This window comes from Mangifera indica, chromosome 19, assembly GCF_011075055.1.
Source record: "Mangifera indica cultivar Alphonso chromosome 19, CATAS_Mindica_2.1, whole genome shotgun sequence".
NCBI lineage: Eukaryota > Viridiplantae > Streptophyta > Magnoliopsida > Sapindales > Anacardiaceae > Mangifera > Mangifera indica.
Genome location: NC_058155.1, coordinates 3,151,859 through 3,215,988, shown reverse-complemented (window position 1 = coordinate 3,215,988; position 64,130 = coordinate 3,151,859). Strand labels below are relative to the sequence as shown.

Here is a 64,130-nt window from a genome sequence, read left to right as displayed (position 1 = left end):
ACGTTTGAAGAGATTTGATCAATTCATCTAATTCTATTAGTTCAATAGTTAGACATTCTTCAATTAATGTAACTATAGGTAAAAAAGTCTCTTAGGTAAGGTACCCAAAACTTTGAGAACAAATTTAGCCTTATAATATATCTCATTTAGAGCATATGACTCACTAGGAATATCACCAAGTTTTATATGAAATCTAATATAGATTATGAGTTGGGCATTGATAGATTTTCAAAATCTGTTATTAGCCCATCCATCCTACTAGGAGAAACCAAGAGAGAAATGGGTGAAAAAAAATATATATAATAGTGTAAAGTTGCTAAAGAAATAAGAAGAACGTAACAAAGAACTAGAAAAATATTTGAAATAAAATGATATGTTTAGGTTAAGAAACAAAGTAGAGACAGGTAGATTATATACTCATTATGTTATATTGTTGTTGTCACTTATTCCAATAGAATATAGTTCACCTATTCCATTTTGTAATAGAATTATAGAAAGTATAAAATATTGTGAGGTGTAAATCATAACAAAATAATGTCAAGTGTAATATTGTATTGATATTATATTAGGAATAAGATCATCTAGAGAAGGGAATTATATGTGCACACAACATTGCTAGCATAAAAGGTAAATATTGTGATCACATTTGTTCATGGTTTGCCAATAAAAATCAACACATTTTTTTTGATAGTTTAGGCTTTAATAGATGATGTTTACCAAAATTTTGGCGAACTTTTAATTAGTTACAATTGTGTAAGATTAATATTTAATCAAGATATTTTTATAATTTTTTGTTAATTATTCTTGAATTGTGGAAGGTTAAAGTTAGAAATTCATCGACTAGAGCTGATCAAATGGAATATAAGATGGACAAAAAAAGAGTTGGGGTAATGTTGTGTAATCTGAAACCAAACCAAGGGGGTGACATTATTTCATGATAGATTAGGGACAAAATGATATATGTAATTATTTGTGTATTTAAAATAAGTAATATAATGTTATTAATTATTAAATAAATAATATATTATACGATAATAAATTTTATTGTATTTAATATAATTTATAATTATTAAATTATAAATAATTATATAATTCAATTATTACTGTTTGCCAATTAATCTAATTAACTGATTATTTGTGTTATTAGCTCCAATATATCTCATAATTTAACTTTTGAATTAAAATTATAAAATAATAATTAAATATAATAATCAATTCATTTAGAAAAATCTAATCCAGCACATAGAACATGAGTTAAACAATCTAAAATTATTATTATAATCTACTATTAAATTATTATTCCTGTAAGTTATCCGAAATATATTATAAAACAATTTGGATTGTATAAAGGCTAAAAGACTTATTCCCCCCAAGGTTTTGTCTAAAGCCAATCTTCTATACGTTAACTTTTAAAAATTCAAATATTTATTTTTTTATTAAGAATCTAAATTAAAATTAAAAATAAAATTGTCATTTTAAAAAATATAAAAAATTAAAATTCTATCTTATTTTTTCTCTTAATTTAAAAAATTAATAATTTCTTTCATCTAAAGTTTTAAAACTCATTTTTTCCCCCTCAAGTTTATATTTTCCTTCCTTTTTCTCCGGTCGACAACCGATGTCTTTTTTTTACTACCACCAATGACCTTCTTTCTTTGACGCTCTCTTCACTCCCAACGACACATGGTGGTGAAATTGGTCTCAGTCTCAACCTTCTTCTTCTTCTTTGTTTGAGAACTCATTAACTTCTTCTTCTTCAGTCTTTGTCTAATGATTTTCAAACGAAGAATGAAGAAGAAGAAGGTGAAGAGTTCTCCTCTACAGACAATCGAGAGATGTAATGACTGAAGACGACAAGGAGAACTAAAGGGAAAGATGAAAAGATGCATGCAACGACAAGGAGAATCAAAGGATGACAAGAGGAGAAGAGATGCATGATGATGAGGAGAACTAGAGGCAAAGATGTGTGCGATTTCAACAGACACAAGCTTGACCGTAAGAGAAGAGAACTAGACTTAAGTCAGCCATAGATACCTAAAGAAGAGAAAACGTGCAATAGTTGTCGGAGGGAGTAGTCATGGAGAAGAGGCAAATGTGAAAGTTGCAAAAAAGTGGGGTGGTGATTGTGAGAGGAAAAATATGTGGGGTGACTGTATATGACCAAATAGTAAATAAAAATCTTAAAATTTTTAAATGATAATTTTATCTTAATAATAATAATAAAATTTAATAAACTAATTAGTATTTAAATTTTTAAAAATTAATAGTTATGAATGTAAGTTTGTGGTGGGAATAATTCTTATGGCCTGGTAGAAATTATACTTAGCAGACACATGCTTTTTCGTTCCTTCCAGCGGCATAACTATAGCCTTGGAAATTGTGAGGTCATGCTAATGAGAAATTAGTTTATTTACTAATACGTCAGCGTGACGGCTTCCACTATTTCCAAGTATACTAATTATCATTAGAATGATTAGATTCAAATTACATTTGATTTGGTTTGAAGGAATCTAACTCATTCTAAACTAAATTATAATATTAAGAGTTAAGATTAATTTACATAAAAAATAATATTATTTTGATATAAAATAGTCAAAATAATGTCATATGAGTCATTTAAAATAAAGCTTGCTTGGGCTTGTAAGTCAAACAAGCAAAACACTCTTGAGTTGGATAGTATCGCATCCCTTAGGGTTGAGTCCGAGTCACCTAGAGCAATTTGTTTCGAGCTTTATTAAGGTATGCAGACAATTGAACTCAAATCAACTCAATTTAAATCCAATTTTAGTCTTAACCAAAACAAATACACTTGCCTAAACGAAAAAGAAAAAAGAACTAAGCTTTGGTTGATGTTTAACCTAGATATGACCCAAATTGGTTTGATCTTGAAGATTAGCTCAATTTGGTATAACTTTGATTCGAGATTATTTTTGACAAAATCAGATGAATCTAAGTCATGGCATATGGCTTGTTGGAAAAAAAAAAAAAACCAAACTTAAACCAAAATTTAGTTTAGCTCAATTTAACTGACAAGTCAACCGTTAACCCGATTCATAGTGAAGTTGAGTCATGGCTCATTCAAGCCAGCTCAAATGGCAAAAAGGGACGCTGTTTACATCCCAAAAATTAAAACCTCATTTTTGGCAATCAAAATATCTACAATTTTCTTCCTGTTTCATCACTCCCCTCTGTACATTTTTTGTTCTCTCTTTCAGCCAGTTTCTCTCATACTCTCTTTCACACAAGCAAGTGAAAAAACCATTTCACATCGCATTGAAGTAGGTCTCTTTCCTGTCTCCGTTACTGGTTATCTTCTCCCTGAGCTTCCATTTTAAACTTCAAAAAATCTTGAAAACTTAAATCAATCGCCATCTCTCTAGTTCGCCGGTGAATAGTTCACCTTGGCCAGCCATGACCCCAATTACGCATCTTAACTCTATTTGGATTCCCTTCAGTTCATCCTTGATTGTTCCAGCTTCAGTTTCAAGGCCATTGAATCTCCCTGTAACTTTCTTCTCTATTTGGTGGACTCTTGCCTCCATTCTTGTACTTACCATTCCCTGACTTGGGATGATGTTGCTGCAGGGATTGGTCTTGTTTGATCTTCACCTCTACCTCAGCCGATGAATATGTATTGTGTCTGTAATTGTAATGGAATCGAGAATAATTGGGATGTAATGGAGTGAACTGAATTGAATGAATAAAGGTTGTTTTATTGACTGCAAAGATTGTCCAGAGTACACTTATTTTGTTGAATAACTAATGATAAAACTAATACCCAGGAGCTGCAATGCGCCGCACCAAAGGTCCCTAGGCCTATGCCCCAAAATCCCTACCTAATAACATCTGTATTTCCTTGTTGGATGTGCTCCTCTGCCTTCTTTGAGTTAATCTTTATCTTGGTGTGTTTCACCCAGTTCCTTTGCATTGTCATGATGATACTTATCTTCTATTATTGCCATCTAAACTGCTGGAGAGGAAATTCCCATCTTGCCCCTTCCTGATAAGTCTTGGTGATTGGAGGCTTACAGAATATTGCCTTCCCCCAATCAATAATTTTAATATCAGACTCATCCATTATATTAAGAGTAATTTTATGTATACCAATTTTGGATACATAAATATATACATATTTATATGTGTAATCACATTATTAGGTTTTACTTTATTTTTAATTTAAAATCACTCAATCATATAATAATATAAATAAGTGAATATATATTTGTGTAACTAAAATAAGTATACATAGTTTTAATGTTATATTAATGTAAACAACATTGATCTTAGCTTCACCATTTTAGAACCATAAATAAAAGCATCCAAGTAACAGAAATAAATACAGGTAAGTAGACAGCCAAATGCAAAGTACATATTAAGCATAAATTTAAATATGCTTTCTTTGTTTAACACCGAAATTCGTACCTCAGGCTATTTGGATATAACGTAGTAGCAGCATCTTCCCTTCTCATATTATCGAAATCCGAAATGGTCTTCCTTCTAAATACTGTTACAGACCTGGTTTCTTCCTCCACAACAGCAGCAGTTCCTTTCTTCTTCTCTGTTTAGAAAACCCACTCTGCAATTTCTTTTCTCAACCACAACCAACAACAAAAATGATATTACGATAAAATCAGTTTACATAACACAAATACACAGATTAACAAGTGAACTCAACAACCTTTGTTAATCAAATTCCAACTACAATGGGACAGTAAAAATCAACAAAAAAATATGGCCATTCATAGTTTACTAAGATGGAACAACAAAACATTCACTAATAGGCTATTTGAGAGATCGAATCTCTCCATGAAATTCCTAGCTTTTGAGAGGCTAGGTGCTCTCCCTAACTCAGCCAAAGCTGCCCATCTCTACTGCAAACTCCTTTTTATATTGCTACATGTTCCACATTCCACCCCGTTTCATCACCTTACCACGTGGTCCCTGACAGCCTTGATTCTCTGGTTTAAGTCATATCTTTATTCTTGTGCGCCCATGATCCCATCATTACCCGTCCCTTTGAAAATCATATTGTTCCCAAGGTGGAGAAAAGAAAGAGGGACTTCATTTGTCACATCACTTTCTGTAATTCTTCATCTCTTTAAGTTGTCGATTCCAAGCTGACAAATACTTGCAACTTGCTTCCAACATCATCCTTAAATTGACAGAGTGAAGTTAAAGATATCACAAATATCTTAAAAAGACAGTGATCCTTGAGAGAACAACCTGTCTTGCTCCTATAAGTAGTAGGAAATCCTGAAGTAGGCTTTTCTTCAACATTTTCCAGAAAAGTCTCTATCATTATTAAGATAATTAAAACATGAGAAATTGAAGTTTGTGCAATCGGAGTTTGGCTGGAAACGGTGGCTGAAATTATGGTGTGGTTTAAGACCATGGGTTGGGTTGGTCTATTGCGTTGGATGATGATAGTTTTAGATGATTTTGGATGTTTGGGTTGAACTCAATTTTAGTGTGGTTTGGGTGAATAAAATTGATTAGCCCAAAATAAAGTTGGTGAAATTGTGTAAATTGGATTTGGATGTTGGATTGAGCAAATGAAATTAATTTTTTTCAGTTTCCTTAAAAAATTTTGCGTACTTTTTCCCAGAACAGTTTACTGTGTTGGATTATTCTAAGTATAAATGAAGTTCTAACAATATTAACAATAGCAAAATATAAATAATGAAGTATACTTTAACCAGCTCTGCAACTATCTATGTGTGTGTGTATATATATATATATGTATGTGTGTGTGTGTGTATAAATAGAAGTTAAGCTAATAAATAACAAGTCAAGATGATAGCTGCACAAATAAATAACTATAAATAAATCCAAGCAGCATATCCTCACATAGATACATGTTATTCTTCACACCTGAAAAGTTTTTGCACTTGCTAAAAATGGAAGGACAAGACATACAAATTGAGAGTGAATTAAATCAGAAGTTGGGTTACCAATATAATTGTCAAATGAAATTACACGAATAGGCTTAGTCCTTCCAAAAAATTTGAATTATTCAGTTTTCATCCATCTTCGTCATAAAATTATGCAGCCACATAGTTTATGTTTTGCCCCATCATTTTCTCTTGGGCTCAGCATAGTGGTGGCTGCCACATCCATTGTTGAGCCAACAAAATCTTGAGGAAATTCATCCCAATCAGAAGTAGAGGTACTTGATTCATTTGCACTTGGGTTGAAATCATCTAGACATGGATTAAGCTCTTCCACTTCTTCCTCATGTTGAACCAGATGCAATGCAGAACTTCTCACATCATATTGATGATAGAGCAAAACAACAAAGGTATATCAGTAATCATGATCAAACAATTAATATATTAAATCAATCAAACCAACTCACATGTATATTAGATTACTTAACAGGAAATCATATTTCAAAGATAACAATTTATATTCTCTATACCAAACATTTCGAAATTCTTAATATAAAAAAATGATATATTCAATTTCCACCTTGTCATCTCTAGATGACTATATAAATATTGATGGTTATCTTTCTGCAAAAAAATACAGAGACTTAAAATTTGATCTAACTTATAAACAAAAGATGAACGGAACAATAGTGATACATCCAAATTAAACTTCATTATATTCTAAAAAAATATATATATATCATCAACTCTTTGGATGATAATAATAAATGTACAACATTTGTTCTAATTTAGTGCAGTTAAAGATTCAATAAAAAATCAATTATCTAGAGAGAGTTGATATAATTTTCATATGACAATATGGTTGGTGAAAGAGACCAAAAAGTATGTTATTTAAAGATATTCTTTTTTGTTAAATATCTACAGCAATAGTGCAGTATTATTATATGATATGTTCATACATTTAATGTACTTGAATTAGTTATAAACTTGCTTAAAAAATTAATCAAATTTAAATATGCATGTTTATACACCACCGGCAAAAGAGAAAAAAAATAAATAAATGAGTTCATGATTGTACTAACAATAACACTAATCATGAATTACAAATTTAAATTCTGAGAATTCCAAATTTTATGAACACATACAGAAATGATAACATAGACCAGAAGAAAACCATTCAGAAATCAGTCATAGGCATGAAAATAGTGTTGACATAGAGAAAGCATTACTTAATTATATACAGTTAAGAAGGTACTACATACCTTGAGCTGGATTCACCTTTAAAGAAATTTGAAGATTTAAATCCTTTGAAGTATTCTTCCTCTGGATCTTCTTCATCAAAGATGGAACATCCTGATCTTTTCATAGGTTCCTCAAACTCTTCAATGAACAATAAATGAACCCCACACTTCTTTATATTTTTGACCCCAGACTTCATTATATCTTTGACGCCAAACTCGCCTATGTCTTTTTCGGGACTAAAAGAGATAATGGCTTCCGTATCACAAGAAAATTCAAAAAGTGTTAGTTAGTTGAGTTTGTTTTTTGAACTAAACTATTTTTTGGTTTGAACTAAAGTCCAACTAGATTAGGTAGAGTTGGTGATGACATGTATGGTGATCCATAAATTAAGAATTCTTTTTGCAGCAAAGTATGGTCTCAATGTACTTATCACAATATAAAAGAATTACTCTAATGCTTGTATATGTAATCTTTAGTTTATCAATACAATCAAGCTTTCTCTCTGAAAAAATATACTTTCAGTAGCTTCTGTTTTCTCTGTATTTTCTGCCTCTGTTTCGTGAAGTAAGCTTGAGTGAACTTTGCTTAACAAAAAAACAACATGGTATCAGAGCTGCTGAGGTCTTAAGGGGTGTGTCTCCTGAATCCTGCTGCTTCAAATCTTTTCTTGCCTCTGTTTCTTTTATAATCAGTCACTTAACTATCCTCCCTGCAATGGCTTCCTCATCAACTCATTCCTCTCTTTCACCTCCATTATATAATGGTGAAAATTACCAAATCTGGGCTGTAAAAATGAAGGCTTTTTTGAGAGGATTGGGATTGTGGCAGTTTGTAGAGGAAGAAAAGGAACCTCCAACTTTGGGGCCAAATCCAACCTTGAATCAAATAAGGATGCATGAGGAGGAATTAACCAAGGCTCCAAGAGCATTGTCAACCATTCACCAAAGTGTAACTGATGCTGTCTTCACTAAGATTATGGCATGTGAGACAGCAAAAGAGGCTTGGGATAAGTTAAAGGAGGATTCATTAGGCAGTGAGAGATCAAGATTGATGAATGTCTTGAATTTGAGAAAAGAGTTTGAAATGCTGAAGATGAAGGAGTCAGAAACCATAAAAGAATATTCTGATCGAATTCAGAATGTAGTAAATCAAATAAGGCTCTTGGGAGAAACACTTGAAGACAAGAGAATAGTTGAAAAACTCTTAGTAAGTGTTCCTGAAAGATATGAAGCAAAAATCTCCTCTTTGGAAGATTCAAAAAGCTTCACTGAATTGACTGTTTCAGAAGTGATTAATGCTCTTAAGGCTCAGGACCAGAGGAGAGCATTAAGGTTGGAGGAGCAAACTGAAAGTGCTTTAGCAGTAAAGATGCAAGAGCAGAATATAAGCACAAATTCAAGCAAAAGGCAGAGCAGTGACAAGAAGGAGGATAAAAAGGAGAAAGGAAAATTCCAAGGTGAAAAAAAAGGAAAGTATAAACCTTGCCCTCACTGCAAGAAGAAGGGCCATTCACCAAATTATTGCTGGTTCAGACCTAATGTTAAATGTAGAATTTGCTATCAATATGGTCATGTTGATAAAGTATGCAAAAGCAAACAGGGAAGCCAAAATCAAACTCCTCAACAAGCTCAAGTTGTGGAGAAACAAGAAATATCAAGTGAAAGTTTATTTGTGGCCACTTGCTGTGCAACTCAAAATACTCAAACTTCATGGCTGCTTGACAGTGGATGCTCAAGTCATATGACTTATGATTCTACACTCCTTGTTGATTTGGATGAAAGCTTCATCTCCAAGGTTAGAATTGGAAATGGGGACCTTCTTGATGTGAAAGGTAAAGGTTCTGCCTCAATAAGCACAAGCTCAGGTACAAAAGTTATCCATGATGTACTTTATGTGCCTAAAATAAATTTTAATTTGCTTAGTGTTGGTCAAATGATGAAAAGGGGCTACACTTTGCAATTTAAAAAAGACTGTTGCATTATTTCTGATTCTAAGGGCAGTGAACTCATGACAGTTAAGATGAAAGATAAGAGTTTTGCTATCAATTTCAAAAATTCACATGCAAATGTAGCTAGATGTGGCAATGATAGTTCTAGCTTATGGCATAAAAGACTAGGACACTTTAGCTACTCAACCTTAAAATCAATGCATGATGAAGAGCTGGTAACTGACTTACCTGACATAAAATCAGAGAATGACATTTGTGAGGTATGTCAATTAGGTAAACAAACCAGACTCCCTTTCTCAAACAGCAAATGAAGATCAAAACAGAAGCTGGAACTCATTCACTCTGACCTTTGTGGTCCTTTCAGCATACCTTCATTGAATGGTAGTAAATATATGCTTTTGTTCATTGATGATATGACTAGGTTCTGCTGGGGTTATTTTTTGAAACAAAAGGCAGAAGTTTTTGAAACCTTTAAAAGGTTCAAGACTAAAGTTGAAACTCAATCAGGCTGCAAATTAAAAGTGGTCAGAACAGATAATGGTTCTGAATATTCCTCCAAGTTGTTTACTGATTTTTGTAACTCTGAAGGAATCATCCATCAATTAACAACTCCTTACACTCCTCAGCAAAATGGAGTAAGTGAGAGAAAGAACAGATCAGTCTTGGACATGACTAGATGTCTGCTATTTGAGAAGAAATTACCTAAGGTGTTTTGGGCAGAAGCTGCCAACACTGCCATTTATTTGTTAAACTTGCTTCCAACAAGAACCTTAAAACATTCAACACCTTATCAAGCTTGGCATGAGAGGATACCTTCAGTGGATCATCTGAAAGTATTTGGAAGCCCTTGTTATGTCTCTATTCCAAAAGAAAAAAGGAACAAACTTGACACCAAAGCTGAAATGGGAATATTCATTGGCTATAGCCATGTTACCAAAGGCTATAGAGTTTACAATCCTCAAACCAAAACTATCTTGGTTAGTAGGGATGTAAAGTTTGATGAATATGGAGTTCTAAATTGGGAAGAAAAGTCTGAAAATCCTTCTGATATAAGTGTCAAGCCAAAACTGATCTTGGAACCATCAAATTCTTTTGACATAAGTGATGATGAGGAGGAAATTCCAGAGTCCAGAATAAGATCACTTGATGATATATATGAAAGATGCAACCTGGGGTTAACTGAGCCAGAAACCTATGAAGAAGCTTCCAACAATCAGGCTTGGACAGAAGCCATGAAGGAAGAACTCAATATGATAACTAAAAACTGCACTTGGAGTTTAGTTCACAAACCAGCAAACCATAAAGTTATTGGTGTTAAATGGATTTTTAGAACCAAGCTGAATCCTAATGGTACAGTCAACAAGCTTAAAGCAAGACTTGTGGTTAAAGGATATCAACAGCAAGCTGGAACAGATTTTTCTGACACTTTTTCTCCTGTTGCAAGATATGATACCATAAGACTTTTGATTGCCTTGTCTGCCAAACATGGATGGAAGCTGTATCATTTAGATATAAAGTCAGCATTCTTAAATGGCCTGTTGGAAGAAGAAATATACATAGATCAACCTGAAGGCTTTAAAGTTCAAGGCAAAGAGGATCATGTATATAAGCTACATAAAGCTTTATATGGACTCAAACAAGCCCCCAAAGCTTGGTATATCAGAATTCATACTTACCTACTGCATCAAGGTTTTTCTTACAGCCAAAATGAAGTCACCTTGTATGTTAAAAGGATCAATGGTGAAGTGAAAATAATTGTGTCCTTGTATGTTGATGATCTCCTAGTGACAGGAGGAGATTTGCTTTCAATTAAAAAATTCAAGCAAGAAATGCAGCAAGAGTTTGATATGTCTGACTTGGGTGAGATGAAGTATTTCTTAGGCTTAGAAATTCTTCAAAAATCTAATGGGATTTTTGTGTCACAAAGCAAATATTCTAGAGATCTAATATGGAAGTTTCATATGAATGAATGTAAAGAAGTTGCTACTCCCTTGGCAATGAATGAAAAATTAATGAAGAATGATGGAGCAGAAAAGACTGATGCAACTAAATTCAGAAGACTTATAGGCTGCTTGTTATACCTTTGTACAAGTAGACCAGACATCATGTTTGCTACTTCATTGCTATCCAGATTTATGCAAGAACCAAGCAATCTTCACTGGAGTGCAGCAAAAAGAATACTAAGATATGTCAAAGGTACAATCAACTATGGCCTATGGTTTTCAAACCATCAAAGCAGAAATCTAATTGGATATTCAGACAGTGACTGGGCTGGCAGTAATGATGACTACAAAAGCACCTCAGGTTTCTGTTTTTCATTTGGTGAAACCATTTTCTGTTGGAATTCAAAGAAACAAGATATTGTGGCACAGTCAACTGCTGAAGCAGAATATGTGGCACTAGCAGTAGCAAGCAATCAGGCTATATGGCTGAAAAAACTATTAACTGATCTAGATCAGTCCATGGACAAAGGAGTAACAATTTATGTTGATAACAAAGGTGCCATAGCCATCTCCAGAAATCCAATTCAGCATGGTAGAACTAAGCATATTAATGTCAAATATCATGCCATAAGAGAAGCTGCCAAAATGGGAGAAATTGTTTTGGAACATTGCAACTCATCAAATCAGCTAGCTGACATTATGACCAAGGCTCTTCCTAAACCTCAATTTGAAAATTTGAGGCTGAAGCTTGGTGTCTTAAAAACAATCTCAAAGGAGGAGTGTTAGTTAGTTGAGTTTGTTTTTTGAACTAAACTATTTTTTGGTTTGAACTAAAGTCCAACTAGATTAGGTAGAGTTGGTGATGACATGTATGGTGATCCATAAATTAAGAATTCTTTTTGCAGCAAAGTATGGTCTCAATGTACTTATCACAATATAAAAGAATTACTCTAATGCTTGTATATGTAATCTTTAGTTTATCAATACAATCAAGCTTTCTCTCTGAAAAAATATACTTTCAGTAGCTTCTGTTTTCTCTGTATTTTCTGCCTCTGTTTCGTGAAGTAAGCTTGAGTGAACTTTGCTTAACAAAAAAACAACAAAAAGTTCACTATCCAATGTATTGCAATTATATCCCAGTATTACATGATCTGACTTAATATACACGGGTCCAAGTGAAAGAATTCTTTTATCAAATGTTATGCACACATCTAAGCATTTCACTTGCAACTCATACAAAACATTCAAGAAATTATCCAGACAATGATAATCTCCGACTTCAACAATGACACAAAAGACAAAACCCAGAAACTTCTTATTGAATGAACCTTGTGGTAGCATTATAAATGATCCACTACTTTGAATGTTAAACCATTCCGGAATGTCACTTCCAGGGAAACACATAACACCTTGTGGCTTGCCAGCTTCCTAATACATTACAAAAACTGGTTAGTTCTAATATTGTTGATTAATATCATTTTTTTCCTCAGATAAGGAAAAGATATTGAAATCATATGGGAATGAGAAACAGGATGATACCTTATCTTCATATTTGAACAGGTAAATTGCATCTGAGAACATATCCAATATAGAATCATTCAAAATGTTTCTGAGTGCGTTCCAATCCAGACTGACACAATTGGAGAAGCTAAGTGTCCTTCCAGAATGTCCTTGAATTACGAGATTTGTCAAACCTGATAATTCTTTCAGCAATTTGCAATCATCTGCTCTAAGTTCTTCTATATTACGTGGAAGCTTTGGTAAGGATTGAAGCCTATTACAAAGCCTTATGTTAAAAAGCTGTAACTTGGAAAGGTTCTAGATGTTTGTTGGGATGCTCTCAAAATTATTTCCTTCCAATTCTAAATCTCCTAGTAAGGACAGCTTGTCAATATCATTGGGTAACTCTGTAAGACTGCACCGATTCAAATTTAATCTTCTTAAATATCGCAACCCTGATAGCCAACCAGCCATAACTGATGATAGTTCTCTTACAGAAATTCCATCAGCTTCTAGTACTTCCAAGCTCTCTAAATTTCCTAAGTCCTCAGGCAATCTTTCAAGTTTTGAACAACCAGAGATACAAAGATATTTCAGAAACATCGACTTATAAATGCCATTTGGAAGACTGATAAGGCTTTTGCAATTTCTTAGATTCAAATTAACAAGTTTATTGAGATTCTGAGAAGGAGGAGTGATCTCAAGCAAACTTGTACAACCTTCTAGAATCAGGCACTCTAGATTTTGAGCCTCTGAGAGGTTTGGGACTATAAGTAGATGTTTTGAGTAACTTAGGTCAATGTATTTTAAATGAGAAAGATTCTGTAACAGAAAAAGAAATGGCCAACATAAGTTAAAAAATCTAATATTTAAAAGTTTATTTAAGAAAAATCATATGAATCAACATATACCTTGATACCCATCCATAGTTGTTCAAGATTGTTGTTACACATCTTAAGTACAACAAGGTTCTCAGGATCAAATTTCAAAGGCAATGATGGGAAGGAGGAATGATCCCAACAGAGGCATCTCAACTCTGAAAAATCAAATTCAATGCTATCAAAACCATGAACCTTATTATTGTATCTCGAATTATTTACTATAAGGAGTCTTAGATTAGCCATCTCTGAGAAAGCATGAGGATTTAAGTGGATCACTGTCATTTCAGCCATATCAAAGAGCATGCCTCTTATTTTATCAGTTCCCTACAATCAAAATCAAACGATAAGTTAACAGCAAAATAACATGATGTACCTCCAAAACAAAACCCATTACCACATGAACTTTTCTCATTGTTCAAATATTTCAAGATATCCCATACATGATAAAATATAAATTGAAAGTTAATTCCATGTATCTATATTTACCAGAATTTTTTTCAATACAGGATAGACATCATCATGATGCCACAATCGACTATGTTGACCAAGTTTATTGACTGGCTCTTGTCGGACAATTTCCCAACCCATTTCTTGAATCAAATCATGCATTCTTATGGTGTTTTGTGAAATAGTTATAAGAGCTTTATCAACAAGTACACTTACTCCAATATGTGAACCAAAGGTACCAACTAGATATTTATCCCATCCTTTAAAGAAACATGTAATGTCTAAAAATAAAGTCTTCTCTTTATCAGATAATCCATCATAACTTATCTTAAGCACTGTTTGGATTACCTCATTTGGAGATTTTTTTAATTCATCCAGTGCACTTTCCCATTCAAATTTTTCTCTACCAAGTAGAAAGCAACCTAAGACTTCAAGAGCTAAAGGCAAACCTTTTGTGTAATTTACTACCCTTTCTGAAAGCTTCAAGAAAACTTCATCAATTGGATAATTTTGTTTGAAGGCATGTTGTTTAAAAAGTCGAACAGATTCATCACTACCTAATCCTTCGACCTCATATATGGTAGAATCATCCAATCTACAATTTTTTAGCACTTGTTTATCCCTTGTGGTTATAATGATTCGACTTCCAAAACCCAAGTTTTCAAGATCTCCAATTAATTCTCTTATTTGTTTCAAATCTGTCACATCATAAAAAACAATAAGAACTCTTTTACATCTAAGCCTTTCTTGTGTGAATTTGAGCCTTATATTGAGGTGTCCATACTCTAATATTGCTGAAAGAAGTTCTATTTACAAATGACATAATTGATTTTTATTTGATGCTTCCCTAACATTTTGAATAAAATACGAAGCTTCAAATTGACTTGAGATTTCATTGAAGACTGCATAAGCAAGAGTTGTCTTGCCAATACCACCCATACCTCAAAGTCCTACTGCCTTGCGTACTTCATTTGACTCATCAAACAATAAAGATCTAATTTTCTGGATCTTCATTGCTACTCCAAACAAGTTCTTATTATCACTAGAAGACATAGCATTCAGTCTCTTCAAAATATGTTCAATAATTGTCTCTATAAGTTTCGATTCAGGCCTACATTAGAAACAACCGGTAAAAATAACAATAAGCTAATCAATAAATTAATGAAAAAGAAATAATGAAAAAATCTGATTTCAAGAGCCCATATTTAGTTCAGATTTTCCAAGAAAAGCTTATGGCATTTATTAAATAAATCTTATAGAAATACAACTTTTTTCATGAAACTGATGATAGTTTGGTTATCAATAAAAAAAGCTCTTTCCAACTTCAGATCATTTAGTTTTGTTGCGATAAAAACACTTCTTTCTATAATAAAAAAAGCTCTTTCCAACTTCAGGTCATATGTGTGTGTGTGTATAAAATTGATTTTACATATAACATAAAGTAAAAAATGCTACTTCAATAATAAATGGTTTAACGTGAAAAACTCAGAGTGATTTTTATATAGAAGAATTATCTCATAGCAACACAAAAAATATTAGTTTAAGATATATATATATATATATCTCAAAAGAAAAAGCATTCACCTGATGGAATTTGAATCAAAGCCAGATAAATCGGCTGCTTCCGTCAAAGCATTCCTCCATCTCTGCAACATCTCTTTCCTCTTCCTATATCTTACTTCATGCTTACCAAATGCATCTCCATAAGTCCCTGTTTGCTTCCTTACATCTGATGGATCTACATGATAGAACACTGGAATCACAATCTGACCGAACATTCTCTTGCAATTGAGGATCTGCACAAGTTCGTGGAGGCACCATGTAGAAGAAGCATAACCCTTAGAGAAAATGATAATTGAAATCTTCGATCCTTCAATTGCATTCAAAAGAGATGGTGAAATCTCATCTCCTCTCACAAGTTCATCATCGATGAAAGTAACAATCTTCCTCCGACGCAAAGCTGCATTAAGGTGACTGATAATATTGTCTCGAGTGTCCTCACCTCTGAAACTGAGGAAAACATCATACTTCCCTTGAGAAGAAGAAGAAGCCATCGCAGTTGACTTGAAGCAACAAGACTCTTTGTCTTCTCACAGAGTTTGAAGTTTGTTTATATTTTTTCTGGGTTCGATATCTTTACCTTTGCTCTGGAATTTCTTGGAAATGGCGCGCAATGGGTTAGTTTTGCGGCCAAAATTTAAATAACAAAATATCCTTGACTTTCATGTTATTAACTTATTATACAATGTTTTATGCAAATTAAACTCTCAATCAGACCCTCTAAATTTTGAAAATGAACATCTCGCTTAAATTTTAATATCATAATTTTGAAATAAATAAAGGAAATATGTTTCATTTAGGTATTTATATAAACATTAATTTAAGATTTCATTTAATTAATAATTGTATATTATTTTTTGGCACGTTGAATTTATTTGATAAATTTGAAGCGTTTTTCAAAATTAATAATGATTTAATTGACTAAAATATTTTGTTATTGATTTGATTCAATATGGAGGGAAATTAATTTTTTACTGTGTGAGGATAAATTAATATTTATTACATCTGTGCCAAAATTTTTTAAAATTATATTTATACATTTCGAATCAAATAACGAGTTTTGTTAATGTTTTGGTTCAGTATGGGTGTAAATTGATATTTTAGCATGTGAGGGTAAAATAACATGTTACCAGGGGGGGTCATGGATATTTTCTAACTTTCGGGTCAAAATTTTATTAAGATTATATTTGTACATTTAATTATGAAATTTATGATTAATTTAGTTACAAAATTATATATTATCATTGTAGGTTTGATTAAAATGACGAGTTTTGCTATTGATTTGGTATGATATGAGGGGAATGGATAAAGACGAGTGATAATAGAATGAAATATGTTGAAGGCAAAGTGAAAATAGTAAAAATCCTTTTGAACACGAATTTGAATTGTTGAAATTGACTAAGGATCGAGAATCAAAATTTTAGCTTATTGAAAGATCGTGCATAAAGGATGCACACCTGTTCATGTCATGCCAGATGGAGATATGAATATCGTGCCACATTAAATAACTTAAGTGGTTTAACGATCGTTCATCAAGGATGCACGACCGTTTCAATAATTATCTAACTGAATCTATTTAAGGATCACGTCTCACATGATATAGCCTTATCCCATTACTTTAAATTTATCCATTTTAATATTTTTCAATGCTTTAGCAACCAGAGGGAAATTTCAGCCATTTAAGGGGCATTTCAACAATCAAATAAAGGGGTTTCTGCTTTGATTCTTTAAGCTTTGAGGTAAGGTAAGTAAAAGTCTTGCGTTTTATGTTTAGATCATTTTTCATGTGAATTAATGATTCTAGAAATTCAATTTGAATTGAATAGTAAGTCAGATTAAATGTCAAATTGATATGTATTGATTGGTAGGAGTGATGTAATATAAGTTTGATTAAAATCGTGGCCATGAAAGACTTTAAATCCGATCTATGTTAACATAAGGAATATTGGTTCTTTGATATGAAGAGGTATATTAGTATTTTATGTAAAATGATAATTAGATATGCTAGAATGATTGTGGGATTGCAAACTATACAAAAAGAATAGGTGCAATTAAACCAAAACAACCTAAAATCATGTATCTAGACACAATGTATGGTCATCCCAAAAACAAAAACAATCATGCAACAATGTAGAAATTAGAGTTATGTGCTTGTGAATGATTATGTATGGGATATGCACAACAGTTCACAAATTAGGATATTGATGTCACAACTAATAGATGAATGTACGTAGTATTTGTGCAATCATTTGTGACACGTTAGTTAAGATGTGATGAACACCTTTGTAGAAGAGGGAACGACTATTCATATAAGTTAAATGACGATAGTGCCTTTAAGGTAGCGTACAATCATGAAAGTGAGGAGATGAACCATTCATGATGAAGGATGTACAATTATTCACAAAGGATGAATGATCATGCATGGCCAATCATGAAAGAGGAAGTCATGAACGTTTATGTTGAGTATGAGGACATGTTTGTTCATGGGTAATGCACAATCATGCATAAAGTAAAAATGAATACATGTTCAAGATAAATAGACAACCATTCATAGAGTTATGCTCGAGACAATAAAGGTACATTGAAGTACCAAGATGTGCTTGAGAGAGAGAATATGATAGGGCAAGATTATCAATAAAATGTACTTGATAGGTGAAAGGAGATGAGATTTTCATGGGCTCAATAACATGAATTTAGAAAAAAAATATCATAGATATGTGGTTTTAAGAGAGATAAGTTATCGAGTAGGGCATAGAGATCCCATAGAACACATGTGAACCTAAATACCCTTAGAGTATATGTATGGAACACAAAGTGCTCATAGATTAAGAAATTTAATGCCACCCATGAAAACATGTATCCTTATCAAAATTTTAAGATGTGTTTTCTAGAAGGTTGTTATGAGGAGGCATTCATGACATCAGTTATATACCCATAGAAAGGGTTGTGAGAGAGTTTGTTGATTAGCATTCATTGTTGGGTAGTCCAGGATTAAGGGTACGTCAATTGACATATATTGTTGTAAGACATGTAAGGACATAAAGAGTCATTCGATTAGCATTCGTATTAGGACAAGCCAAGACCAAAAGTCTATCGATTGGTGACCATAGTAGGACAGACCAAGACAAAAATAACCTCAGAAATTGAGTCACATGGCTAGCGTATCAAATTTTTGTCTCAACCTGATCCAAACAACATACAGTTAAATTGAAAGCAATGTTTTAAAAGAATGCTTTCACCTCTTATTTTGATAAATGGTTTTGTACATACAATGCATTTTATATCAGCCAAGATAGGGCATAAAGATGAACCCTAGATAATGAGAGAGGTCACAATTAGGAATTTGAGATAGAGATTGTGAAATTAGAAGATGAGATTTGATTGTTTATAGGATAAATGCTCGTGCTTGCTAAATGTGTATCACTTACCCCTTTTTTGCTTGATCTTTTAGGTAAGAGATGATTTTGCGATTGCATGGTGACAAGTCAATGATGAAGCGGCATAAGGGGGCTTATTATTGATTTCATGTTTTGTGGATGCTATTTTGTGTTGATTTATGGATTTTGCATATGCATTTTTATATGGATTTGTTGGATGTTGATTTTATGACACTTTGGGATTATTTTCACATGAATTCAATAATGGATTTTCGGAGGAGATGTTACAACTTAGTATTAAAGCACGATTTTGAGAATCCAAAGTGTCCAAGTGTAATTAAGATAAGGCACGATTTTGAGCATTAAAATAGAATTTGAATCTATGCTACCCTGACCAGCCTCGTATGCTAACCACTATAAGTAATTTAAATACCTACAACAAAAAAAAAATGATTATGAGTCATTTGAATTAAAGGTTTTACATGATTAAGATAAGGTCAAGGGACTTATTCCCACCCAAAGTTTACTCTTTTTCCAAGTTCCCACACATTATCTTTCAAAAACTTAAAAACCCACCTATAGGTTGTTAAAGTTAACCAAATCCATTAGTTATGGGGTCAAATTATCATTTGACTAGTGATATTAAATCAATAAAACTTTATTTCATTTTCCTATAAACCCTAAAAACTAGTAATTTTCCTCTCAAACTTAAGTTTTAAAAAAGTTACATTTCCTTTTTCCAAGTTTAGCATTTCTCCAACGATAAACTCTTTCCTTTCTCCTTTGATTAAGATAAATTGTCTTCGTCTTTGGACAAAGACGAAACGTTTTCGTTGTTGTTGATGAAGTGTCATCGTCATTAGAAAAGGAAAAAAGTTCGTCGTTGGAAGGATAGGTCACCGAAGAAGGGAGAAAGTTCGCTATCGGAGAAACCTTAAACCTAGCAAGAGAAAATGTAACTTTTTCAAAATTTAAGCTTAGGGAAAATTATTAGTTTTTAAGATTTAGGAAAAAAATGAGATAAAATTTTAAAACTAATAGATTTGGTCAACTTTAATAACCCATTGGTCAGTATTTGGGTTTTTTAGAGACAACTGATGAAAATTTGAGAAAAGAGTAAACTTTGGATTAGAATAAGTCTTTTGGCCTTAAGATAATGAAATCCATGAGATTGATTAGGCTATTAGAAATTTTTTGACACCTAACATTAATTATGTTTTTGGTTTTACAAAACTGGATAATTGAATAGTTCAATGTCAGTTCATATATGGACTGAAGTAATATATAAAGTTAAACTCAATACACTTAATGATTATAATTTGGGTGAACAGTATAAGCATAAGCCTTAAGGTTTATTGAACCTTGATGGGGGGTCAATTAACCTACAAGGTTTAATAAACCTATTATATATTGGTTAGGTCCTTACTCCAAAATTGAATACAATATACTTGTAGTATAACTTACCCATTCAAATCATCAAGGGAGGTTTTTTGAGTAGAAGACTAAGTTGCATTGAAAGGTGATCTCGATAAGTAATTTTAATAGGTTTATGAATCAGTTTGCATGGTGATCCAGATATTCCTAAAACTGTAAGGTTTAATTCAGTTTTTTATAATTTACGCATAGATCTTGAGATTATAGTTAATTGATTTATTTTATTTAGTTTATGCAAAATAAATCTTACATGTGGAACATATCTTTTAGCATGTGACGACATGGGTGTGTATTTTAGAGGCATGTGCAACGTGTAAAACCTTTCTTGGTGGTGCATGAGAGGTGTAAAATGGTTCATTTGATGCATTGGCAGTCATTGGTGGTGCATGTAGGCTTAAAGTGGGTGTAAGTAACAAGTAAAGTCTCCCAAAAGCTTGTCAATGCATGGAAATGATGAATTTTATTGAGTGGCTACATGTAACTGTGTGTAATCAGTTCCTAGTAGGTGTGTGCATATATAAAGGAGCATTTGGACATATTTGTGTGTGTTAATGTCTTATGAGTATATGTGATAAGGTTTTAAAGTTTTCTTGGGGCACACAAGTTGACATGAATGGTTTTCTAGGATGCATGTGAGGGTATTAAAGTGGTTAGGCATGTTAAGGGCATGTGGCAATGTATGTGTAATAGCATGTGAAAGGCATGCAACAATCCACATGAAGGACTTATGGTAGCACATGAATAGCTTTTGATGGCATGTAAAGGCATATGATGTGTTTGTAGGTCTCCGTTGAATGAGAATTTAAGTTTTAGATTAAATAATGTGGCATACAGTGCTCTTATATCGTTTAGTATTAATAAATTTAAGTATAATATCAATTCTATCATATGTGATTGAGTTACCACATAAGGTTTAAATTAGGGAAATTATAATAAATGGCTAAATTAGCCCTCTATTAAGCAAAAATGCCCAATTTTACTATTTTAAAGCAAAAATGCCCAAATTCTCTATTCCTAAGCAAAAATGCCCTAATTTTTTTTAAAATACCAAAATTACCCTTCTTCACATTTATATAAACTCTCTCACTCTCACTCTCACTCTCATTACATATATTTCTTATATCATGTAAATACTTACTTTCACTCTTATTTTTATTTAATATCAATTACTACGAGTTCGTTCGAAAAGAAGAAATTTGTATTTCTGAATTCGAATCGAAAAAATTAATTTGTGAAAACTATATTGAAAATAACATATTATGAATAAATAGATATATTGAAATACCCTCGAATGTCAATAATAAAAAAATTACTTGAAAATCTAAAAAAATATATCTAAATTTCGAAAACTACACGTTCAAATAGCTTATAAACGAGAAAACCGAAAAATCGATCAAAAATTTCGTAATTACATCGTAAAACATGTCTAAAAAAGCACATCATAATTACAAATATCAAATTTAAAAATTATATATAAAAAAAGTCTAGCCTGGTCACAAACAAACTCAAAATCATAAAAACCAAAAATCCTAAATTTGATAAAATAAAAAAACTGCATAATACACATTGAAATAGTTTTATTTTGGCCTCCAAATTCAGTGTAACTAGCAAAACTGGTTATTGTTATAGAGCTCGAAACGAGCTTCGCATTGATATATTACAAACCCCGTAACTCCTCCCGAATCAAAAGTTATGGCCGTTCAAAGTCTGTCTCATATAAACCCTATAATTTTAAAAAAGTTAATTTCCACCCAACCCACGATTTTCATGGCCTGCCCACGATTTAGTGTAAAATTTTACACAAACCCCTGTGGATCTCCCTCTGTTCGCCTCCCCCTAAAATTTTGAAAACGTTAAATTTCCCCCCATCCCACAACAATGTTGGCAGATCTAATCCATTTTCTGGCCAAAAACCATCATTTCAGCCTTTAATTTCAACACAAATCAAATCTACATATCCAATAACACAAAACCCATCAAGCAATTCAAGCAAAACAACCAAGAATCAAAACATTTTATGCATTGTTCAAAATCGGAACCCTAAACATTCAAGCCTCAAAATCTCCCTCAAATCTCAATAATCCTAAAAATAAATTAATTCAAAGAAGACGTGGGATGATGTACTATCCATATTTGTCATTTTCATTTGCTGAAAAACATGAAAATCAACAAAAATCACTTCCACGGTGGGATGACCGTGGGATAATTATAGGAATGGTGATTTTCCTTGAATTTGAACAGTGAAATAGTAGAAAATTACCGTGGGAATTCCTTGTTTATATACAGGGGCAGTTTCATTATTTCACAAAAGTTGGGCATTTTTGCTTAAACCTTATTGTTTTAGGCAATTTTACTTAAACCCCCTTAATTTTGGCCATTTATCATAATTTTCCTTTAAATTATTATTCACTGGGTTAGATGCAACAATTTTTAAGAAAAATTGTTAAAGATAATGAGGTATCATGTCTCATGAAATTTTAATAAAGCAATAATATTTAGCATCATTGGAATAATTTTGTGAGTTTTCATAATAGTAATCGCCAAAGCGATACATTATAAATGCTTACAAAATTTTCCATTCGGTAATGATATATTATTTGGTTTTTAATACATAAGGTTAATTTTGAAAATACACTAGTCATGGAACACTCAATACACCCAAAGGCGATTGAACTTATTTAATCGACATGTGTTTTCTTATTATATATAGGATGAACAATTGTCTAGAAAGTATATCTATCCAAAGGTGACATTTCTTTCAAAAACCATTTGTTCTGAAGGTCTTCATACGGGCATGTAACCTTGTGTTTGGGGTCCTACTAACATATCATTTTTTTTGTCAAAAGGTGATTTAATGATGATGCACCAAGAATCCTTATAAGGTTTTAAAGTTACTTTGATTATTGTTTAATACGGATTTGTTGCAATACTTAATTAAAATTTTTTGGTGTTGTATCTCATGAAATTTTAATTTTGACAATATTATCTAGTCTCAGTAGAAGTTAGTGTAAATTATCAAAATGTTTAATTTCCAAAGTGGTGCATTCATTGAAGCTTACAAAATTTCTATATTTAGTGAAAAAGACATTCTTTAATTTGATAAATATAATTTCATGCTCAAATGTGGTTATTATGTGTGTGAAAATTAATGGTTGCATAAGGTGACTGTGAAATTACATTGGTTATGAAATTTTTAATTCACCCAAAAGTGTTTATGATTTTTTAATTGACATATATTTTTCCTTCTAATGTGAAAAAAAGTAGTAAATTTCAATTCACCCAAAACTGGTTGTGATAGACTTTCCAAAAGTTATTTATTCTCTTTATTTGAAACCTTATGTTTGAGAGTTCTAATTGCATATTGTATTCTTTGCTCAAAGGTGATTAAATGGTGATGTGCTTGGAACCCTCGTGGATAATAACTTATAAGGTTTTAAAGTTATTTATTGCAAATGATATTGCTTATTACATCCCATCTTTAATAGACTATTATTGTGAAAAATAAAAATAAAGTTACAATTAAGGTGCTGACTTACTCTAACTTTAAAAAATTAAAAATAAAATTTGAATTTGTACTGTTGATTAAGGATATAGTTTTGGCCTAACAAGTTTATAAACCACTTCAACCCAAGTTAACAACTCAATTAAATAAAAGGATTTCTATGGCAAGTGGGAGAAATTCATCAGGTTAAAGTTGCTAGCTATAAAAAATTCATTATTGATTACCTCATGGGAGGTTTACCCTAAGGTTACTAAAATGTCTCACAATATTGGAATGGAGATATTGATTTAATGAGTGATATGACCATAACAAAGTATGATGATCATAAAGGAGTCAAAAAATGATGAGTATTAAAGTTTAAAACACACCACGAGTCTCACAATTGACTTCAATCTAATCAAGACTCATACATGGTTTAAAATTAGATATAAAACATTACCAATATGATTTCTAAACGTTACTGAGCAAAAGAAGCCTAAAAATCATAAGTTTCTTATAATAAATTTAGTCGCTTAATTAAGACTCAATTATAAAGGAAAGAATAACAACAAAAAATGCTAGTCTTGTTGCCCAATAAGGATTAAGGTTTTTGGATGTGAATTTGGTTAATAGATAAAAGGCTAGTTAAGTGGAAGCCCATATTTACACTTGGAATTACGTAGACATTAAGGTTATCAATATGGACATAATGGGTATTTACTAAATTTCAAGATTCTAGGATTGTAAATGGTGTAATTGGAAAAAAATTTCAATCATACATTGAGGTTATGGTGAAAAGCAAATGTGACTGAATATATATCGTGTAAAACATTCAAGATGACATAGTATTTTCTTAATGAATTTCTTTATATATTTATGCCAAAGTTATTTAAAAGGTCTCTGGACGTGAGAAAATCTACCTAAATACATTTTGAGTTTGGGGATATTCCTATTAAGAAAATGCTAAATCTAATATTAGTTTACTGTTACGTCATTGGTCATACAAAATATTCCAAAGGACATAGAATGTATTACCCCAATTAAAGTGCTAAAATGATTGACTCTAACATGGAAAAGATCTTGGGTTTTAAGACATTCGAAAGTAATCCTTTTCCTCTTTTTTAAGAAAGACGAAGTAGATCCATCTTGTTCTTCCAATACCCATAAGGTATGATAATGTCATCACTAAAATAACAGTGGGAGTCAATAATGTTTACAAAGTTCAATGAAATTTGAGATCACTTTAGAGAATATTTCTACTAAAGAACCAATAGCTAATTGTATAATAGATGAGTTAAATACAATTGACGAAGGTGTGGAAATTCGGATGAGAAAGTTTATTATAAAAGAACAATTTGCTACCATTAAAATTTAATATGTGTGTCTCTGTAAGGGTGGGTGTCAAAGTTGTCATATTGAATGAAAGGCTTTGTATGAAAGTTTATATGGTGTAAAAAGGCTTATCAAAAGTATAAGGAATGAAACTTTTGATATACAATCGTAAGAAGTCAATCTATACTTGAAATTAATTTCGTTATTGTGGTGTCTTAATTTTAATGAAATTTTAATTTCATATGACTTCATAAGAAACAAATTAGACCAATATAAGAATATGAAGATCAGTGGAAGCAAATTAGTCTTTATGGTATGGTTCAATATGTTGATAGTGGCAATATAAATTTGTTCCATGAGATTAAGTCAATTTTATCCAAGACTAATGATATGAAGGACCTTAAAGATGCATCATTTATTCTTGCTATTGAGATTCACTGTGAAAGGATTCATGGACTTGGTGGCTTATCTCAAATGCATACTTGAAGCGTATGCTTAAAATGCTCAACATGCAAGATTGTATGACAAATGATATGTCTATTCTGAAAGGAGATAAGCTCGACATCAAATATTGTGTGAATAATGAGGTTGAAGGGAAATCCATGTGAAATGTCTTTGATGACAATGCTATTGGAAGCTTGATAAATACACAAATATGCATAAGCTTGTTATGACTTTTGCATTTAAGATTCTTAATCTATGCCTCTCAAATTCAAGTTTTGATTATTAAGTTGTGATTTAAGAGGTAATGAGACTTTCAAAAGATCATGATTTTGGTAGTTGTAAAGATGATTGAAGATATTTTTTTAGACATAATGTTATAGTCATTGAATAGACCATATTTGGAAAACATTAAGCAGTGCAATTTGGTCAAAAACCACCAATTAAGCTAAAGACATGCAAAATTAAAAGATCTTACATTTAGAAACCTCATAAAGAGAGGAGAGATTAAGGTAAAGTTAAAAAATACAGAGTTGATAAAGTTTAAGCCTCTAACCAAAGGAATAAGACCTATAACCCATAAGGTTATGTTGAAAACATGAGGTTGTTTAGAGTCTTTTGATATTTAAGATTAGTGGGAGTTTTATTATTATTATCATTGTTGCTGTTTTTTTATATTTATATTTTGATGATGATCTTATTGACATATTTATTTGTCGATAGATGTGTACGCATATATATAGTTAAGATATAACATGTATCTCAAGATTAAGGAAATCATATTTTAAAGATAACAATTTATGTTCTCTACACCAAACATTTCGAAATTTTAATATAAAAAAATAATATATTCAATTTCCACCTCGTCATCTCCAGATGACTATATAAATATTGATGGTCTTCTTTTTGGCAAAAAAGAAAGGCTTAAAATTTGTTCTAACTTATAAACAAAAGATTAATAGAACAATGGTGATACCTCCAAATTAAACTTCATCATATTCTAAGAAGAATGAATATATCATCAACTGTTGAGATGATAATAACAAATGTACAACATTTGTTCAAATTTAGTGCAATTAAAGATTGAATAAAAAATCAACTATCCAGAGAGAGTTAATATAATTTTCATTCGAACAGTACGGTTGGTGAAAGAGACCAAATTTTTAAAAAAGATTTTTCTTTTTTGTTAAAATATTTACAGCAATAGTGCAGTATTATTAGATGACATGTTCATACATTTTATGTAAAGTACTTGCTTAAAAAATTAATTAAATTAAAATATGCAAAATATACATGTTTATATGCCATTTTTTTTGGGGGAGGGGGGATGTAATATTTCAAAGTTAGAAAATTTTAGACAAATATGAAGTTGTTAGTTTTCAAAACTTAGTAGAGAAAATATAATGAATTTTATATTTTTCTTAATATTATTAGTAAAATAACAATTATATCCTTACCTCTAACAAAAAAAATTTAACAGTAATTATGTTATGAGTGAGATTTTAAGTTTTTAAAATTTTACAGATGTGACTTTGACAACCCATTTAAACTTGGGTGGGAAATAGTTCTTTGGCCTATTAATTATACTGACACTTTAGGTGTTATCCGGTAATGACCAGCACGTTACATTTGAATGCTCCGGTATAAATAAAAGCAAAAGACTTATTCCCACCAATGGTTGATTTTTTTTTTCTTTTAAATCTCATTTATTAATTTAAAAAAAACCAAATAAATGTTAAAATTGACAATTTTTGTTAGTTTATAATTCAAACGACTAATTTACATTTTATGTGTTAAAATAATCAACCTTTCAATTGCGATTTGGCTTTATGTTAATTACATTTTAAATTTAGTAAATGATCTAAATTGTTTAATTGGCCAAATGACTTATTCTGATCTAAAATATGTTATTTTTAAAATTTTTTATCTTTTATCTTTAAAAATTTTAAATATCCATTTATAAATAGTTAAACTTAATAATTTTAAAGGTAAAATCATCATTTCATCTGTAATATTAAAAATAAACTAAAATTTAATCTTGTTTTTCCTCTTAAACTCTAAAAATTAAAAATTTTTCCTCTAAGTTAAGTTTTAAAAAATAGTATTTCTCCCACAGGGTTTAGTTTTCAAATCTCTAAAGCCATCGCCAACAACAAAAAGCTTTTTGCGGCCAAACTTCTCTCATTTAGACTGTTAGACGAAGTTGATTGGCTCTGAAGAAAAGCTTCAAGCTTTGTCAAGAAGACAAAATTGTTCGTCTTCTCTGACGAAGATGAGGGGACTATCGATAAGAGAGAGAGATGGTGAGAGAGCGATCATCAAAGGATAAGGAAGGAGATGTTGCCAAAAAAACACCGGAGATAAAAAGAGATAAAATTTTAAAGGGTTAAACTTTGGTTAAATTTAATCATTATGGGTATTTGAGATTTTAGAAAATAAGAAGTAAAAATTTAAAAAAATAATATAGTTTGGGTGGAAATAAGTCCTTTGGCCTTGTTTAATTATATGAAGGTAACTTCAGACGTCATCGGCGAGCAAAAGCCAAGATATTGAACATGCATGAACCCAAAAATAAAAATAATAATAAAAACAATAAAAGCTTCAAAGTCTATGAAAAGACAGAGTTTCGTTGGTTCAAGTCAACTGCGATGGCCTCGTCTTCTTCATCTTCTCTAGTGAAGTATGATGTTTTTCTTAGTTTCAGAGGTGAGGATACCCGTGACGGTTTTACGAGCCACCTGAATGCAGCTTTGTGTAGGAGAAAGATTGAAACTTTCATCGATTACGAACTTAAAAGAGGAGATGAGATTTCACCCTCTCTTTTCAAGGCAATTGAAGGTTCAAAGATTTCAATTGTCGTTTTCTCTAAACGCTATGCTTCTTCTAGATGGTGCCTCGAAGAACTTGTAAAGATCCTCGATTGCAAGAAAATGAACGATCAGATTGTTATACCAGTTTTATATCGTATAGATCCATCAGACGTAAGGAAGCAAACGGGGAAATTAGGAGAGGCATTTGCTGATCATGAAGTACGATATAGGGACAGACCAGAGATGTTACAGAGATGGATAAAGGCATTGACAGAAGTCGCCAATCTGTCCGGCTTTGATTCAAATGCAATCAGGTAAATTCTTTTGCTCTGATATTATATTAACATTCAAGTTCTACATACCATTTCTTTTCGCTTAAGCTTTTTCATTCATCGGTAGACAAATATGATATTTCAGCATAAAATTTCACTGTGTAATCTTTGAGATTTGCAATCACAGGGATGAAATTTCATTTTGATCTATCTAAATTTTGATGCTATATAATATGTTTAATTATTATTTTTTTGTATAGTTTTAATAAATAGCATTTATAATCAGCTGTTAAATATGATATACTGGAAGAAAATTTTCATGTTGGTGGATGAATGTGGACTACTGGAATTAGGCTGGCCTTTATTTCGTTTTAATTTATTTATGATTATTTCTCTTATTAACTTTTATTACTAGTGTAGGCCTGAATCAAAACTCATAGAGAAAATTCTTCAAGATATTTTGAAGAGATTAAATGATATGTCTTCTACTGAAAGCAAGGGCTTGGTTGGAGTGGAGCAGAGCACTCGTAAGATTATATATTTATTGTCTAATGGCTCGAATGAAGTGTGCATGGTAGGACTTTGGGGTATGGGTGGTATAGGCAAGACAACTCTTGCCACTGTTGTATTCAATGAAATCTCAAGGGAGTTTGAAGGCTCTTGTTTTATTCATAATGTTAGGGAAGAATCAAAGAAGGGTGGGTTACGTCACTTGCGAAAAGAACTTCTTTCTAAAATATTAGATGATGAAAATGTCAATCTAAGACTTACTTTCTCAAATGAAAGGCTTCGACGAAAGAAGGTTTTTATAGTTTTTGATGATGTCACACATTTGAAACAAATAAAAGAGTTAATTGTAGATCTTATTATTTGGGCTCTAGAAGTCGAATCATTATAACAACAAGGGATAAACAAGTGCTTAGAGATTGTGGATTGACTGATGCCACCATATATGCAGTCAAAGAATTACATAGTGATGAATCTCTTCAACTTTTTAAACAGTATGCCTTCAGGCAAAACCATCCCATTGGTGAAGATTACAAGGAGCTATCAAATAGAGTGATAAGTTATACCAAAGGTGTGCCATTAGCTCTAATAGTTTTAGGTTCCTTTCTACTTGATAGAGAAAAACATGAATGGGAAAGTGCACTGGATAAATTAAGAAAATGTCCACATAATGATATCCAATCAGTGCTAAAGATAAGTTATGATGGATTAGATGATGAAGAGAAGGATTTATTTCTAGATATTGCATGTTTTTTCAAAGGATGGGAGGAAAATCTTGTGAAAGAAATTTTTCATGCCAATAGTATCTCTTCACAAATTGGAATAAGGGTTCTTATTGATAAGACTCTTATAACTATTTCAGACAACACCATAAGAATGCATGATTTGCTTCAAGAAATGGGTAAGGAAATTGTTCGACAAGAATCCGTCAAAAGACCTGGCGAACGTAGTCGACTGTGGCATCATAATGATGTCTATTATGTTCTAAAGGAAATTAAGGTAAGAACAAACAACATTATCTTTCAATTTCTATTTTTATATTATTTGTGAAATCTATTTATCTTTTTGTATGCATTAGTTCATATGGTAATGGGCTTGGGGTTTGGGAGGTATATTTATTAATTTTTTATTGTTAACTTATAATTTGATTTTGATTATAGGGAACTGATATGATACGAGGCCTAAGGTTTGATATGTCTTATATAAGAGAGATACACTTAAATTCTCATTCTTTCTCAGAGATGGATAATCTAAGATTCTTGATAGGAGAGGGGTGCAAAAATAATAAAGTGCATGGTTTTGAAGGCCTAGAATTTGATTTTGTGCAGCTAAGATGCATCTGTTGGGATGGTTACTTTAGCACATCATTGCCGTTGAAGTTCTATCATGAGAACCTTGTTGTACTTAATATGCGAAACAGCAATCTTGAACAGCTATGGTCTGGAATCAAGGTAGATTTTGGTTTCACATGACATTTTTATTTTATAAATTTCGAATATTAGATTTTCTAATTTGTGTTGACCATTTATTTTTTTGTTACAGAATCTTGCAAATTTAAAATACATTGACCTGAGTTATTCTGAGCATCTGCTTAAAATCCCAGACCTCTCACAAGCTCAAAACCTAAAGAGCGTGTGATTCTAGAAGGTTGTACGAATTTGTTTGAGATCACTCCTCCAACTGTTCCGAATCTCAATAAACTTGTTAAATTGAATTTGAGAAATTGTAGAAGCCTTATCAGTCTACCGATTGGTATTCAACCAGATTCTCTTAAAGATGTTGTTCTCTCTGGCTGCTCAAATCTCAATACTGCTCCAAGGATCTCATGCAATATGGAGCGATTGTGTCTAGATGGAACTGCAATAACAGAATTATCTTCTTCCATCAAATGTGATTCCATACTAGTTGAATTGAATCTTAAAGGATGTTCAAGCCTTGAGAGTCTACCAAGCAACTTTTGTAAATTAAAGTCTCTTAAATATCTTTATGTATCTGGGTGTTTGAAACTGGATAGATTGCCCGAAGACATAGGGAATTTAGAAAGTTTGGAAGTGCTAGAAGTTAATGGAACTGCTATAAGGAAGTTACCGTCATCCATCGTATATTTGAAAAACCTTCATGTTTTAACTTTTGACGGTTGTAACGGTCCAGATATTTCGAGCTTGCTATCACCTAGTTTGTCAAGTTTCGAATTATTGTGGAGTTTAAGTATGAATGACTGCAATATCACAGAGTTACCGGAAAACCTTGGTCACTTGTCCTCACTAAGATATTTAAAATTAGCTGGAAACAATTTTAGTAGCGTACCAGCAAGCATCATGAACCTTTCTAACTTGTGGCACCTTGACATAAGGTTTTGTAGTAGGCTTCTAGCGTTACCAAAGCTCCCATGTAATATACAAAATCTAAACGCAGACGGCTGCAAATTGCTGAAAGCATTATCAGGTTTGTCAATTCAAAGTCAGAAATATAATTACGGGGTGCTTAGCTTCATAAATTGCTTCAATCTGGATTGGAATGCTTTCAGAAACATTTTGAATGATATTCTATTTGGAATGTCTGACGATACAATTTTACGGTCAAAAGTTACAAAGGTATCACTCAGTCTCTTTCATTACCATATGATTTCAATTTCTTTTTCGTTTAAAAATAAAAAAAAATGATACTATATTAACAATTTTGGAATAAATTTTACGGTGCAGACATCATTTGACTATATCTACAATCCACGTGACTATATGTGTTTCCCTGGAAGTGAAATTCCAGAGTGGTTTAACATTCAAAGTAGTGGATCTTCTATAAAGCTTCCACGAGGTTCATTCAATCATAAGTTTCTCGGTTTTGTTTTTTGCACTATTGTGCCGTTGAAGTGGGATATGAATTTCTTTTGAAATGCGAAGGTCATTACAAGAAAATTGCTCAAGATAAATTTATAGTTGGTGGATTTAACTCAGATCATGTATTCCTCGGGTACAATTGCAATATACACAATTTTCGTGAATTCTCTTTCAATACAAAGGCCATCATCAATTTCAGTTGCATAATTTTTGATGGCTCTGTCAGGAATATAGAGAAATGTGGGGTCCGATTATTGTTCACTCAAGACTTCAAGGAACCAATAAAAAGATCCAGATGTTTCATCTTTGATGAAAAGGAAATGGAAGAGCAAGAGAAAGAGGAAGCACACTTTAAGAGATTGAAGTCTTCAAATCTTTTTAAAGGCGGATCTAGCTCAAGGTAATTAAATTAGTTAAATACCCTCTTTACATAATATTACGTGATGCTCTGTCTATATTTGCACTAATTTCATGCTTCTAAATGACTTCTGAATATTTTGTATCATATATCATTTAAATATGTCCATATGAGTTAGGAAATGGGAGTTTGAGTAAAATTCAAATCCATAATTAATGATTAATGTTATTATTGATGACTATCATGAGCAGACCTTTTTTTTATCCATTTTGTCTACAATGATGTATAAACATGCATAATTTATTAGAGTTACAAAGATTATGTTGAGGAGCCACATTTATCTTAAAATTCAATTGAAAGTTATCATTATTGTTCCATTAATCTTTTGTTTCTAAATTAGTTATATCACAATGTAAGTTCTTTTTTGTAAGTTTTCGCAAAGAGAAGACCATCAAAATGTACTCATCTAGGGACTCAAGTGTGATTTTTTATCATATTCTTTTTTTTTTTTTTTGGTAGTTTAAAGTTGAATTTTTCAGTACACAGATATTCTTTACGCACATGAGAATAAAGTAATTGTACAAATCATAAATATATAATTATTTTATTTTCTTTTAACGCCTAAATATTATTTATGTGTGATCAACTAATCACGTTTGAATGTATGATGGGTTGTAAAATAATCGTGTAAGGAATAAAATAGTTTGACCTTTCCTTCATAATTATGAATTCGCATTGATTTATTTCATATATTAATTGTTTGATTATGATTTTCTTGTTTCACTATTGACATCAATTTGGATGTGAAAAGGTCTGCGGTGCATCCAGTACTTCTTGAGAATGAAGTGGATTCAATTACAAATGAATCTGGTAGCTTAACTGTAATGGATTTGAATGATTTATTTCATATATTAATAGTTCCCTCTTATCGAAAATCCACTCTCTAGTAAGTATATTTTGCCGGTCATCTTTCTGCAAAAACTTACTGAAAACTTAATTATTGATATAACTAATTTAGAAGAGAAGATTAATGGAACGATAATGACACCTTTCAATTAACCTTTATCAAACTAAAAGCAAAAATAAGGTACCATCATGTTGGGATTATTTAATAAATGTACTACATTTGTTCTAATTTAGACAATTTACTGCAATTAAAGATTCATTAAATAATCAGTTACAAAGGAATAGAAGTTGAGAATAAAATGTTATTTCTTTCTTTTGATAACCTTAAAATACCTCTTATTTGTAATGGATTTCAATAATGTTAGTTCTTTCTTTTGAAATTGTGACTGTAGGGAGAATTTTGAGTTGGGCACAAGTATGATGATGAGTAAAGCAATAGAGCAAGTTGTGACCAATAACAGTGTAAATTGTCCTAATAATAATGGAGGTGGTGTTTGTGCTGGTGGTGTTGCTGAAGGGAGTTTTTTGCAGCAAAGTCATGCTGGTCGTGATGGTGTTTACGGAAGAGGGAATAGGAGAACAGGCAATATGAAAGAGATGGAAAATATAGTGTCAGCCAGTCCAATTAAAGTCAGAGGACCTGGTGCAGTGGGTGGAACAGGTATGATAGGGAAAGTTGGAAATGCTTTTGGGCAAGACATTGGTGATGTCTTCCCTCTGATGTATCCTCAGCCATTTGCGTTTGATCCGAGGATTGGTGCGCCTACAAGGTGGATGGGCAATTATAGGGGCTCTCTTGGTGCTTTAACGCCTCCATTTTCTAGGATTTTATCCAGATGTACTATAATTGCTGAAGAGGAAGCACGCACTACTGAGACATTGAAATCTTCAAATTTTTGTGAAGGAGAATCCAGCTCAAGGTAACAAAATACGCTATGTACCTTCTCTACTGCATATAATTAAGAAATGCTCTTTCCATCTGTACACTATTTTGTTATTTCTTTTAACCTTATGACTTATTTCGATATAGTTTCATCTTATCTCAAATATCATTTATACGTGTTCATATGACTTAGTAAATCTGTGTTTCATATTAAGTAATATGCAGACTTTTAATTCATGACAAATGTTATTATTAGTGACAACCATGAGCTAGGTTTTTTCTTTTGCTATTAAACTCATTTGGCAACATTGATATACATATATATGATGTTTTATTTTAAAAGATCTATTAAAAAACTTTATAACTAATTCAAGACCCAATTTCTTGTACGTGCAGTATATAATTTATATTTTCTTAAACTCTTTCTGGATAATTGATTATTAAATTAAATCTTTAATTGTTGTAAATCAGAATAAATGTAGTAAATTTTTTATGTACTCCCAACATCATGATTTATTATTTTTTATTAGAATTTAATGAGGTTCAGTTCAAAAGTAACATTATTGTTCCATTAATATTTTGTTTCTAAATTAAAAATCTCAAATTTTTAGTTTTTATGTAAATTTTTCAAAAAGATAACCACCAAATATACCCATCAAAACATGTTTAGTGAAGGGAGAATCTTTAGAATCAACATTAGGGTATGAGAACAAAGTAATCTTGTGAGGCATAAATATATAAATTGATTCATATATATAGTTTTAATATCCTAAAATAGTATTTATGTGTGACCTGAACATGTTTTGATGTACTTGTAACTGAACATGCTTGGCTACTGTAAAACTTTTTTGTTGAAGATATTATGCACAAAAAGTAGCAAAATGAGTGACAATGAGCTTTTTATTTTTTCAATATTCTTCTAAAAGCATATAGAATGATTAGAGTAAAGCGGATATTGGTTGCAAAATATCAATGTCTGATAATATTCCTGCTGGAGTTGAGGTTACTGTTAAATCATGCGTAGGTTATTAGCACCTGTAATGTATTAATTTCTTAAACCATTATTTAGATTATAATATGTTCTATTGATGAATGAATCTGATAGACCCCCAATCATCAAGACTTATCGAAGAAGGGGCAGGAAGGGAATTTTCAGTCCGGTGGCTGAGATAAAGATAACAAATCTTGGAGATAAGCATCGTAAAGATAAACAGGGTGAAACACTTACAAGATAACTCAAAGGAGGCACAAGATAAAGATAACTAAAGGGAGGCAGATGACACACATCCACAACAAAGCTATGAGACTGATCCAACAGGCTGCTCGGCTATAAAAGGAGGGCAAAGCAGTGAAGAAGGATCATAGAGGAAAATTACAATCAATTAGGTTGAGTTTGGGGGCTTATGCCTAGGGACCTTAGGATGTTGTAGATTGCAGCTCCAAGGTATTGGTTCAGTTATTTTCTCAACAAAGCAGTGTATTCTGGATTTCTATTTCAATCAATAAATTAGTCAGTCTTTAGTCATTCGACTTCATTCAATCCATTACAAATACAAAGCATTCCAATTCCATTACAAATCACAACACAATTCCAGTCCCACTTGCTGCTCGGGTGAAGCAGAAGTGATGGTAGCACTTGAGCAACTCCTGCAGCGGCATCTCTGGATCAGGTACCCTTTGACTGTTTATTGTCATTTGATGTTTACGCTTAGTGTTGCTATCTTAGCTTGAAACCTTGGTCATATATGATTCGATTTATGACACATGACTAGAAAAATAGTTAAATTTAAATTGAGAATTTCGAATAGAAGGGGAAGACTTATAAGTTACGTGTGTCCTTTGACCGGCCAATCATGTCACTCATATAGGAAATTGGACTTGATAATGGATACGTAGGAATATAACACAATGATAAATGAGGGATTATAGGAGCTAGTATTTCAAGTAAGTCTAGGATACTGTGAAACTAACACTTTGTTATTTTTCAGGTTGAAGCAACTATGTTATTCCTAGTAGATGCATAGTAAATTAGCTTCCAAGTACAAGTTACTCGCAAGGTCGCATGACACATTTGCCAGTATGAATTATCCTATTTTGTAAGATTTCTGTAGAAGAGTATTGTGATTCAGATTACCCCATCATATGTGAGTGAGAGATATTGGATCTGGTCCACCCATGATGGGTTGACCCAATCCATTAGGGCTACAAAAGACAAAATTAACCCTTGTAAGTGATAATGACTTTTTTGCCTTTAGCAGTTATTAAAATTAACTGTCACTCTCATTTTTTATAAAAAGTAGTGTAATTTCTATTGGAACTGTCTTTTACACTAAATTCACAGAACACTCTCTCTTCCAAAATTCTCTTCATCTGTAAGAAATTTTTACAAAAAATAAGAAAACAAATCAAGCAAAGTGTGTTATAGATTCCGACATGAGTGCATTGGATCAACAATCATCATCAAAGCTTCAGATTTCTAAATCGGATATGTTTTTTCTATAATCCTGGACCCTTTTAATTTCCGCTAACAAATCTAATGTTCTTGCCTGTCAACTCTGCACAGAAGCTGAATGTGTTATGGAAATCACAGTGGTGACCTGCATCAGCATTGATATGGGAGCACAGGCAAGTGAAATAATTTACTTTTACTTAAGAGTTTTCTGTAGAAGTATAACTTATTTGCCTCCTTCTAAGAGACGTTTCCATCTGCGGTAACTTTTTTGTTACTCATCTATATTCATGAAGTGTTTGTTTTTTACCTTATTTATGATACTTTATCTAGGTCAATTTGATGTTACACGTGCGGATATGTGTACTGTAGCAGAACTAGTATAGAAGAGATAATGAGTGGTTCTTTTGGAAAAACCCTTCAATGGCTAAAGTTGGGGAGTGAAAGGCTACAACTTTAGCTGACTTCCTTAAATCAATGTTTTGCCGCAGTGTGGTATCAGCTGGGCTGGACCTGTGAGACCCTTTACTTCTGGGAGATTGACCTGCCACTGAAGATTCAAAATTTTCATATCTTGACAACCATCTATCTGAAAGGACTACTAAAGGTGGCGAGCAATGGAAAAATCAGTTTGTTACAGGCTTTTCTTCTTCTCCATGTTTTATTTATTTGCACAGAGAACTAGTATGCAGTTTTTTATTTTTAATGACTAGGCTAGTGTCTCTATATATATAGAGCAATGCTATGTGTACCCATTTTTGGTACACAATTCATGTATACAGTGATGTGTCATCATGTAATTAGGTAATTTTAAAACATATATTATCATATGATAAAGAAATATCTAATCACATAATAACACCTCATTTGTGTACAAAAATTGTGTATCAAAAATAGGTATACATAGTTTTATTGATATATATATTTTGGTTGTGACCGTTAGTAAACGTGAAAATAGAGAAAGCCATCACAGGGAAGCTGTAATGAATAGAATAGTTTGTTATCATGTACAGATTGTGCAAAAGATTTTCTTAATATAACTTTAGACTTTTGTTTCACTATACATACAACTCTCATCAGCATTACGCAGGAACCTTCTGGGTCTACTTGCATTTTCTAGGGCTATGCTTATATCATTAGGAATGTTGGTATTCACAAGAAAGTCATCAAGTTAAAATTCTAACATCAGCAGGTTTATTTTATGAAATCATTCCTCCATTTTTTGGTGTCATTCTGGCTATTTAATTTATTACTCTACTAGCAGGGTAATCAATATTCTGCGGGCTTCACTTCAAACATTGTTTTCTTCGTTTCCTCAATTTTTTGTTGCATCCACAATCCCACCCTTCATTTCCATGTAAGTTATCCCTGCATATAAGTTATATTCACTTGCTACTGTGCTTTTGAGCTTTTCCAGGCAAGTAAGTCATTGTTTCAAGACATCATAGAGCTCTACAGTGAAAAAGGACGGAGAAAGAACTTAAATCAGGTGCTCCATTCTTGCACTCAGTAGAAGAAATAGCTTTTTTTCCCTTAAGAATAGAAAGTTGAGGCTTTCATGGAAGTTAATTTAGTAGTACAAAAGAATAATGGGTCAGATCAGATGAATAAGGGAATGTATCATGAAGGCAGTGTTGTTTATGTTTCTGCATAGGTTTTTATTCAAGTCAAAAGTAAAATCAAACTGCTTTGTTTTATCCCCAAAAACTATGCAGAGGTTTTTAGCTTATTTTAAGTTTCATTTTAAAATGATAATTTTAGAGAATGATTTTATTTTTGTCCTAACTTGAGCCCAACTTAGTTGAACATTATTAGTTCAAATTTGATTTGATTTAAAAAATGAATCAAATATTTTAATTTAAATTTAGCTTCAATTTAAATTAAATAAATTCTAATAGAATCAATTTGCAAAACCGAATTAGCTCAATTTGGATACAGCTGCAGGAGCTCTTTGCTTCAAAATGTACTGACACGGACTTGAAATTAGATTTCAATATGGCTTTTTGAATGAATAAATAACTTCTATACTGCTCGAAATTTTTTAAAGTTAAGATCTACTTCCACGGTAAACAAATACATTTACAGAATCTGAGCATTGCAGCAGCTTAATCAAAGCCATGTTTAAATAAAAAGTAATATTATGTGTATTTATTATATATACACATATAAATATATAATTATGTGATTAGATATTATTTTATTATTAATTTAAAATCATTCAATCACATTAATAATATAATATTTATCTCTATTCTATGCCCAGATCACAAAATATTGGCATATGTTCTCTCTCTATAAGTCACAATAATGATTATCATCCTTTTTTATCAAGACATAGATCACACAACATAAGACATTTTCATGCGGTCGTATCAAAGATCTCAGAACAATGGCTACTTCTGTAACCTTATGCCATGAATCATATAACTGGTGGATTGTTAACTGACTTCTCAGTTGTTTCCATACAACTTACGGCCTATTAAACCTCTGTTTATTTCGTGTATTGTGCCTTAGATTACACAATTTTATAAACTTATTCTCATCAAATTGTCTTATTCCTCACTGAAAATGTTATTGAACAAATTATGGAGTAGTTGACCTCATGTATTAGCAAAACAAATGGAGCATCAAAACTTCTAAAGTGGAGCCCTGAGTTCGAGCCTCTATTACACTAATATTGACTTACTTAGTACAATAATTGTGAATCTAATCATTGTACCTCGGGGTTCTCTTGTCCAACAAATACGGGAGAGGTTTCTGATTATCAAAAAAAATTATAGAGTTGTATTTACTCTTTCTCAATGTTTTTTGATGGAGGAATTTCTATCCATATCCTCACTTGATCATTCTCTTGTATGCTGCTTGCATAACTAGTTGCTTTTTAAGTACAAATCCCGTGCCTTTTATTAAGGAAGACCTGAGCATAACCAAAGTTAATTAAATTTAAAAGGCCAAAGGACTATTTCCCACCCAAGTTTTAATATAAAGACAAATGTCCAGTCATCGGTGATTGAGTCATCGAAGATGATGTAAATTGAAATTGGGGGGAGGAGGGGCGGGGGGGGGGGGGGGGGGGGGGGGGGTGACGCCATAAAAAGGTTTGTGAGGGTGACCGCAGTAAAAAAAAATTTGAAAACTATGAAACACTAGAGTTGGGTAAAAGTGATTTTTAAAAACTTAGTTTATCAAACAAAAGGAGGAAAATGATATCAATTTTAGGGTTTCAGAGTTTAGTGATAAAATGACGATTGTACGTTTACTTCTAATAGAAAATTTTAACAGTAGTTAACCTAAATAAAAAAAAATTTGAAAACTATGAAACCCTAGAGTTGGGTAAAAGTGATTTTTAAAAACTTAGTTTATCAAACCAAAGGAGGAAAATGATATCAATTTTTAGGGTTTAGTGATAAAATGATAATTTTACGTTTACTTCTAATAGAAAATTTTAACAATAGTTAACCTACAGATGAATATTTGAGTTTTTAAAATATTATAGATATGTATTTATCTTTGTATTAAAACTTAAGTGGGAAATAGTCCTTTGGCCAATTAAAAATAATAATTTCTATAAGCCAAAGGACTAATTCCCACCCAAAGATTGATAATCTGCCAAATTCTTACCCTTTAACTATGAAAATTTCATTTACTTACCTATAGATGGGTAAAATTAATGAAATCCAAACTCTTAAAATTTTATCTCTTTTTCCCTCCTAAACCTTAAAAACTAAATATTTTCTCTTAAACCAAATTTTAAAAAATATCATTTTTTCCTAGGGTTTAGTTTTCAATTTTCGGCATTATTGGTGGTAGCCTCTCCCTCTGATGCTTTCTCTTCCTTTGGTGGTGTCTCTCTCATCATCTCACCTTTCTTTGATTGGCTATTCAAATAAAAAAGATGAGTCATCTGAGAAGAAGATGCTGAGACAGACCGTCGGAGAAAAAGGAATTGTCGAGAGGGAGAAATCACAAAAGATGACATGAGAGAAAGTGATCGGATATTGAAGTTAAACCTTGAGGGGGGATGCGATTTTTTAAAGGGGAAATTAAAATTTTTACCACTATTTTATTCCGTGTATACAAAAATGCCACCTATCCTAAAGCTTAAATAAATATATCACAACAGTAATCAACTTCCCCAAAATAGCCCTCCTTGATGTTTCATGTATATATTCTCTCTCTTCTTCTCTGCAACTCTTTTCTCTCTTCTTCCTCTTCTTTCAAAGTGATAAAGGAATCATTCTTCCAAAAATAAATTATTAATGGAAGAAGACACATGATTGAACAATAAAACTTGTGAGAAAAACATTATAAAAGATTCAACTTAGATACAAGGGAGGGAGAGACGAAAATTTAATTTTATTGTGATTTCATGTTGTTAGATTGTTTAATGCTATTATTTTATGTTGTTTCTATTGTTTAAAATTGTTATAATATTGTCTAATGTTATAATGATGGTTATAAAATACCAAAATGCAAGTTAGAAAAAATTCCAGATGAAGAATAGGTTGGCGTTAACGCCAACCCCCCGGGCCCAGTGAATTTATTTATTTTTTTCTGTTTTCTTCTATTGCATTCAATTCTTTTATTTTTTATCCTTCCGTATTCTAATTCGATGCTCGTATGTGTATTGTTTTCTTTGTCATGGTAGAGAGTTACATAAAAAATTAAACAATTATCACTATCATTTTCTTTTATTTTTTATTACATTAATTTAAATTTGGATCAAATTTCAAATTGATCCAATCAAATTAAATTAATTTAAAATCAAATTAATTTAAATTCGGATTGAATTAAAATTTAATTTAAAAAAATTTAAAAAGAGTGGGCGTTCATATTTTAAAAAAAATTAATTAAAAAAATTAAAAAGGGTTGGCGTTCTTGCCAACCCTTAATGTTTTTTAAAAAAATTAAAAAATTACAATAAAGGTTGGCAGGACACCAACCCTTGGCGCCAGAAGGGTTGGTGTCTCAACGCCAACCCTTTTTAATTTTTTTTGTTTAAAAAATATGAACGCCAACCCTTTTTAATTTTTTTAATTAATTTTTTTGTTTAAAAAATATGAACGCCCACCCTTTTTAATTTTTTTAAATTAAATTTTAATTTAATCCAAATTTAAATTAATTTGATTTGATTGGATTAATTTGAAATTTGATCCAAATTTAAATTAATGCAATAAAAAACAGAAGAAAATGATAGTGATAATTTTATAATTTTTTATGTAACTCTCTACCATGACAAAAAAAACAATACACATACGAGCACCGAATTAGAATACGGAAGCATAAAAAATAAAAGAATTGAATGCAATAGAAAAAACAAAAAAAAAACATAAATTCACTAGACCCGGGGGGTGGGCATTAACACCAAGGGTTGGCGTTAACGCTAACCTGTTCTTCATCTGGAATTTTTTCTAACTTGCATTTTAGTATTTTATAATCATCATTATAACATTAAACAATATTATAACAACTTTAAACAATAGAAACAACATAAAATAATAGTATTAAACAATCTAACAATATGAAATCACAATATAATTAAATTTTCTTCTCTCCCTCCCTTGTGTCTAAGTTGAATTTTTTATAATGGTTTTCTCACAGGTTTTATTGTTCAATCATGTGTCTTCTTCCATTAATAATTTATTTTTGGAAGAGTGATTCCTTTATCACTTTGAAAGAAGATGAAGAAGAGAGAAAAAAGTTGCAGAGAATAAAGGAGAGAATATCTGCATGAAACATTAAAGAGGGGTATTTTGGAAAAGTTGATTACTATTGTGGTATATTTGTTTAAGTTTTAGGATAGGTGGCATTTTTGTATACACGGAATAAAATAGTGGTAAAAATTTTAATTTCCCTTTTTAAAGCTTGAGTTAAAGAAAATTATTATGTTTTAAGGATTAAAGGAAAAATACGATTTTTTTTAATATAATAATATTTTTAAAGTTAAAAGTAGATATTTGGTAGATCATCAATCTTTTTGGGTGAGAGTAAATCCTTTGGCCATTTCCATATAAACTACTCTTAATCCACGGGTAATTACGAAATCGATCCAAATGATTCAACTGGTTGAATAAAAAACGAAAATAGACACCGAAAGTAGGTCAAATAAAAATAAAAAAATGCAGGCACTTTCAGTCCACTATCATTGATAAAAGAACACGGATTCTCAGTCGCGCAGTCCTACTTTCCTTTTCCAAGTCCTGTGAGCAGACTTGTTTTCATTCAAGTACGATGGCCTCTTCTTCTCCAGTGAAGTATGATGTTTTTCTTAGTTTTAGAGGTGAGGATACACGTGATGGCTTTACGAGCCACCTGAATGCAGCTTTGTGTTGGAGAAAGATTGAAACTTTCATCGATTACGAACTTAAAAGAGGAGATGAGATTTCACCTTCTCTTTTGAAGGCAATTGAAGGTTCAAAGATTTCAATTATCGTTTTCTCTCATTGCTATGCTTCTTCTAAATGGTGCCTCGAAGAACTTGCAAAGATACTCGATTGCAGGAAAATGAACGGTCAGATTGTGATACCGGTTTTCTATCGTATAGATCCATCAGATATACGGAAGCAGACGGGGACTTTTGGAGATGCGTTTGCTATGCATGAAGTACGATTTAGGGACAGACCAGAGATGTTGCAGAGATGGAGGATTGCATTGACGGAAGCCGGCAATCTGTGTGGCTTTGCTTCAAATGCCATCAGGTAAATGTTTTTGTTTTCATATTGTTTTCAGTTTTGGGGTTTTTAATTTTTAAATTTTATTTATGAACCCCTAAACGCATGTTTCAGTAATTGGACAAATACATTTATCATTCACTAGTTTGGTAATTTCATCTATTATAAATATTTTTATGAGTACAACAACAACCAAACAATCTAGTTTGGAAAGTTTCTTTTTAAATTGATAACCAGACAGCAAACAGTTTCTTGATAAAAATTATATCTCTTCTAAGCTCTATTGTACAAGCTCTCTATGCCATAAGCCCTTCTTGGGGTCTTGACTTAATGGCCCATAATTCTTATATATAGCTACGTGATAGATCCAAAATATAAACTTTAATTGTTATATTATGTATATTGAAAAGGTTGGATTGTGTATTCAAATAAAGATGGTAACTTTACTATATCTTTTAATTTTTGTAACCAAATTAAACTTAAATTATTTACAATAACCAGGCCTTAAAAATTTGTAATTTTCAAGGGTGGACAAAATTGGGCTATTGGAATCGGATTTTGTCTTTATTTCTTTTTCATTAACTTGTTGATTAGCTGCTTGTTGTTGTTACCTTTTGTTTCTATTGTAGGCCTGAATCAAAACTTATAGAGACAATTATTGAACATGTTTTGAAGAGATTGAATGATAAGTCTTCTAGTGATAATAAGAACTTGGTTGGAATAGCAATGAAGATCGAGAAAATTAAATCTTTATTGTTTGATGGGTTGACTGAAGTATGCAAGGTAGGAATATGGGGTATGGGTTGTATAGGCAAGACGACTCTTGCCAATGCTGTCTTCAATGAAATATCAAGTGATTTTGAAGCTTCTCATTTTATTCCAAATGTTAGGGAAGCATCAAATAAAAATCAACTACCCCATTTGCAAAAAGAACTTCTTTCGACAATGTTGGGGGATGGACACCTTGATGTAAGGCTCACTTTCACAAAAGAAAGGCTCAGACGTAAAAGGGTTCTTATTGTTTTTGATGATGTGACAGATTTGAAACAAATAAGAGAATTAATTGGAGATCTTGAAAACTTGGGTATTGGAAGTGGAATCATTATAACCACAAGGGATAGACAAGTGCTTAAAAATTGTGGATTGAATGATTCTACCATATATGAGGTCAAAGGATTATGTAGTGATGAATCACTTCAACTTTTTAAACAACATGCCTTCAAACGAAACCATCCAATTGATGAAGTTTACTTGAAGCTTTCAGAAAGAGTAATAGATTATACAAAAGGTTTTCCTTTAGCTCTTAAAGTCTTAGGATGCTTTCTACTTGGTAGAGAAAAAAATGAATGGGAAAGCGCACTGGATGAATTAAAAAAATCTCCGAATGAGGTTATCGAAACGGTGCTTAAAATTAGTTATGATGGATTATCCGATAAAGAGAAGACTTTATTTCTAGATATTGCATGCTTCTTTAAAGGATGGGATAAATATATAGTTGGTGCCTTCAGTTCACTTATTGGAGTATGTGTTCTTGTTGATAAAGCTCTTATAACCATTTCATACAACACTATAGGAATGGATGATTTGATTCAAGAAATGGGTTGGGAAATTGTTCGACAAGACCCTATCGATAAACTTGGCCAACGTAGTCGATTGTGGCATTATGATGATATCTATACCATATTGAAAAAAAACATGGTAAATATACATGGGATTAACTTTTAATTTATATTTTATAATGTATGGGATATCTTGAAATATTTGAACTAGGAGACTATTTTTTTCTTTTTTTCCATGTGGAAAGTTCATGTGGGGTTTTCAGTTTGGGTGGTACATCAGGTTATTGTACTGCTAACTTATCTTTTGATTTTAATTGTAGGGAACTGATAAAATAAGAGGCATGCTCTTCGATATGGTTAAAATGAGAGAGATACACTTAAATCCTCATGCTTTCTCAAACATGGTTAATCTAGGAGTCCTGATATGCAATAATAAGGTTCATGGTTTTGACAACATTGAATTTGATTTCTCAGAGTTAAGATGCCTCTGTTGGGATCATTACCCCTTCCCATCGTTGCCTAAGAAATTTGATCGTGAGAACCTTGTTATACTTAAGATGTGTAACAACTATCTTCAACAACTATGGATGGGTATCAAGGTATATGTTGATTTCATATGAAAAATTTCTTTTTATAAATTGTAAATATTGTATTTTCTAATTTGTATCGGTCATTTCCTTCTCTGTTACAGGACCTTGCTCATTTAAAATTCATTGATTTGAGTTACTCACATCAGCTTCTTAGAGTCCCAGACCTCTCAGAGGCTCCAAATCTAGAGAGCTTGATTTTAGAAGGTTGTACGCATTTGTTTGAGATCACTCCTCCATCTCGGAATCTCAATAAACTTGTTAATTTGAATCTAAGAAACTGCGAGAGCCTTATCAGCCATCCAATTGGCATTCAATCAAAGTCCTTAAGAGTTGTTATTCTCTCTAACTGTTCTAAGCTCAACACAGCTCCAAGGATATCATGTAATATGGAAAGATTGTGTTTGGATGGAACTGCAATAAAAAAATTATCTTCTCATGTAGAAAGTCCTTCGAGGCTAGTTGAATTGAATCTTAAGAACTGTATAAGCCTTGAAAGTCTTCCAAGTAGTGTTAGCAATTTGAAATCTCTTCAACGACTTGATCTCTCTGGTTTGTCGAATCTAAAGATTGTACCAGAAATCCTGTGCAATATAGAAGAGTTATATTTAGATGGAACTGCAATAAAAGAATTGTCTTCAACAATTGAGAATGTATCCAATCTAGAAAGACTGAGTCTTAGAAATTGTTCAAGCCTTGAAAGTCTTCCAAACAGCATTTGTAAATTGAAGTTTCTGAAATATCTTTTTATCTCTGGTTGTTTGAAAATTCATAGATTGCCTGAAGAAATTGGAAATTTAGAAAGTTTGGAAGCGTTGGAAGCTGATGATTTGAGAGAAGTACCTTCATCTATAGGACGTCTGAAAAACCTTCATGATTTATCTTTGGAGAGATGTAAGAGTCAAGGGCTGACATGTATACTATCACCTATTTTATCAGATTGCTGTCTTTTAGAGAGAATAAATTTGAATCACTGCAATCTCTCAGAGTTGCCCTATAATTTTGGCCAGTTGTCCTTTCTTAAGTTCTTAGAATTAGCAGGAAATAATTTTGAGACTTTAACCACAACCATCATCAACCTCTCCAAGTTGTCACGCCTCAACATAAGTCTTTGTAAGAGGCTTCAATGCTTACCAAAGCTGCCATCTAAGATACAAAATCTAGAGGCAGAGGGTTGTACATTGCCAAAAACATTATCAGGTTTCACAATACCATGTCATAGATATTTGCTTTGTTTCACTGGCTCCTTGAAAGTGAGTTGGAAAGAGATCAGAAACATTTTGTATGATGCTTTTCTTAATAATTATTCAGATAAAGCTTTACGGGATGAAGCCACAGAGGTATCTTTCAGTCTTGGATTTTCAGAGCCTCATATGATTTCATTTTCTTTTTCTTTTATAAAAAACATGATGTTAAATTAACAACTTTAATTTTATGGTGCAGTGGAGTGTTGGCCGTCCTGAAGGTTATATTTGTTTCCCTGGATGTGAGATTCCAGGGTTGTTTGGTATTCAAAGCAGAGGATCTCATATATCACTACCACAAGGTTGGTTGAATCATAGGTTTCTGGGGTTTGTATTTTGTGCCATTATAGGAATCAAACCTGGCAAAGGTCGCACTAGGTACCATGGGAAGCTTAGTAGTTTTCAGTATCATTTGTACTTTAGATGCAAAAATGCTAAAAGGACAATTTGTATGAAAGAAATTTCGGTTAATGGATTCAGCTCTATTAAGTAAGTTCATGTAGTCGTGGGGTATAATTGCAATCTTTCTGGTGAATTCACTTGCAATATGGAGGCCGCCTTCGATTTCAACTGTTCTTTGTTTATAAAGAAGTGTGGGATCCGTTTATTGTTCACTCAAGAGTTTGAACCAAACTCCAAGAGACTGGAAGCTTCAAATTTCTTTAAGGGTGAGCCCAGCTCAAGGTAATTGATATGATTAAGTACTGCTCTCTATAAATACTCTATTTTCAAGCTTATGATTTTCATTTGATCTCAGTTACAATATATATATGTATGTTCATGACTTATGATATCTTACTTTCATATCTAGTAAAATTCAAATCTGTAATTCATGAGTAATGCTATTATTACTGACTACCATGAGTTAACTTGTTATTCTGTTTTATTTGGCAACATTGATGTACATGCATATTTTTAAAAACCTTTATAACTAATTCAAGTACATTAGAATTAAATAAACTAAAAATGGGCAAAATGTTGTAAACTACCCATAAGGTTTCCAAATTTATCAGTTGGATAACAACTTTCACACTTTTTATCATAGACCATGCTCAAATTTTGAGATTATATCATGGATACCCCTTGCCTTAACTCCATTAAGTTGTCATTTATGGTAACTTTGGTCTTAGAAGAAAATTGTTTTGCAAACATAATGACAATTTTACAAGGTTAGCGCTAAGGGGTCTTTACATAATTTTTTTAAACTTCGAGGGTCCATTTAATAGTGCAAAGGGGTATCTATGTTACGTTTTCAAACTTTCAGGGTAGTCCATGATAAGAAGTGAAAAAGTTATAATATTAATAATAAATTTGAAAACTTTGAGCGAAGTCTATGATAATCTTCTAAAAAATGTACAATCTATCAGTACTGCATTATTGTTGTAATTTGTAAAAACATATTTTTTAAATCTTTTAAAAAAATTCTGTGGTCTATTGTAATATGAAGTATTACTTCAAGACTCTTTGGATATTTGATTATGTAATGAATTTTTAATTGCAGTAAATTGTCTAAATTAGAACAAATGTATTACATTTATTAAAAAATCCCAACATGATGATATCTTTTTTTTTCTTTTACTTTAATAAAGTTTAATTGAAAGGTGTCATTATTGTCCACAAATCTTCTCTTCTAAATTAGTTATATCAATATTTAAGTTTTCGGTAAGTTTTTTCAGAAAGATGACTAGCGAAATATACTGACTAGAGAGCGGATTTTCAATAATCATAGTTCTTTCGTTTGAAAATTTGACTGTAGGGAGAATATTGAGTTGGGGAAAAGTATGGTGATGAGTGCAGCAGTAGAGCAAGTTCTGAGCAATAACAGTGTAAATAGTCATAACAATAATGGAGTTGGTGTTTGTGCTTGTGGTGTTGCTGAAGGGAGTTCTTTGCAGCAAAGTCATGCTGGTGGTGATGGTGTTCACGGAAGAGGGAATAGGGGAACAGGCATTATGCCAGAGATGGAAAATAGAGTGTCAGCCAGTCCAATTAGAAACAGAGGACCTGATGCAGTGGGTGGAACAGGTATGATGGGGAAAGTTGGAAATGCTTTTGTGCAAGGCATTGGTGATGTCCTTCCTCTGATGCATCCCCAGTCATTCGCATTTGATCCAAGGATTGGTGCACCTATAGGGTGGATGGGCAATTACATGGGCTCTCTTGGTGCTTTAACGCCCCCATTTTCTGGGGTTTTATCCAGATGTGCTGTCATTGATAAAGAGGAAGCATGCTCTAATAAGAGAGTAAAGGAGAATCCAGCTCCAGGTAATTAAATAAGATATTTGCCTTCTCTACTGCATATAATTTAGTAATGTGCTTTCCATCTTTACAATATTTTCTTTTTATGCTTATGACTTATTTATGAGATGGTTTCATCTTATCTCAAATATCATTTATACATGTTCATATGACTTAGGAAATCTGTGTTTCATATTAAGTAAGATGCAAACTTTTAATTCCTGATTAATGTTGTTATTAGTGACTACCATGATTAATGTAGTATCTATATATACATGCATGATTTATTTTAAAAGATCTTTTAAACTACTTTATAACTAATTCAAGACCCAATTTCCTGTATGTGCAAGTATATATATATTTTTAAACTCTTGCTGGATAATTGGTTTTTAAATTAAATCTTTAATTGTTGTAACCAGAATAAATGTAGTACATTTATTATATGTTTTATTAAAATTAAATCTTTAATTTTTTTACATGATTTATTAGAAGTTCAGTTGAAAAGTAACATTATTTTCCATTAATCATTTGTTTCTAAATTAAAAATCTCAAATTTTAAGCTTTTATGCAAATTTTTCAAAAAGATAACCACCCAAGTTATCTTTTTCTGTAATATCCTAAAATATTATTTATTTATGATCAACTAAATATGTTTTGATCTACTTGTAATTGGCTGTGAAATTATCTTATATCTAGGTGTTTAGCCAAGAAAAATTTCCAGGCTCGGCTGCTGTAAAACTTTTTTATTGAAGATATGTTGTACATAAATACTTTTTTTAAACCTTCATGGTCAGAAAAATTTCAATTATAAGAATATATGTTTTGATTCGTGTCTCTCAATTGGGCATGTTTAAAAAAAATTACTAAAACTATCACAACAAAGAAATGAATAGGCATGTAATGCAAATATAACAAAATGTTACTACAATTGTCTCTCAAGAGAGAAAAAATATAACAAAATGCAAATCAATTATAAGAATATATATGAATATATTTTCACCATATGTTTTTCATACTGGTCATAGTATTAATATGAATGTCAATTTATATTAGCAATTTATCATTTATAATAGCTAAATTCTCTAATAATATTTTATAACATCAAAATTTAAGCCATTTTGATTGGACCTAACTGAACTGTAACTTTGGAGAAGCCTCAAAAGTTTATCATGGGTGTTAGTATAATTGATTTCTTACTTTTTTGACATTAATTATCTAAAACCTTTTCATTATTATTTGTATTTTAATCTTTTAGTAGTTAGTAAAACAAGTACCCATTGACTAACTTATCTTCTACAATAAGGTGAAATATGGAATGGAGGAGATTAAAATGATAACACAAAAGTAATGAAATTGCAAAATGAATGATATTCTTATTTGTGATTTTTTCAATATTCTTCTGAAAATATATAGAATGATTAGAGTAAATAGGATATTGGTTGCAAAATGTCAATGCCTGATAATGTTCATGTTGGAGTTGAGGATCCTGTTATATGTATTATTTTAGGTGGGATCTTTCAAGTAGATTAAACTTTTGCTGCAATGTCACTGAAATGAAAATCTGAGTTAAAATCAACAAAGTATACAAGTATATAACAATCTATATTGTATGTTTTTTACCTTACAAAAATTCTTTTCTTCAAGAAGTTAGCCTGGCCTAGCCTCTGAAATTCTCTGCCCATGCCTATATTGAATGAAAAAGGTTTACCTTTCCCTGAAATATTAATTGTTTGATCATGATTTTAATATGCCTTTGACGTTTACTTGCTAGATCGCATCCCTATACGAGCTTGGATTTGGGTGCATTTCCTCAAGATTTTGTCAAATCACAACCCTTCAATCCTTTGGGTTTGGATCAATTTTGTCAAAATAAAACTGTCGGATCACCTTTTATTAATATTTCTAATTCTGATGAAGACAATGATGAAAATCTTGTCAAATCATGGCCCTTTACCTCTTTGGATTCGAATGAATTCCCTCGAGATTCTGTCCGATCACCTATTATTATTATCTCTGATTCTGATGAAGACAATGATGGGTAGAACATAGTCAAAGTGGTTGCCTTAATGATGATGATCATGAGCTTGAATACATGTGGGAGCCTTCTAAGTTGAGTTGAGCCAAAATTTTATTCTGATTTAGTGCACATGTGATGCAATCAAGGCTTTTGCAGGGTTCCCTTATCAATCTAATGTTCTTGCCTTTCGAGTTTGCACAGAAGAGGAATGCATTAACAACGGAAATCACAAGGGTGAACTGCATCAGCATTGGTACGGGAGCACAGGCAAGTGAAATAATTTACTTTTACTTTAAGTTTTCTGTAGAAGTACAACTTTATTTGCCTCCTTCTAAGAGAGTTCCATCTATGGTACCTTTGTTGTTGCTCATCTATATTTGTGAAGTGTTTGTTTTTTTACCTTATTTGTTTTTCAGCTTATTTATGTCAATTTGATGTTGTTGCGTACCTGACCTTGTGGAGTTGTCTTCTGCAGGAGCTGGGCCCTTCTGGAGATGAAGTCAACTGTTGAACGCCTGTCACGTGTATTGTATTTATGTAAAAGAACTGTGTATTGCTAATTTGTGGAATGAATGTAATTTTCGGAATTATATGAACCAATGGATTGTAATCAACGGAATTATATGAATAAATGTGATGACTGCTTTATTGGATGAAATAGTGCATATTACAATGGCTTATTGAAATAAAACAAACCAAGAAAACCAATACAATCCACACTGCAGAGGCAGTGAACCAATGACCTAGGCTAAGCCCCCAAACCAGACCCTAACCAATTATATTTTTCCTAGATGCCCCATTCTCACAGCTTCCTTCTCCTTTTAATGCACAACTCCATCCCTGAAGATCTGTCTCCTTCCTGATTGTATGCTCCTCTTGATTTCTTTCCTTGCCTGTGTGATCTACTCCTATGTTTATGGGCATGTGATCTATTGCTTCCTTGTTTATGTGTTTGCTCAGCTGTACTTCCAAGTTTGTGTGATGGTTATCCAGAGTTGTTAAGTTTGTATGATGGTTATCCAGAGTTGTTAAGTTTGTATGATGATTATCCAGAATTGCCTTCTGAATTGTAGCTGCTGGTGTTGCAATCCCCCTTTTGCCCTTCCTCTTGTAAGTCTTGATTATCGGGGGTCTATCAGATGTTACATGTGCAGATATGTGGACTGTAGCAGAACTAGTATAGAAGAGACACTGAGTGGGGCTTTTGGAAACACCCTTCAATGGCTGAAGTTGGGGAGTTAAAGGCTACAAACTTTAGTTTTGAACCCACCCAGTATCTCGTATTTTTAAATAAATATCGTAGCTGACTTCCTCAAATCATTGTTTTGCCCTGATGTGGTATCAGTTGGGCTGGATGAATGAGACCCTTTGCTTCTGGGAAATTTTCATATCTTGACAACCATCTATCTGAAAGGACTACTAAAGGTGGCAACCAATGCAAAAGTCAGTTTGTTACAGGCTTTTCTTCTTCTCCATGTATTACTTATTGCACAGAAATCTAGTCTGCAGCTTTTTTTTTTTTTTGGGGTTGTTGTCAAGGCTAGTATATATTTAATTTGGTTGTGACCAATAGTATACATGAAATTAGAAAAAGCAATGACAGGGAAACTGTACTCGATAGAATAATTTGTTAAAGTGTATTCATTATGCACAACATTTGCTTACCTTAGGTTTCAACTTTTGATTCCTTATACATATTACTTTCATCGGCATTTAAGAGGAATAAAAGGCTGTAGAACTCTGCTTTTCACAGGGCTAATGTTAGTGAGTATATGTTTATGGTTACTGCTGAAATTTGCCCGAGGGAAAAGGGAGAGGAAACATTTAATCAGATAAGAACTGATACATCCAGCTTAGTAAAATTTGCAGTTTTCATTAGAGTTTCTTTAATGGAGTTCTTGTTATCAGTATTCCTCAAAGTATTCCTGCCATAATGTTGTTAACCCTCCATGACAAAATGAAAAAAGGGGTAATTGTTCGAAATTGGGTAAGGAGAAAATTCTGGAAAATTGTTGGACGTATTCTGTTTTTCATTTTGGAGATGACTGGCCTCTCAAAACCCAACTTTAGTGTTTTAGTTTCTTCAACTTCTGCCCTACTTTCAATTTAAATTTGCTTTCTAGATTATTGTAATGATTGGACTATTGCTTCTGAGCTAGGTAGCACGGAAACGGAAACGGAAACGTGAAAACATGGAAACGGAAACGTGGAAACGTATTTTCTTAAAAAAGTAGGAAACGGAAACATGGGAAAACGTGTAAATATAAAAAATATAGAGTTTTTTTTATAAATATGAAATTTTTATAAAAAATACAATAACCTATATTTTAATTAAAAAAATACAACAATTGATTTTTTCCAACCAATTTAAAATAACATATAACAAGATAATTTTGTACCAAAAATAAATTACAAATTCAAGTTCTTGAAACATGTATGTATAAATTAAATCAATACTTATATATTCATCTTTTAAAATGAAAAATAAACATGTATATAAATCAATATATTTTATCACAATGTACATAAATCAACCTACAAACTCAATATTATTTCATCAAAATAATAATTTCCAAGGGTCAATATCAAAGTCATCAAATAAAATATAATAAAAAAATTTTTAAAATAGTAAAATATTTATTGTATTTTCTCTATTTGATCATTCTCCTTATCCATTATGTCATTTGCATCTTCATCGAAAAAAACAGACTCCAATTCTGGTTCATCTAATGACAGGTTGGCTAATTGAAGAACTCCCACATCTTCCATACTCCCAAAGTCATCTCCACCAACATCCCACATCTTCTCCTTACCATCATAATACTTAGAGTTAACCCTTGACAATAAACGCAGATTGTTATGAACAAAAACCAAATCTTCTGCACGTTTTGGAATTAATTTATTCCTTCTAATTGAATGAATGAAGGAATAAATACTCCAATTTCTTTCATAACAAGAGGAGGAACTAGGTTGTCCAAGTACTTTGAATGCTAACTTTTGAAGCAATGGAGCATTTGAACCAAAACATGCCCACCACTTCATCGGTTCTGTATTAAATCTAGCACCAATTGAATCAGGATCTTCAAACGGTCCACTTTTGAGGGAGAAGTTAGCATACTCATCCAATGCTTTAAAACGCTCATCTTCAGAAAAGATCCTTCTAAAACATTTGTTCCTCTCAATAGATACTTCCCCATCCATATGAGGAGGCACTCTACCTTCACCTCCTTCAAGCCACTGTTCACTATAAAACCTTCACAAATAATAGATATATCAAATAGTTAACAAATTAATACCCAATTTAATAAATAAATATATCAAATAAGTATGAAAGAAATATATAATTCAATTAGATATTTACCTTGGATTCAATGAATGAGCTAGACAATGGAGTGGAGTATTACTTTTTGCCCAACGATTATAAAGAATACTATAGATCACTGAATAGAAAAGAGAATCTTGGGTAGAAAACTTTCCTTCATGTTTATAAATAACTGATTTAACTTTTTCAATCATAGAATCCCAATTCTCATAAATCAAATGAAGACATGACTTATTTGTATCACATATTCGAATCATATCATAAATCGGTGCAGTAAAAGCAAGAATGTAATTGACCTTCGCCCACCAATTCTCATCCAACACCTTATCACGAACAAATCTTGCTTTGCCTTGATCATCTTCTCTATATTGTCCCCATTGTTCATTTACAATCATTGATTCTAGAGCACCCTTAATTAATTTAAATCTTTTGAGCATAACAACAACAGAAGCAAAACGAGTGTCCGTAACTGAAAGTAATTTCAAAGGACTAAATCGATTAAACATAGCCAATCGCATTGAATGGTTCATTATGAAGTTTTTAATTACCATAACATCACCATAAACATCAGTTATCCAATGACATTCATCATATGTCTCTTGATTAGATTCCACATTTTTAGCTGCACATATATTTTTCAAAACTAGATTCAAAGTATGCACAACACATGGAGTCCAATAAATATGTGGAAACATACCTTCAATGATTTCCCCAGCACCTTTACAATTTTTAGCATTATCAGTTATTACTTGAACTACTTTTTGATGACCAACCTCATCAATTATCTCCTTCAATAAATTAGCAATGAAATATTTATTTTTAACTTCACCTGCACAATTAACAGCTTTAATAAACATCGGGCCTGATTCACAAACTACCATGAAGTTAATTAAAGGTCTCCTTTGTGGGTCACTTCATCCATCACTAACAATACTAACCCCTTTTTCCATCCAAGTGCTTTTAATAGGTTCCAATAACCTTTCCACATTTGTTTTCTCTTGCTGAAGTAGTGTAGTTCTTAATTTATTGTACCTAGGAGGCACATAACCACCCAATGAATGATTAGCTGCAAATGAAAAGGCACTAATATAGTTTGGATTCCTAGCAAAATTAAAAGGGAGACCACCAGTATAAAACATTCTAGCAATTTTCTCATCTAATTGAGCTCTAGTTTGTATGTCAAAAGATTTAGCAATAGGAGAATCATCAACTTTTCTCTTTTTTAAAAAAAGATTTGCCCCACTTGGTAACGGTAAGGATAAAGACAATGATTGATTTACATTAGTAGTACTACTAGGCAATGACACTTCCTTAGGTTGAGAATTATAAACCTTATTGGTAGCTTCATCATCTAATTTTCTCATTTCTACTAAATCTTCAAATTTCACTTTAGAACAAGCATCGATTCCTTTCCCCGTAATTTTTAATAGGTGAGCTTTAACTCTAGTATAAGTCCCTTGCCTTTCTTTCTGACAAAAATTACAAACCCATTTGCATGTACCCCCTGATTCTCCAAGTTTCTCAATTTTTGTGACATATTTCCACAATGGATTTTGGTCTTCATCATTATTCTTTTTTGCAGAACCCACACTACTACTACTACTTTTAGAATTTGAATTTTCCTTATCAGTAGCAGAATCCATTAATGATTAACTCAAATTCAGTATCACCAACAATTTGCTAGAATTTATCAAAAAAATCAACCAAATCACATAAATCACCGACTATTCTTCTTGGCAGCTTACTACACAACTGAAATAAAAGCACAAATTGGAAACATAAATAAATCAATTTAATTATAGGAAAACTTTTATCTATAAATAATATTCAAATCAAACAAGAATAACTAAATTACAAACTACAAAATTATTCAATTAAATTATATAAAATCAAATATTCAATAATTATTAATAAAATAAATTATGGATTATAATTACAAATTATATTCATGATATATATATATTAGGGGGAATAAAGCATATAAAATAATTTAATGTTTTAAAATATATTTTATGATAAATTAGAATTCCAAGGTTGACACATCTGGAAGAAAGCATGTGACGGCAAAGGCTAATGGAGTCTAATTCTACTTTGAGCAAAAGGCAGGCTAATGTAAAGTATATATAATAATTTAATATATGTTTTATAATAATATAAAAGTCCTGGAAAACTAACAAATCTTGGAAAGCTAACAAATCTGGAAGAGGCAGCAGAATTATAATCTTGGCCCAAAGATGCATTAAATTCAAATCTATATAAATTAATTTATATCATAGAAGGGCAAGAAACTCATACTTTTTTCACAGAGATTTTTTTCTTCCAGCCAGTGTTTCAGAGAAGAAGAAGACTCCCAGGACAGCAAAGAAGAGAAGAAGAAGACGCCTAGCAGATTGATGGCAAAGGAGATTGATAGCAAATAAGAGAAGAAGATGCCCAGGACAGCAAAGAAGAGAAGAAAACACCCAGGACAACAAAGAAAAGAAGAAGACACCCAACAGAGGAAGAAGACGCCCAGCAGATTGACGGCAAAGGAGATTGACAGCAAAAAAGAGAAGGCGCCCAGAAGACTATTACGTACAGGAAACTATTTTTGTTATTTATTTTCAAAATCTTTTTAGAATCCATTTATGATTCACTTTAAGAATCCTGATATGCATAGGAAACTCTTTAGGTTAAAGAAACGAGTTTCCCTTTTATCTAAAATTACCGAAACGGCCCCAAAATGTTTCGTACCAGTTTCTGGCCATTTCGAAAACTGAAACATTTTGGATTCATGGAAACGCACACTGCTGTGCGTTTTCATGCTTCTTAGCTTCTGAGTAATGCAATTATTGAATGAAATTACATTTTCCTTAACTGTCCACTTCTTTTTCATTTTCATTGTTTGATGATTTGTCGATTGTGTTTTTAAATTGAGATGGAGCTTGCTTGCGTTAGAGTTTGGTTTCTCTTGTGGTGAATTGATACAGACCTGGAGCAAAGCAATAACACAATTTGGCAGCTCAACTCGGTTCAACCAGTCACCCAACTACAAAATCACTCTACTGCAATCAACCAGAAGATAGAAAATAGAGTAATGCAAACTAGTTTTGGAATTCTACTTTTACTCGTTTTACATGGATCACTAAAACAACTGAAATAACAAAAGACAACCACATAAACAAAATGAACATTAAGCCAAGTTTTTCCAGCATTTGAGAGGTTGGGTCTCTCCTATTTTTCCTTTTCCTTTCAAAATCTTCTCTGCCTCTTTGCTCCTCACCTGTAGGCCTATATCATTCTCTCTTCCCATCTAACTGCCTTGCCAATCCTATGTTGCCAACTAATCAGCCAAGCATATACGGATGGTCTCTTGACTCTGTTGTATTGCTATAGTGTCTCCTTCGTACGCATGCTGGTCTGTTTCTCCTTCTCTAGTTTGTTGCTTGCCATTTGTTCCTCCAATTCTGTTGGCAGGTGTCACTCCTTTTGCTCCCTCCTTGCTTCTCTTGCTTATGTAAACTTTAGTCCTAACATTGCCCATCTAGAGGTACCTTGTCCTAAAGATGCAGGTGAGGGAAGAGTCTTTTACTGTTTTCAGATAGCTCCCAAGAGCACTCAAAATCTAGTAATTGCTTCCATTGAATCAATAGTTCAAGATCTCTATAAGAGGAATACCTAAAATCGTTCACTGATTCAAGCTGCACTGTTGGATTTTAAGGATAAAAGAATAGAGAAAGAATGATATGATTATGCAGCAGAGTTTTGAAATAAAATTTGAGAGGATATGCAGAATACAAACTTTTTATTTTTTTTAGCAAGCTTATATAGAAGGTGAAACAGATAACTTAATGGCCTAGAATCAAACCATAAACAGTAACACTACAACAACACAAACTGACCACTTCCTATATACTAGGACAATAATTAAAAATAAAACACATGACTTGCACATGGACATGTTTCAGTCCTGAAGCATTTTCCTAACACCCCTCCTTGCTTTAAGAGCTGCAAACACCAACGTTCTGCCTTAGAAACTCGAATCTGCTCATTAGAAGTGGTTTTGTAAACAAATCTGCCACCTGATCTTCAGACTTGTAGTAAACCAAAGTCACAAATTTTTCTTTTTGCATTTCTCTTAAGAAAAATAACTTGATGTTGAAATACTTAGTTTTCCCATGAAACACATGATTATGGGAAATAGCAATGGCAGCTTGGTTGTCAACACAAATTTTAGTACTTTTTTTCTGCTCCAGATTGAGAACTATTAAAATCTTCCTTAGCCACAAAGCTTGATTAACAGCAGTTGTTGCAGCAACAAATTCTACTTCAGTAGTGGATTGCGCCACAGTTTCTTGCTTTTTTGAGCTCCATGAGAAAACACTAGACCCAAGAGTAAAACAGTAGCCTGAAGTACTTCTCATATCATCAATGGAACCTCCCCAGTCACTGTCAGAGAAACCAACCAGCTTAAACTCTTTGCTTCTTGTGAATTTAATACCAAAATCACTTGTGCCTTTGATATATCGAATCACTCTTTTGGCAGCTTTTAGATGTAATTCATTTGCACAATGCATGAATCTAGACAGAATACTTACAACATTTAAAATGTCAGGCTATGTTGCTGCAAGATACATTAAGCAACTAATTAAACTTCTAAAGTATCCATCATCAACTTTATTAGCACCATCTTCCTTGCACAACTTCTCCTTTTGATTCATAGGAGTGCTTACTGCCTTGCATTCTTCAAGCTTAAACTTATTCAAAATCTCCTTGGCATACTTCTTCTAACAGATGAAGACTTCATGCTCAGCCTACTTAATTTCCATTCCAAGAAAAAAGATCATCAACCTGAGATCTGTCATTTCAAAAACCTTAATCATTTCTTGTTTAAACTCTTCAACTAGCCATGCATCATTTTCTGTCAGTAAAAGATCATCAACATAAAGAGAAACTATCATAACATCATTGCTTTGATTTTGGACATAACGAGTGGCCTCAGACAAGCTTTTTTTAAAACCAAGGATCAACAAATGGTCATATATCTTGATATACCAAGCTCTTGGAGCTTGTTTTAACCTATAAAAAGCCTTCTTGAGTAGAAACACCTTATCCTCTTCTCTTTTCATCACAAAACGTTTCGGTTGTTCAATGTAAATTTCTTCTTGCATAACACTGTTTAAAAATGCTGATTTTACATCAAGTTGATACACTCTCCAATTCATTTGAGCAGCTACAGCAAGCAAAAGCCTTTTGGTGTCTAGACGAGTAACTGGTGCAAAGGTATCCGAGTAGTCCACGCCAAAAACTTGAGCATAGCCTTTCACCACAAGTTTTGCCTTGTGTTTATTGATAGAACCATCGGCATTTAGCTTAGTTCTGTACACCCACTTGACTCCAATCACCTTTCTATCTTGAGGTCTTTCCACTAGAATCCACGTATTTTTTTTCTCTATCATGAACAACTCCTTCTTCATTGCAGTTGTCCACCTTTGATCCTTTTTTGCTTCTTCATAATTTGTAGGTTCATACACAGTAATGTTACACCTTTCATGAATGTCAAAAAGTAACCTAGTTCCTCTCACGGGGACTTCATCCACTGTTTCATTTTGCCACTCTACTTCTTCATTAGTATTAGAACTAAGAAACTTGAGTTTCAACTTTGTCATAGTTTGACCCTTCTTTTCTATATTATCCTAGTTCCATTCTTTATCCTCCATAAAGTGAACATCCTTACTAATAACAATATTTCTAGTCTGTAGCTGGAAAATTTTATAGGCCTTGCTGACAGTGCTATAGCCTATAAAAATGCTTGGTGATGCTTTTCTATCTAGCTTGTCACATTTGTTCTGTGGAACATAAGTGAAACACAAACAACCAAATACTTTAAGAAACTTCAGTGATGGTTTGTAACCATCCCAGGCCTCAAATGGTGTTTGATTTTTTACTGCCTTTGTTGGGAGCCTATTTTGAAGAAACATAGCCATATTTGCTGCCTCTGTCTAAAACTTCTTCAGTAAATTTTTCACATGCAACATGCATCTTGACATTTCAAAGACGTACCTATTTCTCCTCTCACTAACTCTATTTTATTGTGAAGTGTAGGGAGTTGTAAACTGATGTTCAATACCTGCTTCTTCACAAAACTCATTGAATTCTCTCAAAGTATACTCCTTCCCATTGTCTGATCTCATAATCTGAATTTTGTGGCCACTTTCATTCTTAACTCTTGCCTTAAATTTCCAAAAGACTTGAGCTACTTCTGATTTAAACTTCAAGAAAAAAATCCAGCACATTCTGGTGAATCATCAATGAAGGCAATATAATAAAGACTACCTTTTAGAGAATATGTTCTTTGAGGGCTTGAGACATCCATGTGAATCAATTGCAGCTTCCTTGATGCTCTACTAGTTGCCTTTGAAAATGGTTTTCTATTGAGCTTGCCAAATTGACATGCCTTGCAGCTTGGAATCTTATCTTCAAATTCTGGAAGATCTTTCACCATCATCTTGGACTTCATTTGCAACAGCCCTTAGTAGTGATAATGCCCAAGCCTTTTATGCCAAACTTTTGTGATATTTTCCTTGTTTGAAAAAGTTGTTTACTTCTTCTTCAATGGATTTAGAGAAAAACTTTTGCCTTTCATTCTGACTTTAAAAATATCATGATTGGCTGCATCTCTAATTAGACAATACTTGTCTTCAAAAACAACTTTAAAACCTCTTTCCATCAGTTGGCCAATACTCAACAAGTTTTGTTGAATTTCAGGAACAAAAAGAACATCATGAATTAGTTTTGTACCTGAACAGCTTGTTATTGCAACTGTCTCTTTTCCTTTAACTGAGATGTAATCACTATTGTCGATTCTGACTTTGGTAAGGTTGGTTAGCTTCAAATCTCTGAAAAGTTCCTTATCATTGGTCATGTGACTGGTGCAGCCACTATCAATTAGCTAGCTTTCACTTGATTCACTATTTGTGAGACATGTAGCCATGAACAATTGATCTTCCTGCCCTTGATCAGCAATCTGTGCTTCAATCTCCTACTGCTGAGCTTTTCCTTTGCAAATTATTGCTTCATGTCTCATTTGATTGCATTTGGAACATTTTGCATCAGGTCTCTTCCAACATTTGAATGGAAAGTGTCCTTCTTTTCCACAATAATGGCAAGGATTTACGTCAGGTTTCTTCCAATATTTGAATAGAGGGTGACCTTCCTTTCCACAATGATGGCAAGGAGGGTATTTACCATTGAAGCTTCCTTTTTTTGCCTTTGTTGTTAGGAACAAAAAAGTTTCCTTCTTGGCCTTTCTTCTTTTTCCTTTTGTTTTTGTCAGCTTCATGATATTTTACAAATAAGGCTCCTTCGGTGTTGACATCTTGCCTCATATGCCTTCTTTGTTCTTGTGCCTGCAAAGAATTAAATAATTCCGCCTAGGAGATTTTTGATAGATCTTTAGTATTTTTCAAGGTTGTAACCGTTGCTTTATACCTCTCAGATACTGTGACAAGGATCTTCTCTACAATTCTTGAATCATTAAATTCAGACCCAAGTAGTCTGACTTTGTTTGCAATTTCAAAAAGTCTATGTTAATACTCTTTGATTGTTTCAGACTCCTTCATCTTTTACAACTCAAAATCCCTTATCAAATTTAAAACTTGCATTCCTCTTATTCTTTCATCTCCTGCATATTCTTTCTTGAGATAATCCCATATAGACTTGGCTGTCTTACGGGAAATTATTCTTGTGAAGATCGTCGATGACACTACAGCAAACAAACATGCTTTGGCCTTCGACTTTTTCGTCTTTTTCTCCTTATGCGATTTAATCTGTGCCATAGAGGGATTTTTTGGAAGTATAGGAACATCATAGTCTTCTTCCACTGCTTCCCAAAGATCCAAAGCATCTAAATATGCTTCCATACAAATTGCCCAAATCTGGTAGTTTTCTTCGTCGAACACTAGTGGAGCAATTGAAGAAAAACTGGCTTTAGCTTTCATGACGTTTTCAAAAACTCACACACAGATCCTGTAAGAAGAAAACGTTGATACCAATTGTTGGATTTTAAGGATAAAAGAATAGAGAAAGAATGATATGATTATGCAGCAGAGTTCTGAAATAAAATTTGAGAGGATATGCGAAATACACACTTTTTATTTTTTTTTAGCAAGCTTATATAGAAACTGAAACAGATAACTTAATGGCCTAGAATCAAGCCATGAACAGTAACACGAATTTAAAAAACTGACCACTTCCTAAAGACTAAGACAACAATTAAAAATAAAACACATGGACATGTTTCAATCCTAAAGCATTTTCCTAACTTGCACTCTTAGTTCTCCATTTTTTATTAAACCTTCGGGTAGTGGTCGACTTCTTGTTGTTGTAACAATATGTCTTTTAAGTTGTGACACTTGAAACATTGGATGAATTCTTGACGATTCAAGCAGCTTCAGCCTATAGGCAACTTGACCTATCTTTTCCTCAGCCTCAAATGGACCATAAAACTAAGGATTTAGCTTTTTGCTCTGACATGATGCCAACAGGAGAAAATAGTACAATTGGAGCTTAAGAAAAACCTAATCACCCATATTAAAAATGACCTCCTTGCAATGTTTATCTGTTGTTTTCTTCATGTATTCTAGAGCTTTATGTAGGTTACTTTCAAGTTCATCCAACACCAAGTTTCTTGCCCTGATCAGTATGTTCACTTCCTCTATTCTTGAATCCTCTTCAACCCACCAAAAAAATTAAGGGAGGGGTTTCTCTCATAGGCTACTTTGAATGGCTTCATCCTTGACGAGTAATGGAATGATGTGTTATACCAATATTCTGCCCAAATCAACCACCTTAGCCACTATTTCGGTTGCCCGCTACAAAAATATCAGAGATACATTTTGATGTTTTTATTAACAACTTTTGTTTGACCATCCGTTTTTGGATGGTATGCCGAACTGAACTCAAGGGAAGTACCAACTGCCTTAAACAATTCCTTACAAAATCACTCATAAAAACCCTATCCTTATTTGTCACAATGGACTGTGGAAACCTGTGAAGGCAAACAACATCTTTAATGAAAATTACAACCACTTCTTTAGCAGTGAATAGATGTTGTAAGGTCATGAAATGTCCATACTTCGAAAGTTTGTCAACCACAACAAGTATTGTATCAATTCTTTTTACCTTCAACAACCCTAAAATGAAATCCATCCATAATTTTTCCCATATTTTATTTTGAATAGGTAGAGGCTACAACAACCCCTCCAGAGTGGTTGTCTCATACTTCATTCGTTGACCTATATCATTCTGCCACAAATTTTTTTATGTTGTACTTCATTCGTTGCAACCACCCTTTTGTAAGTCCTATAGAAACCAAAATGACCCTCATAAGCAGAAGAATGAAATTCAACAATAAGGGATGTAATAAACTTGGGTTTTTTTATATCACCAGCCTCACTTTATAAAGCAATGTGCCTCTTCTCAGTGAGTACTCCTTATGAACTAGGGGATTACATCTCAGCTCTTGAATTAATTTCTATAGTTTCTTATTTTCAACTTCTTGCTAGATTCCCTCACCTCTCAATATTTATGTCACTGAATAAGTTTGAAATTCCTCCAAAAATTTTGGGTTATGCGATAACTTGTCTAGAACCTTGTTCTAACATCCTGGGTGATAAACGATCTCAAAATCAAACCTCAACACCTTTACAAGCCACCTTTATTGATCATGGCTCAACACCTTCTATTCCGATAAAAATTTCAAGTTTTTTTTATTTGTTCGAACCTTGAAATGTCTTCTTAGTAAATAGTGGCACCATTTCTAACATACAAACACGATTGCTATTAACTTTTTCTCATATATAAATTTGCTTTGGTTTCAAAGAGCATGTGTCTTGCTTAAAAATGTCAACGGTCTCTTCTCCTGCATCAAGACTACCCCTAAACCGACTCTCGAAGCAACAATTTCGATTACAAACTCTTTAGTGAAATTTGGTATAATTAGAACCAAGACTATCA

The 64,130-nt window shown here is 32.4% G+C and overlaps 2 protein-coding genes and 2 pseudogenes across 2 annotated transcripts; 3 read left to right on the top strand and 1 right to left on the bottom strand.

Moving 5' to 3' along the window:
• Positions 1-12,129: 12,129 nt before the first annotated feature.
• Positions 12,130-16,032, bottom strand: LOC123203136 (annotated as a pseudogene).
• A 12,061-nt stretch (positions 16,033-28,093) lies between these two features.
• Positions 28,094-31,930, top strand: LOC123203445 (annotated as a pseudogene).
• Positions 31,931-31,933: 3 nt separating this feature from the next.
• On the top strand, positions 31,934-35,575 carry LOC123202943. Its single transcript, XM_044619091.1, has 4 exons — positions 31,934-32,033; positions 32,127-32,300; positions 33,557-34,084; positions 35,153-35,575. The coding sequence occupies exons 2-4, from the start codon at positions 32,221-32,223 to the stop codon at positions 35,280-35,282; spliced, it is 738 nt and encodes a 245-aa protein (XP_044475026.1). The 5' UTR covers positions 31,934-32,033; positions 32,127-32,220; the 3' UTR covers positions 35,283-35,575.
• Positions 35,576-42,639: 7,064 nt separating this feature from the next.
• On the top strand, positions 42,640-47,050 carry LOC123203444 (disease resistance protein RUN1-like). Its single transcript, XM_044619801.1, has 5 exons — positions 42,640-43,194; positions 43,797-44,865; positions 45,047-45,325; positions 45,418-46,653; positions 46,757-47,050. Exons 1-5 carry the CDS (start codon positions 42,728-42,730, stop codon positions 47,048-47,050), a joined length of 3,345 nt encoding a protein of 1,114 aa, XP_044475736.1. The 5' UTR covers positions 42,640-42,727.
• Positions 47,051-64,130: the final 17,080 nt, after the last annotated feature.

Bases quoted from the DNA above. Each gene is read 5' to 3' on its own strand.
- LOC123202943 (XM_044619091.1), top strand. From the start codon at position 32,221: ATGGAAGAGCAAGAGAAAGAGGAAGCACACTTTAAGAGATTGAAGTCT. The intron at 32,301-33,556 runs GTAATTAAATTA...TTGTGACTGTAG, and splicing joins AAAGGCGGATCTAGCTCAAG to GGAGAATTTTGAGTTGGGCA. The intron at 34,085-35,152 runs GTAACAAAATAC...TGAATCTGATAG, and splicing joins GAAGGAGAATCCAGCTCAAG to ACCCCCAATCATCAAGACTT.
- LOC123203444 (XM_044619801.1), top strand. From the start codon at position 42,728: ATGGCCTCTTCTTCTCCAGTGAAGTATGATGTTTTTCTTAGTTTTAGA. The intron at 43,195-43,796 runs GTAAATGTTTTT...TTTCTATTGTAG, and splicing joins TTTGCTTCAAATGCCATCAG to GCCTGAATCAAAACTTATAG. The intron at 45,326-45,417 runs GTATATGTTGAT...TCTCTGTTACAG, and splicing joins AACTATGGATGGGTATCAAG to GACCTTGCTCATTTAAAATT.